Source organism: Argiope bruennichi, chromosome 6 (assembly GCF_947563725.1).
Source record: "Argiope bruennichi chromosome 6, qqArgBrue1.1, whole genome shotgun sequence".
Lineage (NCBI taxonomy): Eukaryota > Metazoa > Arthropoda > Arachnida > Araneae > Araneidae > Argiope > Argiope bruennichi.
Window position 1 is genome coordinate 63,622,812 of NC_079156.1, and position 72,089 is coordinate 63,694,900.

Below are 72,089 nucleotides of genomic sequence, written 5' to 3' on the forward strand. Positions count from 1 at the left end.
ACATGAAACTTACGAAAAAAAACAACCATTTTTTAAATTATAGAATAAATTTCAAATTTTTTGTAAAAAGAAAAATGCCCCACAAAGATGATGAGCGAAACACTTCACACTAAAAAATATAAATACATTAGAATAAAACTCTTAAGCGGATGGAAAATGTATCTCGTTGTCGAAAACCGCAAGGCAATTCAAGGTAGAGCGTCGACAGTTTTATTACTTCAGAGTGCGGGGGGTAACTGCCCCTCAGCTAGGACGAGTCCATGTCTTTCAGAGACAAGCTGCGAAAGTCTGGATGTTAAAGGGAGTGCCACTTGAAAAGTGCTTGGATGTTAAAGAGTTAATATATGGAAAGTATAGTAATCGTCAAAAAATTCAATCTCGAGATTTTGGCGGATTTCCACGTTTTAGACCTCTTCGGGTTCAAAAAACACAGTTTGAATGTCAATGTGTCTCCTACAAAGATAACTCCAAAAGGCTTTAAGCAGGACGGGTGAAATTTGATATACAGGGTTAAAACCACATTTGTAGATTTGGAGAACGGATTTGGATCAAAATCTATTCAGAGGAAATCTGTCCGGCAGTTCGGATATAAGTTTACATGATAACTACAAAATGAAGAGAGCCTATACAGATTAAATTCAACTTCTTTGTTGTAGACGCCAAACAAATTTTGAGCGAAATCGGTTGACCGTCTGTCGGTCTGTACTTTCAGAAACATGCAAATGTGATAATTCAAAAATGTGAAGATTTAAATATATCCATTTTGTTGCATGATTTTGCGACTTTAAGCATTATTTTATGTCAAATTTTTGTTCCATTCGATTGGGAAGAACATGCCTGAAGACGAAATTCAATTTTAGGATACTTTTGACCGTATGCTAGAGATCAATTGCCAAAAAACTCGCCAAAGATGACAAGACAGATGTAGTAAAAATGCTAAATTCATGGCAAAGGTTATTATTTCGGGGATTGTGGGACTTGCGCTTAATCGCATAGGCACTCACTCATTAAATAGTGTTATTATAGGTATACTGGGACTTAATTACCTTTGGCAGGAAAAGTTGGTAAATGCGACTGAGCGCGTCTGATACACAATCATATTTCGTAACTATTATATGCTAATACCATGCAAGGCGTTCCATCAATGTGCTAATGCCATCAAGGATACATACGTATTTCTAATACTAGAGGTATACGAGAAAGTGCTTTACTTTTGGCCCATACTTTTTTGGTTCAGTTTCAGATGCCTTCCTTATAAAGTCTTTGGAGAGTCACTGGAAACATGTTTTAACAAGGGAGGTTCAGTTACATCCTTTTCAAGCCATGTGATCATGTCGATTTAATCCTTTACATCGAAGTTTATCTTTGGAACATTAAACTTTCTGTCTCTATCTTTACTTTCTGGTCTTGCTTGTAAAACACGTTCGTAAATCAAGTTCTCTTTGAATTTGATTGGACAAAAGGATATTTGACAAAAGGATATTTTCTGAAGCAGCAAAGTGCCCATTTCTTTGAATAATCTTGTCTATAACGCTCTTGAGATCGTCAGAGAGATAAGCATGAATTTGAGATAAGGTTAAAAGATGTTTGAAACTGTAAGTATATGAAGGTTTTAATATTAAACCACACAGGCACCTGGTAATTTTTATCTTTTCTTGTGTATTTGATGGATCTGGTTGGTTTGTCTTTTTTGTAAAGAATGAACACTGTTCTTCAGCGTTGCCATTGCCGCCTGTAATAGTTTCTGATATACACGTATTTTTTGTCCTTTCTTGATTAAACTTAATTATTCGCTGTAGTTCTTTACTTTTTCTTGCTTCTTTCTTCCTCAAAGCGCTTGTGCTAGCAGAAACATTACCTATAAACATTTTCCATTTAGAGTATTGATCGTTTAGATACTTTTGTTCCATAAATGTCGTCCCCACCCCTTTCTTTTATATATGTTAGCAATATCAAATAAACGTTTAGCTTTTTCTCTAAATTTTGTGAGGTTGGAATCAAACTTATCTGAACATTTTCTGCTTTTAGTCTTTAATAAATTCCTGTATTTGTCATGATAAGCTTTTATCATTTGTGAAATTCTTTTGCTAAAAGCAACGGGAATAGAAGTTCTTGACAATATTTGTTCTATGCTGGGAACTAAAGTATCACTTATCTCACTTACAGAAGGATCCTTCTCTGAAGTAATTTTGAGGTTACGTCTAATATGACTTCACCTTCAAATAAATCACTAAATTTCCCAAAAAATATAACGCTTCGACATTTGTATTGTATTCACTAATTTAGACTGAGCCATTTTTACTCACAGCAAAGCACACAAACTAATAAATCAGTTACACAATAGACGAAGCGAAGATGCAAACTCAACTGAATTCGGCAAAGCTACTGATTTGAAACCAGGACACAGACAAATCTCCGCTTTACCTTAATAACAACTGTTTCGGCGACGACTCATTACCATACCAGTGCAATAGTAAAATTGTTTTTATGTTTCTATTCATAAGACAACGCCTATTTAAAGCTTTTTATTTCATAATAGAGGCACGCAAAAAATCCTTAAGAAGTTGCAAAAAGTGTGTTTTTATGAAATTTTAACGTTCTTGCGGCACCTCAAGACCTACTCCAATATTTTTCATATTTATAATTTATTTTATCTACACCAAAAGGCAACTTTTCCGTAGTATTACAAATTAAAAATCAAAAATTGTTTTTTTTTGTTACACCCTACTGTGCATAGCTTGTCGTTAAAAATACTAATTCACAAACACACACAAAAATATTTTAGAGCAATTTTTATTTACCGTAATGGGCCTAAACATTAAATTCTGATGAATAAATGGAAGATTTCTGTTCTTAGCTCAGATATCGTCCTCGTCATCTGACCGCGCTTCAAAATTACGAGGTCCGTCCCAGTGTTGCTTTAAAATGGGACGTTAATATAACTAAACTAAATCTCCACTTTGTTATTATCGTATTTATAAATTCGTTCAAAAATGCTATAACAGCTAAGTGAGCATAATGAAACAAAGAATCTAATCAATTATATTTGAAAAATAGTTTATAGTATCATATTTTCTAATTCATAGAATCTGTATTTTTAACAAATATATTTATCTGGAAATTAGGCTAGTAACATTTTTTTAAAGGACTAATTTGCAAGCCCTTCCACTCAATGGCCCCAGGCAGCTACCTAATGAAAATCCGCCAATGGAAGGAGAAAACAAAACATAAAAGCATCAACATTTGTTTTAAAGCCAAGTATGAAGGGAAGAAAAAAATGCCACGCCCTGGGTGCCATATATACTTGCAAAATTGTAAATATCGTCTAAGGATGGGGGGGGGGGAGAATAAGCCCACTTATTATTGCAACACCACTAGCGTCTATTAATTGCTTGAATGTTAAAAATCCGAATATATTTTTGACGTTTTTAAATCTGTACAGATAATTAAATTTACAGATTCTATTTGTATATAAAAGTTTTTTTATATTTCAAAATTGACATTTTTCGCTGAAACAATTATTCATAATAAAATATAATTTCATTTTTCTTCTATCTTTAATATTTACTCTAATGACTCGATATTAGGACTTCCTATCTAATTAGTTGACCCCTTCTTTGCTTTTAATTACAGAAGAGTGGGTCATCTAATTAGATGTTCAGTACAATTAGAAAGTAAATGTGACCCTGGGTAGTGAATGCACAGGCCGTTAAGTATGAATTAACTCAGTTGGCAATCATGCAAAGGATGCCAGCTTTGAGTTACCATGTAGAAACTTTACTTCAATATCAGAAAGAAAAAAAACAACCAATTTAAGTAATGCAAAGAAGCAATCCATTAGAAACATTGATAAGAAAAAGGAGGGGGGGGGGCTTTTTAATTGTTATGGACAATACTTCTCTGGGCATGCATTTCATTTATTAATGTAAAATACTGAGACTTGTTTTTTAGTTTTCATACAAATGCAGAAATTTAAATTCTGACAATATAGCATATTTGTGTGGCAACAATGACTTCAAATATTTCCTTTAGGAGCAGTGCTAGAATAATTTTCAATTAAAAAGTATTTTCTAAAAAGTTAAAAATAAAAGACTTCATATTTTCTAACATTTTCCAAGGATGTGAATATTTTGAAAATGAGTAAATAAAAGTATTCTGACCATATCATATTAAAACAGAAAAATTAAAGCAATTCATATAATTTTATAGACACATTTTGTTTTAGTTTAGTTTAATATTAACGTCCCATTTTAAAGCAATACTGGGGCTATTTTGAGAACGGACCTCGTAATTGTGAACCACGGTCAGATGACGAGGACGACACAGTTGGCAACCTTCCACACCACACCAGCGGGAGGACATTTGACCTCAATGGATTTAGCATGCACCAAACCCGCTCACATGATAAAATTGGGTCTGGAACCCGAAACCTTCCGGTTTCGAAGCCGAGACCTTATCACCAGGCTACCGCGGCCCTAATAAAAATACATTTCATCTTCTTCATTAGAACTTTCATGTTCTTTCACTTTGCACTATGAATCATAAGAAGAAAAAAAAGAGTTACAAATTCTTTCAACATGTTTTATTTAAAATACAAATTACATTGTTCAATTTGAGAAAATACTTGCATATTTTAAAATGTCCTAACATAAATTATTACAAAACTAATTTATCTTCACGAGAAATATGCTTCTCGAACAAAGATTTAATGTGAATCTTATAAAAATTATTTAAAATAAACATGAATATTTAGACAAAACATAAAAATACATAAAGACATAAAGTAACTAAAAGAAAATTCATTCTCCAACAAAGGAAGGGGGAAAAAAATCACAAACATAATACACACAGAAGAATTTTAACTAACTTTATTTTCCAAGTACACTGAGAAATTTTGATCACATTTAGTTTTAAACAAATTTCATTGTAACAGTTGAAAGCTATAGTTTGCAAAGGGGGAAACTTCATATGAAATATATAGAAAAATTACTCTTAAATAAAAGTAAAAATATATATCAAGAGTATATAATTTGAATAATATTTGTATTTCATAGGTATAGGCATCTCTAATAGCAATTTAAGCATAAAGATTTATTTTTTATAAACTTATTTTCAAAGATTGAGAAACAAAAGCAAAAAGTGAACATTACAGGAGATTTTTTACAATTTACAGTCTCACTTTTTTAATGCTAAACTGCCACAGAAGCATCAGCAGTGCATTAGTATATATGCATGAATTAATTCTACACATAAAAAACATACAATCACATTTTTTTTCTGTACATTATTTTACACTAAGTCAACATACAATTCACACACAAAAGCCTACATTTTAACAAATATTTCATTTAATGTAAATTATTGTTATAAACTATATATATATATATATATATGTCTGAAGCCAAATTAATTGAAACCAAAAACAATCTTTTTACTATAAAGTTGCAACCAAAGAATCTAAACAATTCAATACATTAAAAAAAAAAAAAAATTAACATCTATGGACTCATTTGCTGCAATATGATTTGAAATGAATTTTGCTCTATGAAACAATACTCAAATTTTTAACTATGAAAAAAGTTTATAATTGTTGATTAAAAATAAGGAATGTCAACTTAATGTAGGGCACATTTTTTTTACATTATCTGCCAAAAAATATTGAACTCATCTAATGGGCGCAAAACCAAATGCCTAAAAAGAATTATGTTTTTCATACTTAAAAGTATGATATCTTTTGAAGCTTTTATTTTAATAAAATTAAGTTATTAGTTAAATTTATCTGAAGGATTATATTCAATTCTTTTTTTTTTTATAATGAAGGGAAAAACGCATTTATAAATTGAATAAAATATGAATAAAAATATTTCTAAAAATATCTTCAAAAATTAATTTTTTGTTTGTTTTATACATAGAGAAATTCATATTTAATGAATAGCAACATATAATAAAAAAATAAGAGTTGTATACAAAATACATTAATACCATAGTATAAAAACTCTCTTTAATTTCTTGCAACAATTTAAGACAACTAAAATTTGAAACTTATTTCTATGCTACTAAAATGCCTGTTATTTTAAAAACAAATTAATAAGAAAACAAATACTCTTTCGCCTAGTTAATCTTTATACTGGAAAATGCAATAAGAAATAATGATCATTTTTTTACAATAACACATTATTCAAAGTATCAACAGCTATAGAGGTTTCATAATTCTGAAAACAGATGTTTAAACTGAATTAGTTGTCCAAATTTCATTCATATAACTGTATACAAATATACCATAACATATGTTCTAACAAAACATATCTAATTAAATCACAATATTTTCATGTTAAATGTCAAAACTATAATAAACTGGATAAAGCTAAAGAAGACTAGAACTTGAATTAGATAAAATGATAAACAAAGTTAAAACATCCTTGTTAAGAAATGAAAATTATCACAGTCAATTAAAAAAGGCATGACATTTTTTACTTTAAAAAATGTAATATTGTAAAAGTACACAGATAATCAATTTTTGATATTCTCAATTAAGTTTTTAACAAAATAAACTTAGAAGGGAATATATATTTCACTAACAAAGCTATACATAAAAATCAGTACATAGTCCACTTAATTTGTTTAAAGATTGAATTACAAGGTAATAAGATTGCCAAAGATTTTGATCAATTTATTTGAGGTCTTTATAGAGCTGCACTTTGATTGAACTATAAATGTTATTTTAAAACGTTATAAGTAATTTCTCCTTTTTTGAATTGCATTTTAAATAAGCACAATTACAATTATATAGTTAACTCATCATACTCATGGGCTATTGAAATAATCAATGATTAAATAACTGAACTTTGGTTTTGACATTTCCACTAGTCCCTAGATGCACAAACATATTAATACAAGAAAAGGTTCATATCACAAGTAAATCTTTATCTGACATAGTACTTAGAGAATGGGAGACAAAACATAGAATAGCCCTTTTTTTTTATAAATATGATTTTTGTATGGTTATTATTATTTTTTTAGTGTAAGAAGCCTGTATAAAGTCTTGGATAATAGTCATTGATTTTAATATTAATAAACATTTTCATAAAGACATGCGATATTAAAATAACTGCAATATTTTGGATATAAAATATATGCAAAACAAAATTTTAAAATCAAAATTTAAGGAAATATGACTAATTTAAAGAATTATGTTTCTCCAACAAATGAGATATATGACATCAAATTTATGATCTATATCAAACTTGAGATTTTGTTTTTTTTATAAAGGGATTTATGAATTTTAATAAATTATACTTACTGTATTAAATTTTTCATAAAAAAACTGTTACCTACTAATGAAAACAATAATGCACAACACTAATGATACAGTATGCATGAATCAGTACATCAAGTAGTCCAAAATTATTACATCACGATAAAACAAGTGCCCTACATAGGATTTACAACAAATGGTTACATATTTCATTATATTTTAAAATGTTTAATGAAATTCAAATTTCTCACAGAAATAAAGGTAACTTGCATCATTTTACACTGGTCCTTGAATGCTACTAGTCTTCATCGTAAAATAACATATAGACTTAAAGAACAACAAGACGAAACATACAAAACCTCCTGTAACAAAAATGAAAAGTGTTATTGGTAATCATGTATAATAGAAGAATATTCAATCACATAAATGAAGCAATGCTTTTGCAAAGATCTCAGTATTGCAGAGAATATTATCTAAGACAGCCAGAAAATAAGCTCCAGTGGCCAATTAAAAGATAAAATGTAATAAAACAAAATTTACTTCTTAGCTTACTGAGGTACATATTTTAGAATACATTTTAACATTATTTCATTAGTTTTAAAGAAGAATGAAGCAATATATTATGTATTCTATTATTAAAAAACAATGCTACTTTTCATGATAACCACAAAGTAACAACTTGTTTCATGGAATTTTCATAACCAAAAAGGTATGAAAAAGAGTCAGAACAAGGTTTAAACTGTGTAAGCCAAAGTTAAATGGGTTGCTGTATTGATGTTCCAAAGTGGATTTAGCGAATATCAGAAGGTAAAAATATATTTGATAATCAAACAAAATAAAATGCCAATATGAATGAAAATTATACATCTTTTTTTAAAAATACTTTAAATTGTATAATACATAAACTTTATTTTTAGTTAAAATAAGAATATCAGTTGCATAAAACAATTTTAAAAAATGTCAAAAACTAAGTTGATGTATAAGTTAGTAATAAATTATACAAAATTTATTTACACATAGCAAACAGTCATTCAAATAATTTAAAGTATCAAAAATAATTTAATTTAATATTAATCAAGTAAACAAAGCAATGCCGGCGAACTGGCCTAGGGGTAGTGTGTCTTTCCAGTGATCTGGACGTCCAGAGTTCGAACATGGTTGTTCTCTACCCTGTGTTCTATCTGTGTGAATGAAAGTCCCCCCCCCCCGCGCCGTAAAAAGCGATTATGTAAGCAAATGTGTGTGTCATTTTCATATGAGCTAGAAGTCAAGCTTCTGCCCTCAGGTGTTCAGGGGTATTGGCCCTCAGAAGCTACTGCACACTCGGCTTAAATCGTTGATAGACCGTCAGTGGGCTTGTAAAGTGCCATAAGTAACAACAACAAAAGCATTTGAAGAATCATTTTTCAACATAAAAGTAGTTTTTAATTACTAAAAATAACTAATTGCCATGAAATTTTCCTTAATAGCTAGTTATTTTCCTTCTGATTCATAAAATTTGAAAAAAATTCATTCAGTAGTTTGGGTTTTTATAGTCTATAAACTATTTATGGATTTTTATTTATGAAAAAGATTTACAACTAAGTAAGAATATTTAATGCATGCTAAAAAAAAGTAAAAAATATACCAATAGAATTTCTTCTTATATTTCATAAAAGCTATTTAACCCTTTAGGGACAAGCATTGGTAAACAGTTGCCCAAGCATTCTTTCCATTGCTGATGTTCGTCCCCAAAAGGTTAATGCTTCTCTTTTTACATGGTGTTCCAATTAGGGTTTGACAGTTTTTCAAATTAAGAAAACCGGTTTTCCGGAATGCTTGGATATTCCTCTTTAAAAAAAAAAATTATTGGTTGGGACCGATTTATCTATCAGCTGAAGGCTTAGGGCGACGAAATGTCAATTTATTAACAAGTGAAAGTATATTTGAATTTCTGTTAAATAAATTATAAAATTTAAACACTGAAATAAGTGTGAAATTATTATGCTTAAGAAGAACGAATTCAAGAAAGAAGACAGGTAGAATTAGCAACTCGTTTGATGTGTTTGGAATATCCACAAAACATTTCTAGCTCAGTAAAGAAGTCTGGTGTTCTTTCTTTAGCTTCAAAAACCAAAATTAAGTTATCTGGAGAGATATTGTATAGAATATTTTCAAATTCTTATGTGGAAAACGATTCTGATAAAGAGTAAATCTAAGAAACTATTCATCAGAGTAATGCTTTTTTAAAAGAAGCCATAGAAAAATCAAGGCATAACTTTCTTGAAGACCCTGAAAAAAACTTACAAATCCAAAGACACTGAAAGTTGTATTTTTATCATTTGAGGTAATGAATAAAAGAATTAAAAAAAAATTAGATTTGTTATTTGATGCCATGAAAACTATAAAATGAAGTTTAGTAGTAGTAAGTAAGCATTTTCTATTTCAGGCAATATTATGTCCAAAATAAGAACAAGACTAAGCCAGTGGATATTTTATGTCTTTTAAAATCCTATTATCTTACGAGAAATTAAAATTAGTGAAAATATAAATATTATTTGAAATTTTTGTTTGAGTTTTCGTTATTTTGTGTAATATGTATATGTAATTCTTAAAATTTTTTTTTTACATTTTAACTTTGACATTGATTACGTTTTTTTTTTGTTATTTTATATAAAATAAATATATTTTTCCTTATTCTATTTTTTTTTTTTTTTTGACAAAAATTCGAAAACTTGCTTAAACCGGTTTATTAGAAATATTGAATTCAAAAACCGGTTTTTCAAAAAGTCGGTTTTTGTATAAACCCTAGTTCCAATACACTTGTCTATACTTTTAAATTTTATCTCACTGTTAACGAATTTTATATTATATATATATATATATATATATATATTATTCATGATACAATCACCAGTATCTGAAGATAACAAGAAAATATTTAATGAATGTTAAAGAAACAGAATATTAAATAGCTAACATAACATTCAAATGATTTATAAACGTTTGAATAGGAAAATAAAAAACAGTAGCAAATGCAGTCTTATACATTTTTAGTACTTCTTATACGTGGAAAAGTTGCATACCAGCAAAGAATGGACAATTTATAGATTTTCCTCTTGCAAGTGGTTTTGATAAAATAATAATAAAGAAAGAAAACTAGAAAAAAAAGGAGGAAATTTAGCTATAATATATTTAACAGGACACTGATAAATGTTAACTTACCTATATATATACAGTATATACCTCCATGATTAGCAGCATAAGAATATGTTCCCACCTGCATTACAGATATAAAATGTAAATTAAAAAGTAACAAAAAACACACAAAATAAAAATTTCCAGGAATAAAATATCAAACTGCAAAATAACAACCTAAATTCCCTTTGAAATTGCAAAATTTAAAAATCTAATTTTTCAAAATAATAATTATCATAAAATTATCTTATTTTTCTGATTTACAAATATTTTTCTTCACGGAAAAAAATAATTTTTATTAGTTTTGTCACAGTTGAAAATGTAAAAGAAATGCAAAACAATAATTTTTTTAAAAAAAACATGTCGAATCAGAAATGGAACGGGGACATAAAACCCAAAGGTTACTTAATTCAGCATATTAAAATTTATAACACAAGATAATTCTTTTTCTAATGCAAAAAAGCATAATTTGAAAAGCATTTTTTTTTTATAACAAAGAAAAACAAATCATTTAAAAATATGATTCCTTTGCTTTCCTCAAATACTAAACGTTACATTCCACTTCTGTTCAATTGATGTTTCAAAAAGAATTGGTATAATAAACTTATTGATTTTCCTAATAAAAAATATGCAATTGGCACCACTAGTTAATTAGAAATATCAATAAAATGTATTAAATATTCTATTCCTACTTAGCAAATTAGAATTCAACAGTAAATCAATAAAGGCGAAAAATAAACATACAGAACAGATTTCATTTCAAAATTCTGACATGCACAGAATTAACAATTGGTTATATTATAGAATTTTGAAAGATTAAAAATTAAAAACTAAGGCATTTAAAATTAAAAACTAAGGCGTTTTAATAGTTAAAAATAGATTACATTATCAAATAATGGATAAAAAAATTCCACAAAATTATTTTGCTGGAGCTTTGCTGTTTAATTTAGTGTATAAACATTCCATTAAATATTTTCAGAAGTTGCCAAGTAGAATTTTGTTACTTATGCAAAACTCAATAGGAAACAAAATACACTGAATAATATTTTGTATAATATTATAAATAAAATATAATATGTTATACTTACAGTAACACCTATACCTATAATCAACATCACAAAAGCAGCAATCATGTACATGGTACCTCGACTAACAGAAAACCTTCGCCCAACAGAAGATCTGCAAGAAAATATTCTCATATACATCTAACATGATTAGTAAAGATATAATACTTGAATAAAATGTTTGAATCATTATTTGAAACAGTGTAAAATTTTAAAAAAGGGTTGTATGCTTCAGAGATTACTAACTCACACTAAAAACAAAGTCTGTGGTACTTACACTTTACGGCAATGAGGACAGCGAGCTAAAGCATTGGTCAGAGTGTTAAACTAAAATAAAACATAAAATGCCACATTATAAAGATTTTTAGAGGAGAAAGTAAAATACAAATAAAAGGATATATAAAAATATTTTAAATATGCTCCTTGTTTGGGGGAATTTTAATTTTTGGAATAATAATTTATTAAATATCTATAGAATATATAAATAACACTATATGATTACTCACTCATATAAATATACTGATAGTTAGAATATGTCTTGGAACTGTTTCAAAAATTGAAAGTCAAATACAAGAATACTGATATTAATATCGAGAGAAGCAAAGTAAAACCACAAAATGAGTTAAATTGGACACAAGATTAACACAGAATCAGATGCACAAAAACAACACTTTCATGTTGATTATAAATTATGCAGAATCATATTTCCAAAGCCAATTTAAAACAGTAAATAGCAAAAATACAATATCAAGCTTTCAAAAAAGCACAGTTCTTTATATGATAAAGAATTTTGCTTCATAAAAATTATTCTTGAGGACCGAAATTATAAGAAAGAAAACATTAATTATTATTTCTAGAACAAAAACATATAAAAAAACAACAGAAAATGTTTATTTTAAAACTAACTTTAAAATAAGCATTGAAAAGAATGATTCACCATTAAAATTATTATCACTATAGTTCAGACTTCTTATGTTCAGTACTGAATTCTGAACTTCTCTCTCAAACTTCCCTATTTGTACAGTAAGAACTAGATTAAGATTTACTTAACATTTCATGTTCACTTTACTTTACTCATAATATATGTATGTTAAAAAGCTATTCCCATAAGAATTTTTATTTTATTTCATTATTAATTATATTACTTTTTTCAAAGAACAATACTAAATGGAGCAATAAACATTAAAACAAAATTCAGAGAAAACTGGGAAAATTTTATTTATAATAAAAACTGGATTATTGATCCACTAAGCAAACCAATTTTTTAAAAACTTTTTCTTGACAATTCATAATTTTTGAAACTTATCTGATTAGTTAACAGTTTGATTGTCAATGATGTCAAACTGATGAGAGAATATTTCACTGATGCAGAACATTATAAATTACTAAAAAAAAAAAAAAAAAATGTTTTGGAATTTTTTTTTTAGCAAGTTCCAACATTTCTTAGCCTCAAACGTATTATTTAGATAACAAAAAATTTATGGCATGCAAATTTTCTCTTCCACTCATTAAAAACTCATATACTATAAAAATAAAAGAAAATCTTAAGCAAAATACTATTAATGTAAAAAGAGAAAAAATTTTGTTTACTTTATTCAACTGAGATGAGTCAAATTTAATGAACAATTTTAAGAACACAATTATTAATAGAATGTTAAGAAGTGTTTTTTCTTTTTTTCACCATGTCCTATTTTTATTTTATGATTCACCATTATAAATATCCGTGAATATTGAAACCAATTTTTCTAAAGTATCATATCAGAAGATGTCATAAGTAAGGAATTAAAAATTAAACTTAAGATGCAAAAATATTAATATACAGTAATGCCATCAATAACATACAAATGTATATTTCAAAAACCCAGCACACCAGAAAGTGGCTGAAAAACTTATAAAATCCCATTGCTACAAACAAGACAAGAGTCAAGTGAAATAAAACTGCTTAAAAGTGGAAATTATCAAAGAAAACTTACCAGAAAAACACTTTGACAATATGCACAAGAAACTTGGCACATCCCAGGTAAACTTGAAGGATAAGTAGTTTGTACAGGTGTAAGATTTATGATTCTTTTGCTAGTAGATAAAGAGGAAAAAAATTTTCTCACCAACATTTAAAAAATATACATATAAACATATAACATTAAAAAGTAATGCAATTTTAAATAGTACACATTACAAAATCATACTTTAATCTTTTAACAAACTTGTTAACTTATATTTACAACTCTCATACTTTTAAGCTAATATGTCACTGATTTATTTAAAATTTTTTATATTAATGACTCTACGAGAATTGGTGCAAATCTACCCATCAATATTTGAATACAATATTATTTAAGCAGATGTTTGGTGAATATAAATAGCATAATAAATGAATATAATAAAACCATTCCATATCTACATATCTTATAATTCGAAGAATTTATATTTTTTCATAAATTTATTTATTCAATAACTATACTAATATACTTTTAATCAACCTGCCTGAGGCCTCAATTTTACCCAGAAGCGATAGGAAGCTGTCTAAGTTTTCGAGCTGAAAATCCACCACTAATTAAAAAAAAAATCAAAAGAAAATGCATAGTTTGGTGAAATTTTATAGTATAAATGATTGATAAATATAACTGATTAATAGTATAATCATAAAAAATATAGTATAAATTATTCAACTAACTATATACATTACATATAATTAAAACTAAAGATATTTTTTTTAAAAGCCTAAAATGATCCAAAATAGAGCAATTATCTAGTAAAGGTACTTATTTGCTTGACAAATCTATAAGTATTACTATTCTTAAAGTTTTAGTATACTCTATGTAATAAACATGAGGAAAATAATATGCATATGAGAGCAATGATGTGAAAAATGAAACTCATTTTACATTCTTAAAAAATTTCCATGGCAATAAAACGATACAAATTTTATTTCATTCCTCTTCCCCACCCCTTTTCTTGTTAGAATCATTTGGATCCTGTTTTATATCTGAATAAATGGTTAATAGATTTATAAAATTAAATCTAAAATTGGATTATGGATTGTTAGGATTAGACTTAAAACAGACAATAGCTAATAAAAAAATATTTTAATAATGTATTAAGTAAACTCTAATTTGCTGAAAAGTCAGTAGATATGAAATTCTTTATATTATAAATATTATATGTCACAAGTATAGAAAAAAAAAAGTAATTGCAGAAACTATTGCAACAAAACAATGGAAAAATCTTACTATACAAAAAATGCTAATGCACAGTGTACAGAAATCAGTCAAATGTGAACAAATTATTATAAGAACATTTCAGGCAGTTTCAATGAACGTTTTTATCACTGCACTTAATTCACTGCTTTGCTACTTAATGAAGCTGCAAAATATTTAGAAATGCTTTAGATACATCTCATTAAATATCTATTCATTTAAAGGAAAAAAGTTATGAAAAAAAAAAAAAGACATCATACAAGATTTGATCGAGTGTAGAAATAGGCTTAACCATTTGCCAGATGGGCAATGGCTATGACACATCTATGGAAATTGATGATCATCTGTACTAAAACTATTATTTCACAAAAATGACTTTTATATTATTTTAAAATTCAACAAATTAATTTTTTAAAATTTAACAAATTAACTTTTACTAATTTTTTTTACATATAATTTGTAATAATTCTTAATGTTAAGATGAAATTCAAACATTAACACATTCATGCATGTGCTTTTGCCAATATTAAAATGAAGATTAAAAAAAGAAAATGCTTATCTTATAGCATATATACATTTAGATAAGCATGAATTATAATTAGTTTTAATTTATTCAATGAAATTTATGTTTTTTAGGTATCAAATAACAATGTGAATATGTGTATGTGTTACAGTAATATTTAATAACCTAAAAAGTCAATATGTGTTAACAAGCTCATATTTAAAATATAACAATTTCAAATTGCTCACATTTAGATAGATTAGTGTTATATCTGAATGCAAATAATTATTTAAATATAATCTGATTCATAGTTTTTTACAAATCGCATGCGTAAAAGAAGGATATTTCTTAGTACTGGGATGAAAGGGGTCACAAGAAAGTTGATTAAAAGATGTTTTTAATAATAAATAAATTTTTTAAATAAAAATACCAAATAATTTTTTTAAGTACATGAATTTCTATGAATTATAAAATATTAGAATAATATTACCACTCTGACAAGCGTAATTGGTTAGATTCCTATTTGTTTCATTTCATTCACTTAGTTAATTATAGAATTCTTAACACACTATGTTCCGGTTAAAAATATAGTGGATGCAAGCCAGATATACAGTAGTTACGAGTCATAAAAAACAAAAATATGAGCATTTTCCCAAAGTTCCTAAATAATAATAAAAAAATTTAAAATAAATAATTAGCAAGATGCTAAGTCAAAAATGTTATGCTAAATTGATTAATCTGTACAAATTAAGACCACAAAATGCCCAAGTCCATCACATATGTTAATTTGCTGAAAAGCCATAATTGATAATACTGTGGAAAATTTCACAAAAGAATATATTCCTATCTCTGGTTAGTCAAAAATAATACAGTTAATTAAATAAAATACTGTGTGAAAATTTAATATAGTACAAGAATTTTATCAATTACTATTCTAGGAACTTCTACCTACAGTATAAAAATAAAACTGAAAAAAAAAAAAATCGAAACTATTTATTCCTTATAATTTTCTTTGAAAAACAACTTTAAAAAAATCATTTATATTTCACTAATTTAAAACTAAATTATATTAACAAAACAATATTTTTTATAGGAATAGGATTTGGGACAGAGCCTTATATCGGCCTTCACATGCAATAGGAAAAGCTCTAACCCCGTATAAATCAAATGTTTTTCTAACATCAGACATTAAAAAAATGACAACTTTTGTTAAATTTGCAACATCATCAATATATGCATATCTTAGTTATATTAAATGCATGCAAATACACATTTAAGGAACTAATAGGAATTAGGGAAAATTAGGAACTAATAGAAATTAAACAGATAGAAAAAAAAAAATAACTTAGCTAGAAGGTGCATAATTCATAATATGAATATATGAATCATTAAAGACGCTAAACAAATTCCATTTTGAGAGGAACAGCAAAATAAATGAGTGTATTTTTGTAAGAACATATTATTTTCTATATTTAATATTAAAATAAAATCTGCAGGTTTAATTTATTTTAGTTTCATACAGTTCAGCATTTGACTACGTATAAAAACAGAATTTCACTAGAACAATATAAAGAGGCACATATTAAGAAATCTGATGAAAAAATGAAGTAACAACATACCAGTTGTTTCTAGGACAAGCAATTCTTTGAGAACTAGCTTTACATATCAAGAGGCAATTACATGGGCACCTGACATATTTTTTCCCAGGTGGAGCACTTTTTATTGGCTAATAAGTAAAACATTATAAAATCAAAATCAAAAATTCAATAAATATAATTAGAAAATTGCAACAATAAAAATAAAACCAAGATCTAAAAAATATTTTAAATTACAATTACCACTACTTTTTCCAATGAGATATAATTCCCAAAAGAATTTTAAAAAATAGAAGCAAAAAAAAAAAAAAAAAAAGCTTTTATTTTCTATGCATAGGAATAAAAAACAATTTTCTTTATCATTATATAAATACAAATGCATTATTCATAAGTATAAATTATAAAGAACCAATGTTTTAAAATATAATTTACAAATATGCATATTGCTTAGGCAATTAAAAAACTACACATTGATTTTTTTAATAATAGCAGACATGAGAAACTTTAAAACAATTCAATTAATCAACTGTATGAAATTTAATTTTGTTCTAATCCCTAGAGTTTTACTAAACAAAAGAAAAAAAAGTAATATAAAGTAAAGTAATCTTATATCCACAATTTTTTCTTACCAAACAAAAATATTTAGTATAATGCTTATTTGTCATAGCAGATTTTGTATATCCTATAAAAGTCAAAACCCAATTCCTTGTCTTCCCCCACATAGAAATGGCATTTCTAGTATCCTAATTCTTAGAAGCATACAATATGAAATACTTGTTCTATCATAATTTAAAAATATTTCATTTATAATTATTAAATGCAATTCCCAATTTTTTTCAATCATTTTTGTCAACCGATTTTTAAAACAAAATTTCCATTTCTTTATTTCTAATTTTCTCTAAGATAATTAAAGGAAAGTTCCTAAAATGAAATTAAATAATGGATGGATCAAAGATTCAAACTGTAAATTTGATACACAAGCTTTTGATTTTTAAAATGCAGAATTTAAATAAATGATCCAACAGCTTTCTCTAATTAACATTCTAGTTCTGATGCAAATCTTTAACAGCTCTATTTTATTCAAAATCACTTTCTTTTCTTTGAAACCTTAGAATCAAAGAAAAATATCAGAAATAGTGGCCCAAAGAGAATTCTCAATATATACTTAGGTAACTTTTACATAAAATTGTTTAGCACCATTTTAAAACTTTGTGGAATTAAAACAAACACAAACATCTACAATTATCAATACACAGAGGACAAAATCTGCATTTCTTTTAAGTGCAACATATGCTCATAATACTGTAATAAAGACTAGATGATATGTTAGGTGAAAGTAAGTGATATGTGATATATGATGATCAGATAAAAATATTTTCACGTCTTTTATTAATAAAAAATTTTTAATAATCACAATAATTTCACTAAAATTTTCCTTTTAGTTGTGAACAAAATGTAATCGAAATCTATTGGGTAATTTAGATTTCTCTTAAGCAAAAATTATTTCACTTTCGTTTTTCAGTGTAAACAAGTATACTAAAAATTTTATTAGATTTAATGTAAGCAATTCAATAAAAAAATTAGATAAATTGCAAAATAACTAAAAGGAATAACTTACAGTTGCTTCATTGCAGCTACTACATTTGACAACATGTTGGTCCCTCCTTCCAGTAATATCAATCATGAAGCCACATACTTTACATGTTATCATAGGCACACCATGAGGGGAAGGATTATAAGGAGGTGGCAATTCATCAGGCCCTATTGGAGGAACTGTCACATAGGTTGCTTGTCGATCTGCTTCTGGAGCTGAAATATGAATTAAATTATAGGTCATATAAATTTTCATGTCACATAATGGAAGGATTAAATAAAAATGTAATTGTATATAATATACAATTCAGAAAAATTTTGATAATGTAAAGTGCAGTTAATATAATCTAAATAAAAGATGCTTACTGGGCATCTAACATTAACCACTCATGATGAATTTCACACTGTGTTTAATGTCCTAATGTTTAAATAATCAATCAATGATATGGTCATAATACTGTCAGGAAAAATGTTTTGAAATATTCAAAGACACAAAGGCATATAAGAAATAAAAATTACTTTTGTTTTTCATACCGATTTCCCCAAAATAGCATACAATTAACAAGAAAATTAAGGAAAATCAACAAAAGTAGTCTCTTACAATACCTAATAAAGATGTTGCCTCTCTTTTCCCTCTTAAAACAACTTCTGCACACGAGTGTTTAATAATCTGTAATATAATGAAGAATGTAGACTTGCATTTTGGACAACTTATTTCTTAACTCATTTTAATCTGCACTTTTAGTAAAATGACGACATATTAAATTTCATTCATACAAGTGTTTGCATATTTCTTTTTACATGCATGTGAATGTGCAGTGCAGACTGAGAGATGATCAACTTGTTGACAAATTTGATTTAAAATTTTAATAATTTTACACCCCAGATGTTTAAAAGACATACTAAAGAGATTCAAAGTAATACTTTAAATACACTGAGATTTACCCATTCAACTCTTTATATTTTGTAGATATTTTGTTCAAAATTTAATAGAAATTTGGCATATGGATCACACATTGAATTTCATCTATCTAGTTTAAAGCATGTGTCGATTATCATGTTTACAATTGGACAAACAGAATAACAGGCATTAATTCCAAAAACATATTTTTTGGACTCAGGAAGATTTAAAACATGCTGATGATTAGAATAAATTCTTTGCATAATTAGGTTGCAAGAAATTAACAATACTTTATTTCAATTTATAGATTAAAAAAATTTCAAAAGAACTATTGAAAAAAGTTAGTCAAGTTGAATGATTGACAAAAAAATATAGAGAAAAACAAATAATAATGAATTTCGTGAAACTGATGAAGAAACTTGAAATTAAAAATAATAATCCAAAGAGAAGAAAATGAAGAAATGAAAGAATATCAGAAGAAAGGTGGGTGGAAATGCTTCAGAATTTAAGATATTTTAAGTTGTAGCTGTGGTTAGGCATTTCGTGTCATCTCTAGAAAACTAATTACGAGAAACGCATACTAAAGTTCTTCCGTATATTATTTCAGAATCTAAAACTTTCCATCTGAAGGCTTTCTTTTTTTTTTAATTTAAATTTGTATTACATAATGAATAATTAACTCCTTGTAATATAAAAGCTCCTAAAAATCAATTGAATTTTTAGAAAATTATTTACTATGACAAATGTCAGATCAATTTAAGATTTAATAAGTTATTAAGGTCAGTCACAAAAATAATTTTAATATGGAAAGTACTGAGTTACTACCATATTTTGAATTTACATTGAATTAAAGTTTCTGATTTTTAAATAAAAAAATATTCTTAAAAAAAAACCCAGGATTTAAACTAAATTTGTTTTTGTTTGTTTTTTTGCAAAAAGAATTGTCCTGAAAGATTATATCTGCAAAACTAATTAAATAAAAATTAAGAAATTCATTGATATTTTTTAAATGATGCACAAAAATGTTAAGATATATAATTTTTTAGGTTATATCTTATATAAAAAGAAAAAAAAATGCAAAATTTATAAAATTTAACAGATTTACAGCTGTTGCATTTAATATGAAATAGCATGAAAACAAGTACATTTATATAATTTCATTTCAATAAATATGATCTTTAATACTTCAATTAAATTTTATTTATATGAAAAACTTTTTAGAATTCCCTTTCTGAATTTAAATAAAGTTTCTAATTGATAATAGTAAGATGATACAATTTAAGTACAGTGCCTTCCACACTATCTGTACATGGAACATTAATGACATACACTGCCTAATAGAAGCCTGATAAAGGAAAGGTCTATAGGGAGGTGGTAACTCATCAGGTCCTATTGGAGGAGCTGTTGGGTACACAGATTGATGGCGAAGTGCTTGGGCTAAAAATATACATTTTATTAAAATAACTGCAAAAAAAAATCCAAAGATGTTTAAAAAATATTAAAACAAATAAGTTATAGGAAACAAGAGCAAAACTGAAAATTGATTGCCAAAAGAAAGAAAAGGTTAAATACCCCAAAAATTATTACTGCAAGTCTAATTTAAAAATGCAAAATGTCACTAAAATTAAGCTAATATTTTTCAAATGCATTAATAGCATCAAAAATGTTTGAAAAATGGTAAAAGAGAGAGAGATAGAGAGGGGAAAAAAAAAAAAGAATGAAACAGCTACAGAAATGCTGAAGAAAGTCATAACTTGAATGTAAGAAGAAAACCACCTATATTATATATATATATATATATATATTTATATTAAAATAAATTTTCAGCTCAACACATAGGAAATATATTGAATGAATGTTGGTTTTTTCAATACACAGACTATTTTTCAAAAGCAGAAGTAGATGTATTTTGAGCTAATCTTTGTATCTAATCAAAGCCAGATCAGAAACCTCAAACACTATCACGGTGATATAGAAAATAAACAAAATAGGCATTTATGAATGGAAAAAAAAATTCAAACAGCACAAGAAAAAGGAGGTGGTGGAGAAAACAGAAGAACAGTTTTACACATCAAACACCATGGATTTTAAATTTGATCCATGATTATTCAATGCACCCACAATACTTTTATTATAATTATAAAGATTTTTAGACGCTTAAATATTTTGTTTGTATGCCCCCATTTCCAGTACTTTCTGAATTTTCACATTAGAATTATTTGAAAGGTAAATCATCAAATATTTTGTTAGCATTTTGTCCATGTTTCCCCCTGAAATTAGTTTATTATGCTACCACAAAATGAAACTCCAATATTTTAATCAGTTGATGATAAATGTCATCTCATTGATCAGAATTTTCTTTCTTTTTTTCCCCCTGATTTGTTTAATGTAAGTGGACTATTTGCTTAACTTCCCCCCAGGCAGAACATGCATGAAAGACATGATACGGAGATAACATATAAAGAGTTCATTTCTTTGCACAAATTATGCAATGGAATACCAATGGTTATGTCAGCAGTCATAACTATGAAACAGTTCTAGATAAGATATTTATTCTTTATTAACATCTCAAGAAACTTAAGTAAAAATGCAAACAAGTTTAAAATTTCATATAAATTAATTAGTAAAAGGTATAACATTGAATTCAAATAATTTGAATTCTTCACACTTTCACTATAAAGTTAATTTTCCTTTATAATACTTGGCTAAGATCAAAATGTCAGCTTTCAGTAATAAGATATTTTTAATGCTGTTTCATAGAAACTACTCTCAATATTTAAATTTCACATTTATAGCCATTCAAGTCAAAAATATTTTCCCAAGCTAAACTGTAGTAAGCAGCAGATACTAGTTTTTTTGAATTTTAGTAGTTGAAAAAAAATATTAATACAAAAATTCCTTTCACTAATTTAAAAATTAGTAAAGTAGGTTATAAAATATTTCAATCTAATTACATTGTGCACAACTATAACTTTAGTTCTATTTTTATAATCTTTTGTAAAATATAATTGACCTTAACAGCAGGTCTTAAGGATTTAAAGTTTGATGTAATTTTTTTTTTTAAGAAAGAAAAGGACAAAGTAAAAATAACAGACATATAAAGGTTAAATTATTTATTTTTTTAAATGAATAGATCAATTTTTCCAAATAGATCAATAATTAAACAATAGCTATGCAATTGCAAAACAATTTGTAAAACTGAAATAATTCTCTATTTTCAAAATGTAAGTAAAAAGCCTTATTGATACATTAATCAGAATAAATTATCTGCATTTTCAATACTTCCTTTTTAATACTTCAGTCACTATATAATAACACTAATATTGTAAGTTAAAATTACATTAACACTTTTTAGTCTCACTCCACAAGAATCAAGTGTGATCAGTTGTGTATAAAAAAAATCAAATGCCTGTGTGTTTATTTGAATCTTATATTGCATCCTTGAAGAATTAACAGTACCATGCCCCCCTGAAAAGAGGAGAAACGGGATGAAAAAGATGTTTCGTTTTTCTCCTACAGGCTCCCAATATATCAAATAAAAACTATATTTACACCCATCTTAAAGTTTTTTTTTTTTTTTTTTTTTTTTAAGCCTTTAAGTGACATCAATTTCATTTTTGAATTACGTTTCCTCTAATTTATAATCAATTTTTCAATTTAAACTTAATTAGTAACAATTTCATTTTTTATCAGAATATTAATTCATACCATTACAAAATATTAATTCATGCTGTATAACACATTTATTATTTGTGCACTTTTGCCAATATTAAATTGCTTCCTTCAGACAATATAACTTTTATTTTTATTATGTCAAATAAAAGTTTAAACAAATTAATATATGAATGCAGTAATTCACCATTAAGCAAAGTCTTTTAAAACTGTTGCAATTTCTTTAAATGTTTTACTTAATTCTGTTTCATATTTTTGCATTTTAAAAATTTTAATGCTTTCACTTAACACATCTGTCAATGTTTACTGTTTTTAAGTCAAGCTCACTGAATAAGATTTTATTTTATTATTATGTAATTTTTAACACTGGCTTCAAAGTCATATTTTTAAAATTGTGTAAATGGACATTTCTTTTAAATTTACATTTTCTAATAACAGACATTCTAACTTCATAATATCTAGAATTCAGACAATTTTCCTCCCTATTAAGTATTACTGCCATCACATTAGGACTCAATGATACAGGTTTTGAATTATTGATTAAAAATTGCAGAAACTCTGTCAAACCTCAGACGAAAAAGAATGGATTTGAATGCTGACTAAGCTAAAGATATTGCAACAAATTAATAAACATAAGCAAAAAATATTTTCAAAACATGTATTTATTTACATGCACATTAGCATTCCAAAATGTGTTTATTGCATTTCAATCCGCATTATCTGAATTTCTAAGAACTGGAATTTTATTTCAAGAGTAGCAACTGATATTAAAAGATCAACATGTTTTTTTATAACATCTAGTATTAAATCAAAGAATCATTGAGAGGAGCTATCTTGTACTAAGAGCAAAGAGATATTAAATAGACTTCTCTTGATACTATTATTTTAATTAAATAAATTTTATTCCCGTCAAAAGGCCACTTCAATTCTAATGAAGCAGAAATTCCATCTTTCTCCCATGACTAGTCATATTCTAGAGGGGAAACTTTAAGTAATTTTTACATTTATGCAACAAAAGTGGGAACTAAAAATGTAGCTGATCTCAAATATCTGAAGTGGTAATTAAATAGGATTGAGGGTCTTAAAAGCATTTAAGAAATTGAATGTAAAAACTATAAGATTCCAAAGTACTAATGTTTCATTTTTTCTAGTACACAGAATAGATAAGTGCATGTAAAGCCATAAATTCTACAGAGTGAATTTTACAATTTCGAGTAAAGAGCACACATTTGTTAGCCATAATTCGTTCGATATTCTAGAATATATATATTCCATTTATTAGATTTTAATATTTAAATCTATTTTATTATCCTCAGCATTTAGGGAAATCAGTCTAGCAACCTTTACAAGTGGTTTTGTAAAAATAGACTGAGATATAAATTTATAAGTTCAGACATTTACAACAACAAGTAATTCTCTATTTTTAATAACAAGTAAGTTTAGTGACAAGTAATTCTCTATTTTTAGTTATTATACTAATTCACTGTTTATGTTCTCATTGTTTTTCATAAACTTCTACATATCCATATACAAAATGAATTAATCTTAAACTAAATCCAATAATTCTTATTCCTTAGTTTTCATAAATTAGTGTTTTTAATCTTTTCACAGAAAAAAAAACAATTCATCTCATTCTCCATTCAAAGCAATCAATTTCAGGATATTTCTGAAGACCATAAAGTGACCAAATGATTTTAACCTTGCTGTTCTGTTCAGGTCAATATGACCCAAAATAAAATTAATACCTTCGAAAAATATATAATACAGGGATATTTTCATGAAACTTCTTGACATCTTTGGTAAATAATATAAATATGTACTCCTAGAAGGATTTAGGTTTATTCTTATTTCAAAGGAATATTTTTTTAAATTTATACCTAATGTATCATTTGGGTTAATATGATCCAATGCAAAAAAAAAAAAAAAAAAAAAAAAACTATTTTTACTCATACATGTTCAGTTTTGCTTGGAATAATTCAAAAAAAAAAATTACAATAGTTTCTGTAATTTATTCGTTTTCGAAACCTGTTTTGTTAACATGTGTTCGGTCACATGACAAGAGAGCACATGCAAGATCCAAAAGTTGATACAATTGACAGGGGACCACTCTCTTTGCTCTTATTGCAATGTTTCATTTTTGTGCTGTATTTCACTTTCTGGTACACTGTAAAATAGTTGTGCCAATGAATGCGAGAAAAAAAAAAAAAAAAAATGGCGTCAAAAATTTGAATCGCACTGATATAGCTAAAATAACAGAAGCTTCTGACAGCGAAGAAGTATCGGAGTATGAAAATCATACAAGTGATGAAATTGAGAGTGAAAATTCTGACAACGATTTTGATACCATTATTCAACAAATGAACTATAAAGGGAGTATTCAGCCCAAGAATTGTGAAATAAAGAGGAAGTTGGATTCGCTGAGAAGAGGAAGTTCTTCTCAATCAATCGTTGCTAATATTATAAAAACTACTCCAGGAGTCACAAGATGTGCAAAGGCAAGGATATCAGACGTACAAAGTGCATTTGGGGTAGTATTCAATTCTACAATTAAAAACAAAATCATAAATATGACTAATATTGAAGGTGAAAGGGTTTATGGAAAAAAGTGGAAAAATATTGAAAGTAAAACTTTTCAAGCATATATTGGATTATTATTGTTAGCTGGTGTTTATAAATGATACGGAGAATCAACACAAAGCTTACAGGATAAAGAAACTGGCAGAAATATACTTCGTACTACAATGTGCCTCGAAACATTTTGCACCATATCGAAAGTCATTCGTTTTAATAATAAATCCACTCGTCAAGACAGAAGAAACTTGGATAAATTGGCTGCAGCGAGATATATATGGGAAAAGTGGATAGAAATTCTACCAAAATTATAGAATCCGAGTGAAAATATTACTGTAGATTAACAATTAGTAGGATTTCTTGGCTGATGTCCTTTCAAACAGTATAAGCCATCTAAATATGAGATCAAAATATGGACTTTATGTGATAGTAAAACTTAGTATGTACTGAAAACACAAATTTATACTGGAAAAGAATAAGGGTCAAAGTCAGAGGAAAATCAGGGAATGTGAGTAGTCGAGATCTTACTTATGAGTAATCACGGCACAATGTTACATGTAATAATTTTTTCACATCTTACAACTTAGGACAACTTCTAAAACCGAAAATGACTATGCTTGGCACTATTAGAAAAAATAAATCAGAACTTCCTGAACAAATGCTAAACAAAGAAGTTCACAGCTCCTTATTTTATTTTACAGAAGACACCATGACATAGAAGTTAGCAACAGACCTGACAAAAAAACCCCATTAATGATCTTAGATTATAATTTAACTAAAAGGGCTGTGGATACTCTGGATCAAGTTTTAAATACATAACTTGTAAAAGAAAAACAAATCACTGGCCCAAGATAGTATTCTATAACATGCTTGATATTTCTGGGTACAATGGATTTGTTTCATGGACACACACGCACACAGTGAATGGAATAAAAACAAATTGGCTAAATGAAGACTACTTTTGGAAGAACTGGAAAAATCGCTCATTTTTCCACACTTTGAAGCATGGACAGCAGGGTTAAATACATTCTAACACAAACTGGTATGGTTTCTTTTTTAGCAGTACCCTTCATGTAAAGAAGTGACTAATTATTATAACATCCTAATAAAACAATTTAAAAGATTGGACTTCACAATTTTATATTACATAAAAATAGAATAAGAAAAATCATACAACAGTTTTTACCGAAATGTTAATCACTTCCAACTTACTGACAGCATAGATCAAAAGGGAATGTTATTCTTACTGCTGGAAGTCTGGCAAGATTTATAGCAGCTCTTAAGTGATTACATATACATATCATTCTAAGAATTTCCACAATTCTGTCAAATTAAATCATAACCATCTCTTTTTTGAAAAGTACCTCTTCTCCTCATGTACCAAAATCTAGGTCTCATTGATTAAATGATCAGCAAATATTCTACACATGCTCAATCTTGGGAAGATTTACAAATGCAATAGACTGTTCTGCATCTTCTTAAAGCATTCTGGAAGTTTATTTTGTATCTAACAGCTGCCCTCCCCCATAAGCAAACCAAAAAAGCCCTAAAATCTTTCATCATTAAATCCTACCATGTCAGAGAGTCAAGAAGTTAATCTGCTAAAAAAAAAGTGAAATGCTAGGGATTGATTTTCTTTAAAGAATTAAACCAGTTTGGGAATTTCTTAGAATAATGCCATCAAAACAAAATATTTTAATCACTTTTAATATTAGTTGTAATTTATTCTGCTAATAACAAAATTAGTAATTATCCAACCATTTATCAATTATAAAGCAAATACTGATAATTACATTGCTTGAAAAATTCGATATATTAATATTCTATGCATAAATTTTAGAATTTGCCATGAAAAAGGTTTTTTTTCTTTTCTTCTTTTTCTTTCTTTTTTTTAAATTCAAAACTTACACTCTATTAAAAGTTATCACTACAATCATATATTTAATAAAAAAAATTTTTGTCAAATTGAAAAAAAAAATTTAAACTTTTTAAAATAAGTATGGATTTCTTTATAAATATAGATTTTTTATCATTTAAAAAAAAAAAAGAAAATTGAATAAAAAAGACTAGAAGCAATAGAAAGCATCAACAATTAACATTTCTTTTATTAAAAATTGATAATTTTATTGTTAATGCAGAAAATTTTGTATATCACAGATATAATTTTTTTGAACAGTTAATTCCCAAAATAAACTTTTCATTTCTGAAAACAAAACTTTCAAATTTTAGACTAATTCCAGAAAAGTTAAATATTTTTGCATTTCATTATTACTATTATTTTTGGTGAATATATGGTCACAGTGACAACTTTTTATATTCAATTTTGAATTTAAAAAAGTTTTTAGCCCAGTGAATGTATGATATGCATTAGGGATACAATATATATGCATGTGTGTGCCTGTATTCAACTGCAAGATCTGCAAAAAGTTATGCAAATTAAAACATGCTATTTTTTATTCATATTTATTTAAAACTATAAATACATTTTAAGAAATCTTTCAGTGATATTTGATTAAGTTAGATGAATTTAAGTGAAATGATATTACTGAAATTATTATGCTGTATTTTCTAATTGCAAGTAAAATTATTCTTAACTATTTGGTTTCTTAAAAATCATCCATTACCTTAACTAGAGTCTTAAAATATATATATAATTATCTCCTTATTTCAATCATAGAGATTATATCTGGGAAAAATTTAATATTGTAAAATACTCCAAATTTTAGTTTTATGAAAATATTTAATTCTTTCAGTATTTGACAAGAAACTTTTTTTTTTTTGTGAGTGTGTGTGATAATATTACATTACTTACAATTATTATGCTGTGTGTGTGATAATATTACTACTGAAAGAACTCTGAAATTCAATAGTAATTTTTTCTATTGAATTTCAATTCATTTTTTTTTTCAATATAAAAAAAAACAGCTGTTCCAGCAGAGACGTCAACACATATTTGTCCCATATAAGTCTATACTATCTACTATTACATAATTTTGATTTACTCTTATGTATTTTGCTGGTAAGTGTCATTTATCATATATTACTAAAAAAAGAACTTTCTTAGCCAAATTATTACATCTTGACAAGTGCATCACCAATATAATTTAAATAATGTTAACTTAATGTTAGCTTAACACACACACACACACAAAAAAAAAATTCTAACTGTGAAGAATAAAGTTTTTTATTTTTGTGACATAATAAGTCCAGTAATATGTACATCAACTAATTATATTTGTTATAGTTTTTATTTAAAAGATCAGTAAAACTGGCAGTATTATTTTTCCCATCTGGAAATTATTGACATAAATCGTCCTCTGCCTACATCTTTCCAAATATGGATAAAAACAAATTTTAATATTCTCTAAAATTTTCAAATAAAAATTTTGTAACACAAAAGGTATTCTTAATGGTACTCAAATTTATTTTTGTTCTCAATGTTTATCCAATAGCTTAATTTTCCAATAAACCCAAACTTCAAAAAATTATATTTTAATAATGGAAAGAACAATAAGTACATAAAATATAAAAATCACCAGCACATAAAATATAAACTGATAGAAATGAATTCAAAACTTAATTATTAAATTAAAATTTAAAGCTTATTATAAAAATTTATTGTCAGATATACCAGATATTAAACATTTTAAGAAGATGACTAAAAACTTGATTACTCCAATTAGAATAAGCAATGTTTATATTATATCACCCTACACAGAATATTTTTATAATAAAACAATAACATGTACTTAAAACTTGAAAAAAATATAGAAATCAGAAAGAAATATCAAAAATCAGATTAAGATATAAAAAAATTCCATTAATACTCAAAGCATGAACAAAATTTACTTACATTACAATATTTTTTTTTTTTACATACATTAGTAGACTTTTAATAAATAATCACACACTAAATCAATACAAATCCTTATTAGATATTTAAACTAAAGTCAAAAACTGCTTTGCTTTCTCTAAATACCAACATTTTTATAGAAAATATAATGTTAATAAGCAGTTTTTTGTTATAAAAGGACGCAGGAATGCCTTTCGTTCGGAAGCAAAGCATAATCGGTACAAAAAAGCGGTTTAACAATATTAATCCTTTAAAGCTTGAAATGAATATATATATATATATATATATATATATAATATAAATTACCCAATATATATATATACATAATATAAATTACCCAATATATATATATTTTCATTTCCATAATTTAAATTTTTGAAAAATTGTTGAGAATCCATTAATGTCGTACACGTGACAATAATAGTAAGATTTCCTCAATGTTCATTATTAGAGAACTAAAAACTAACAATTCTTGTCACGAAAAAGTTTACAAGACCCATATATTTTAACTAAATTTTAGATTAAATAAATACATTTTGCTTAAGCTAAAATACTATGCAGACTAAAATTAGACTTTTGACATAATGACAATCAGGAAAAGAAAACAAATGACGGAATATTTAACGAATTCTAAATGCAAATTAGAGATGAAAATTAATGATATTTCCCCATCAATTTTTAAAATAATCTGCCTCAGTAATGCAGTCCATTCTTTTCACTGTAATAGAAAATAAATGCATTATTTATATAAGCAGAAAAGGATGGTAATTGTTTACACTAAGAAATGAAGTTTTGAAACTCTAATAAAACAACGTTTTGGGAGAAAAAAAGGCATACCCTCTGACGATTGACCATAATGCAAATTATTATAATCATTTTCATTATTTAGCAGCGGAGACTTTTCAGTAGACATTTTGTTATAGAATCATTAAATTCAGACAAATTTCACAGAGACATCAGCTGACTAATGGAGGGATGACAGGAGATTGTTGCCATTTTCTGTACTTGCACATATACATTAGTCATATGTTCACTACCATATCATGCTAGAGCAACGAATGTTCCCAATATTATTTTTGAACGTTGAAGAGAAAACAAAGCAAAAATAATACTTAAATGAAATAGATAGTTTAAAAACAAAATCAGCATTCATTCAGTATGCGATTATTTGTTTACTAAATATATCAAATTATTTTAAATTTTGAGACTTTAAAGGGATTAGAAAAATTCAATAAACAATCAATAAAAACAATCAATAAAATAAATATACAGCCCCAAATTACATAATTTCTTTTAGTCAAATTATCTTTAGGAATGAATCCTGAAGCAGATAGCCATTTGATACGAATCAATAGTTTAGTTTAATTTTACTGCATATTCTATAACAATTTATGTCGAGGATTACTGAAATCGTCAGGAAAGCTTTGAAACTCATTTAGTATTATAAACATTTCAATAAAGTTATACAGGTATCAATCAAATTCATAACTTGATTCTGATTACAGATGGTTGTTTTAATTCAATGTTTAACTCGGTTTCAACCACTCATTTTCAATAATTTTGGAATAAAAACTTAACAATTTAATTAAAATAAAATATTAACGCTATTTTCATCTTTTGAATCATTTATAAAACATTAACAGATAATTTGTGAATCATTTTTTAGTATATTGCATAATTCAAGTGTGGTATTATTGAAATAAAATAAAAGATGAAACAAAAATTTTATTTGTTTGATGTTTTATTCATATTTTAGAAAAATTCTGATTTTGTAATAAGCAAACTGCAGTTATAATTTTTTTATACACTTTTTATATTTTTTCAAGTTATTGGCGAAAGTTGGAAGGGGGAGGGAGAGTATTAATGTTTCTGTTTACTTCCGAAAGGTTATGTCAGTGAAGTATACCGCATATGCTGCAGTCACGTGCGATAGCAGAAGCTATCTCATTGGTTGGATATAAAAAGGTCATATAGAAAACAAGTACCTGTACATTGAGTAGAACAGGAAAAGAGGGAGCAAAGAGGATGTGGTAGCGTCTTTGTTGTCCGTGATATGTTTATATTTCATGTAAATAATGTATAGTCATTTACAATAGATCATTTTTATGAACTGTTCGTCTGGATGTGAGATAGTGAAGGAGTTGGACTGTGTCTTCCATCGGAAAGGGTAATTTTGTTTTGAATTTGTTTCGTTAAGTTGCTTTTTTTAGTTTGATTTACGCTCTAAAGTGTAACGGTGACGTGGTACACCAATTGTCAATTAGAAGGCTATACAGATTTGCCCAGTTTTTTTTACTAGGTGCATCTGGAACAACCTGGCATTAGTTAAACGAAGTATTGGAAAGATTGAGCAGTAATTTGATTGACAGGCTTTCTATCGCTGATTTTAAATCTGCAGAAAGCCATTGCAACAGCTGACCTTATTAGTCTGAAGTAGAGCGTTCTTTGATCATACTTGATAAAAATGATGGAAACGATCGACGGAGGCTGTAACTATATGAGAATTGTTCAGCACGGCGTTCATCTTAATTTGAATTCTGCACTATGTAGTTTGGTGACACCGCCTCGTCGCACTGTAAAAACCAAGAAACGGATGTCGACGCCAGTTGATATTCCGCAGTTGAATTTCCAAAGCCCTCCGCCGTGCAAAGCACCTGAGAATCAAAGCAAATCGCTTCCAAGAGGTTCTGCGACCAGGTATAGTCCGTCCAGACTGTCACCCAGTCAGCTTGATGGTAAAGGATTCTACGCTGGTGCCAAGTTTGGGGAGAGGCCACCCCCTACAGAGTTGCCCAAACCTCCTAATCACTGGGTGAGTGATCGAGAGAACAAAAAGGGATCAGAAGAGCTGAGCTGCATCGAAATGACAAATACTTTGAAGGTTCTATTAAAAGTTCAATCATAAATGCGTGTGCCACTTCATCAAAGAACTCTTTTTACATTTGATGCTTAGGGTTGGTTTCATTAAATATTTAAAATGCATACATTTATGGGAAGAAAGAACTGAAGAGGAAGGAACTTGTTTTTATTTGTAAAAAGCAATCTTTGAAAAATAACGAGTTTGCTCTTGTAAAATTTAATTTCTAATAATAAATTTCTCTAAATTCTGTATTTTTTAAGTCATGCAACTAAGATTTTTTTTCCCGTTAAACCTCTAATTATTTAAAGTTAAATATATGTGTTTTTTTTTTTTCATTTTATCTTTTGCAAAGTAGTAATTATTATTTTTATTTGATGAATGTGATTCTTAATATATATATGTATTCTTCGATGTAAATTTATAAAAAAAACATTTAAAAAAAGAACCAAAAAAATTAGATATTAAAAAAAATATTGAACTGTTTATTCACCATTTTTAAGTTCCAACCCTGAGCATTTTACTTAATGGATTTAATATATTTGATTAGTGTATAAATATTGAATATTTTCATCAACAAGGCTCGGATATAATGTTCTGCCATGTTTTACAAGTCTCGTGTTTGTTAGTAAATGTTTTTGTGGTTGTCTTTTTTTCTTTTTCTTTTTTTTTCTTCCAAAGTTTTAAATATGTCATTCCTGATAATATTGGATCTCTAAATTTTTTAAAATGTTTCATTGTATTTTAATTTAAGGCTGTTCTTTTATTATAAATTGATTGTATAGTAATAAAAATAATACTTTGAACAGGTATGATTTTTTGTGATAGCATTAAAAAGCCTCTAACAGAATTAGTTGACGAAGTTCCTAAAGTATTAGAGTGGTAACTTTTTTTGTTATAGGCTTTTTATATTTAATACTCAAACTTGTTCAAGTATAATTTATTACTGTGAAAGAGGGAGCTTTCTTTTATTTCATCATCTTGCAGGTTGCTGTTAATTTCATTAGTTGCATTTAATTTTTTTCTCTTTACTATCTTATATATTTTTTTAAAAATTATTTCCTCATGCGAGAAATGTAATTGTCAAAATTAAAGCAAATGGTATACTTACTATTTAGAATATTACCTAGTCTTAGTTGCTTTGCTTAATTTATGTTTCAAAATTATATTATCATTATTATGAAGATTAAATTCATAATGTGGGAGACTTTATTAATAATGAAATTTGCTCTTACAGCTAAAATTGTATGATATATCATTAGCAACTGTAAATATTCATATGTGGTCATCGTTCATGAGCTGTATGATAAGACATGTTTTTATCTTTGGAAGAATTTTCTTTATAAGAAGAATTTTTGATTCTTATGAAGTTAAATTATCGAAAATGTCTTTTTATAAGAAAACTAAGAATCGTAACTTTTTATTTTTTGCTAAGAAGAAAAGTACAATTTTAAGTAAGATAAAAAAAAACTTTTTTTGTGTAAATGGTTTAAATAAAATTGTACTTTAAGGTAAAAACATTTTCTCTCCCCCCCCCCAAAGAAAAAAAGTATGTTTCCAGTATATTAATTTTTGCAGTTTTAACAAATTTATTAGATAAGAAATTGTTTAAAAAATTAGGATATTATTTAATATATTAATAGTTCAACTTAAGAATTAGTATATTCTCAAGATTTAAGGTAGCATTCCAAATGCATACTGCATTAAATTTCTAATTCTCAATGAAGACTGGTTTCAACAAGGCAGAATTTTTTCTAAAATGGATTTTTTGTTTCTAACTTTAAAAGATAATAGCATTTGAAAGCTAATAATTATGCTAATTAGAGGATCAATAGTCATGCTTTACTAATTGATCCTTTCCGAAGTAATTAGTACTGTTTTTACTTATAAATAAACTAAATTTTTAAAAGGAAACGAAGCTTTTTGTGCAGCTTTTATATACAATATATCCAAGCCTTGTTTGTATATGACATTTTTGAATTACTGTGTTCAAATTCTTTTACAAATGGTTGCAATAGTTGAGCACAGTTTAATTCAGAAGTAAGTCACTTTTTCTCTCTTTGTTATATTGTTTTTATGCATATTAAAGCTTCAGATTTGTCAAAAATATTGTTCTGTGTCTATGTAAATTATTTTAAGGGGAAAAGAGAAATTATTTTGTAAAGTTCTTAAAATTTTATATTTGATTTATGGGGGAAAAAAATCTGTCTTCAAATTGTTGTGTTAAAAGTACTTGTTATGAGTATTTGTTGATGTAACATATATATAGGACTTATAGAATCACTGTTCTTTAATTTCTGTCTTTTCCTTTTATATTTGTAAAAAGTAAATTTGTTATCAAATGAAGGAAAAAATGTGCTGATATTAAAAATAGAAATTTATTTTTTATTATAGTTTTTTCATCAAAATTATTTTAAAATATTATATATAGATTTTCTATACAAAGTTTACATTATTTACTAGACATTCCTTTTGAATTTTACTTGCTGAAATTGCTTCTTTTTTTTTTTTTTTTTTTTGTTTCCTCCGGTGATATAATTATAGTATAGTGGTCACTGGCTGACCAAATTAAAATTTAGCAAGGGTTAATTAAAAAATATTGGTTCCTGTTCTCGTGTATATATTTCTTTTTATTTTTTTTAAATTTTTGTTCTTTTTCGTTTTTATTCAAAAGTTTGTTTTTTAAATTTTTCTATTGACTTAATTAGGCAGATATTTTTTTTTCATTGCAGTTCTTTAAATATATGGAAATTATTCAAAAACTATTTTAAAAAATTCTGATATTGAAAAGATTTTGCTCTTTTCTCTTGTCTAATTATATTCATTTCTTAAAAATATATAAAAAAATGTACAAAAAAATTGGTTTGTTGACATTTCTGAAGCTTTAATGTAAATGGATGTTATAATATATGTGACTCTGTGTGTATAATGTGCAAAATGAATGTATTTTTAATCCCTGTGAAAAGTTTAAAGGCAATGTGTTGCAAATTGAGTTTTAGTTTTATTTCCTAAGAGTGGATCATCTTTTGAGAATAATTTTTTTCTTCTCAAAATGATATCTGCGTTCATATGCTCTTAAACTACAATTCATCTCTCCGACATTTGTTAGTGCCCCTTGTTGGCTTGCTTTTGTCTAGTCACGAAGACATTTTTCCTGTACCATTTAAATGTTGTGGAATATATTTTTTATCAGCTTTTGTAATTGGTGCCAGCATGAGAGGATTTAGCTGTGATATTCATCTTTTTCTCTCAATGGAACAAAGTCAAAATCCTAAACATCAGCTGCCAAAGAATGAATCTCCATGGCGACTCATCTTTAGCCATTCCAGTAAGGAGAAGGACTGAGCTTCTTGGACTGATTTCTAGAGTGTGTGATTGCAGCAGCCCCGTTTTCAAATATCTGCTTGCAACATTCCACAATTCATACACATTGTCACTTAACGCACATGTTGGAAATGTTTTTAAACATGTGGTCTGTTGTGATCTCAAGTTTAGCGGTGCTGATATCAAAATCAAAGTGCTTTGTGACCTGCCATGCAGAGAAAAGACTCTCATTATGTATGCCATCAAGAGACACTAACTTGTATCTTATGTTGAAGTGGTTAACAGTGTTTTTTGACTGCAAGCCATCAAATTCTTAAATTAGTGCTATAGATTCCTCGCCAAAGACTTTTAATCTTTTCCCACTCTACATTTGTTTTCTGTCCATTTTTTGAAATTTTTTTTTCTTTTTTGGTTTTTATTTAGGTCTGTACTTTTACAAGACCAAATCACTAATTGTATTATACCATATCATATAAATAGATTTCAGGAAAACTGCTTATCTGTTTAAAAAAAAAATTATTTTAATATTCCTTTTGTAAAAAGTGAAATAGTATTAAAAATAACTTAATTGTTTAATTATTGAAAAGAACAACTAACATTTAAAAAAAAAATTCTTTGCTTAGATTTTTTCTTTTTTCATGTATTGAAAGATGCAATAACATGCAAATTTTTTTAAATAAGGAAATAAGCCCTTTTTGGGTGGAAATTTGCAAATTTCATTCTTTTAGCATTAGATTTTTAAAGATGTTATTATCTGGTCATAACATCCATAATCCTTGCCAAAAACGGGCCACAATGAGCCTCTTGGTCGAGGTGATACCCCCATCACTGATGGATAATAAAGGGCAATTCATCAATGTAAAGTTTAAGATTTTAGACTTTTTCTAATATATTTTGTTAATGAATTGCCCTTGGGGACCCGTTAGCCATGGCATAGCAGAACTGAATTTGATTTTGCTGATGTTAAATATTTTCCTGAGTGTTGAAGAGGAATATGTTAGTTTTTGCTGGAGTTGCCATTATCTTCTTGCTTCTTCTGTACTTCTTGCATATCTTTTCAGTGTAAAGTTATCATATAAAGTTTATGTTAAAAAACTTAGAAAGAAAATTATTCCAAATTTGAAATATTTGCCTTATTTTGTATTGCTGGTAGATGATCCACTTCTTGTAGCCTTCTGTGTTAAATTGAGATGTCGCTAATCATGATATATATTTCACACTAGTGAATTTGAATAATGCTTTTCCATTATTACTTTAAAATTTTAGTAGAGAAGAAGTTCAAAGGCTTTTGATTTTAATATTGTTGATTTTTTTTTTTTTTTTTTTTTTTTAATTTTAGGATAAAAAAAAATACAAATTCAAAATGAATTGAATATATCTGCCCATGTGAGCATTGTATTTTTTAAAGAAATAATTAGCCTGATCACATGTAAAATGCGGCAATTTTTTTTTGTGTGTGCATTTTAATTGTAAAATTATAATATAAGATGTTGCTTTAGATAAAAACAATTATGCTATTTTAAATTTAAATGAATATCTGTGATATTTTTCAGAACATTTTAATGTTATTGAATTTTTTATTGTATTTTTCGAAATTTTATCAATTTCCTTTGAAATTGTAATCTAATACCCCTCTGTCATACTTATGATCTTGTTTATTTTTGAAATTGTGGATGTATTTAATCTATATTGTATTTTTAAGCATTTTGAAGAAATAATAAAGAGTTGACCTTTAAATGAGTTATTTTATTATTAAAGGAGATTTATATAGTTGTTTTCTCTTTTAAATTAATTATTAATTTCCATATACTACGTTGGAAGAACTTGTAAATGCATTCTAAAAAGGCAGAAGTGATATAGAACTAAGGTTTTTCTGGCTAATATGTCCAAGAAAAAAATGGTAGGATTGGTGTCCTAAAAATACTTGCATATTCTTAGATAAAAGTGTTATTTCTCCTGCCCAAATAAAAATTAGGTACTTGGTCTTTTAAAACTTTTAGAATTACTCAGTTCTTTTCGTTTCCAAGTCTTGCACATGAAGTATTCTGTTTTGTTTTGTAGTAGAGTAATGAAAACTGATTATGTATTTTGGAAGCCTTTTTTTTTTTTTTTTTACTTTCCAACTGATTTAAACCACAATTAATCTACAATTTTAATTACAAGATGGCATACCAAATTCCATGTATGTACTTTTAAATCCTTGCGATTTTGAATATATACTGATGATCTATCCCGTGGTGGATTTGATACAGGTTACTCTTTAGATGCTAGAATTAGGTAGCTAATATTATCTGTAGAGGACTTTCTTTATTATTATTAATTACTTGCTCTCGGATAGTCAGATATACAAACTTCCTCTGAATGAAATTCGTTCGTAATTTGATAGAATACAAATTTGGTGTAAAGGTCACATACCAAATTTTAACCGCATTACACGAGACATATTTGAGCTTTCGTGTTCACAGACAGAACGATAAATAATAACAATTCCCCAAATTATATATATGTAACGATATTTTAAACTCTTTAATTTAATCCAAATTAATTTACAAAACTTTATTTTAATTTATAGCCCATCGTAACTTCATTCCAAAATATTTTCTTATTTCTTGATCCAATTCCACTTTCGGTTTAATTAATCCCTTTGTAAAAATAATGCGCCATTAGTCAAATGAAAGTGATATTTCTGTACACTTCGAAAGGTGTCAAAGGTCACACGTGTATTGAATTGGCGCCTGGCCAAAAATCCTATGTTATATAAAACTAGTGATCATTTTTTTGTGGCGCGCTGCATCTTCTTGTTAATAATTATGCTTACTCGAAATGGATATTAAAACTACAACGTCTCTTCACTGCTTCGAACCTGCATTCTACGTAAACCAAAATATGTTGCATATTATTTAGCCGATAAGATTCGAAATCCATTACATATATATATATATATATTCTGATCCAGGGAGATCTGAAAAGTTAAATATCAAGGTCGAATTTTTGGCGATAATATTTTCCTTTTTGTATGGCTTCGTATACGAAAAAATAAGAAACGGAAGCTGACTCAACGATAAGCAGTTGCAACCAGAAGTATAAAATCAACTAATAAACTCGGACAAATAATTAAAAAAATTTCCATGCATGTTTTTTTTTTTTACACAGATATCCGAGGTAGCTACTCAATTACATTGTTACTAATATTTATCCTTGTAATTCGCTTTGCAAGATGAATGAATGCAAACTGGATTTGGGGGGAGGTCAACATGTTTGTCAGTCTTAGTGCTTTTCTAAACACGAATACTATGATTTTCAAACATATTATCGCTTTAGAAATATCCTACTGTTTTTTTATTGCAGTATATATATGTGTTTGGGATCAATCAAAGCTTGTCAGTTTGTTTAATAGTTTTCGCATTAAATATTGTGAATTGCATCTGAATTAACCATTCCCGTACATATTGTCAGGTGAATTTTAAATTTTCTTATTGGAACCATTTTATTTTCCACGCAAATGATTCTACAGACAGAGAACCTTCCGATTATGAAATTTTAAGTAATTCAAAAGAAAGCAACTAATATATATATATATATATTTATATACGAGGAAAAAGATATAAAACCTGTCTTGTTCGTATAAACAGTTACCTTTCTTTCTACATTACGTTTGTGAATACTTTTTATCGGTTCTTAAAATTGCGCATCAAATAATGTAAGCCAAAATCGAGTATTTTTATTTTCATGTTGTTGGGGAAAGAAACATTAAAAAAAATAATGCTTTGAGTTGGCTTGTGCTATTCAAAACTTAGTCAGATAATTTAATATTTCTTATTTCATATAGGATATATCATCTTGTTTTATGTATTGTGACTTTAATAATTTTATAAAATTAGATAGAAATGCATTGATGTATTCTAATCGAGCTCCATGCTGCAAAAATTAATATTCAGCTATTCTAAAAACAAACACATATAAGTTTGTAATGTACAAAACACGATCAAATAATGTAATATTCTCCATCTCGAATAGAATAGATACATCGTCACTGTAACTCTCGATAACCTGCTATCCATCGTTTCTTAAACACATTGGTCTATTCAAATCGAACTTCATCTGCTATGAAAGTAGATATCCAGATTGTTTATTAAACAGAAAAATGCTTAAAAATAAAGATTATCCATGTTGCTGAAATTTGCTGAAGCCTTATTATTAGATTTGTTTTATTCCTGAGATATTTAGATACCATAGCTCGACCGAATTTGCTTGCCAGTAAAAAAATAATTCATAGTAATCTCGGCTACAATATTATAAATACTGTATTGTATTAATAACACGCTGTCTCATAAAACGATACTTAAAGATTTTCGTCTACTGAAATATTGTTTTGTTTCTTATAAAAATTAATATTAAACACATTCCGAATATTATATACTAATACATCTTTAATACTATATAACAGAAGCTTTTTTTTTTTTTTCCATATACAGTGTCTCACAAAAGTGATGGACGCTTGTGTTTTACAAAAGGAAACTGTAATAAAATAAATAAATAAACATGTAAAAAATTTTTTTGGGTGTGTTTCATATTTAAAGTTAGTAACAATTATTACATAACATAAATTTTGTCAAAATATTAAAATATTAATTTAATAAAAATACAATTGTTTAAAACGGAGCAAAAAATGGCTCACATAAGTGATGGGACACTTACTTTTCCATCAAATATTTATCCAAAAATTTTACATTTTAAAAGGTTTTAATATTTTGTTGGATTTCCTTCTACTTTTAAAACATGATTTAATCTTCTTGGGATGGATTTGACAAATTTTTTTGTGATTTCTGGAGTGATTTTACCCCATTTTTCTTGAAGCACCGATTTTAATTGTTGTTTTGAAGAAATGGTGTGTTTGTGAATTCTTGATTCCAATTCTTGCCAAATATTCTTTATGAGATTTAAGTCTGGAGATTGTGGTGGTGTTTTTATTATTTCAGGACAGTTATACAGCAGCTAGAGTCTAACGTTGAAAGCAGTGTGCTTGGGGTCATTGTCCTGGTAGAATTTAAAATTGTTATGAAGGTTCAATTTTTGTGCTGAAGATTTCAAATTTTGCTTTAAAATGTCAATATACTTGTACTGATCCATTATACTGTCGACAAAAACAAGATTACCAACTCCAGCGGACGACATACACCCCCATACCATAACTCCTCCTTCACCATGTTTTACTGTTGGCACCAAGTTCTGTTTGCGAAATTCTTCTCTGGGTTTTCTCCACACCAAGATTCTACCGTCAGAACCAAATATAATAAATTTACTCTCATCAGCAAATATAACTTTATTCCAGTAATCAGAATTCTTATTTATGTTGGATTTTGCGAAAGCTAGTCTGAGTTTCCTATTCTTTTGACTTAAGAAGAAATTTTTCCTGGCTACTCTACCGTGATATCCAGCAGATCGAATTACCCTTCTAATAGTCTCAGGATTAACAATTATTCCATATAATGCTTGTAAATCAGCAGCAACTTTAGGAGCACTCTTTCTTGGATTTTTTTTTAATATTTCGAACGATAATTCGCTTTATTCCATTAGATAGCTTTGATGGTCGGCCAGGTCTTCTTTTATCCTGAATAATATAATTCTTTTTATATCGTTTAATGATATTGAAAACTGTTGAATGACTCAAGTTAACTGTTTCAGTAGTTTTTGTAATAGATTTTCCACGTTCAATATGCAAATTAATTACTAATTTTCGAATTTCAGGCGAAGTTTCTTTTCGTTTAGCATTCATGGCTGCACAGAGCTAAAAAACACAAAAATTCCAAAACAAACTGGAGAGAAATACTGCAGACGATTTTATAAATTATTGCCAATTGCTTTTGAGTAAAAATAAAACCACCAAAAATATTTTTATTGCTTATTTCAGACGATTTTTGTTGCATTTCTAATGGTGTCCCATCACTTATGTGAGCTATTTTTTGCTCCCTTCTAAACAATTGTATTTTTATTAAATTAATATTTTGACAAAATGTATGTTATGTAATAATTGTTACTAAATTTAAGTATGAAATACACTCACAAAAAATTTGTACAGGTTTTTTAAATTTATTTTATTACAGTTTCCTTTTGTAAAGCACAAGTGTCCCATTATTTTTGTGAGACACTGTATAAGTTTCTTTAAAAATAAACTTTGATTATACTAATTCGTTATATAATCCCTGATATATAAATTTCTTTAAAAATAAACTTTGAATATACTAATTCGTTATATAATCCTAGATTTATAAAGACCAATCATTTTAGTTTCCATTATGCCGTTAAAAAACCCCCTGAAAAAATCAGTTAATATTACAATTTAACATCAGCATTAATTTTTTTTTCTTTTTCGGTCAGCTGAAAAATGATAAATGGATTGTTTGGTGAATTGCTTTATCAATAAAAATTATTTTTCATTATAAAATATTCGCCAAACGAATTTTAAAAATCTGTTGCAAAAATTGTTGATACGGCATTTACAATTTCTTTTTTATTTATTTATCGCAAATAAAAAAAATATTAGTCTATCTTTAAATTTTTACTTATTTAGTTCTTTGTAGTTTCTTAATTTGTGCTAATACGTGTATCTCAATTCTGTAAATTCATTTCGGGTTAAGATATTCATTAGGTTCTGTTTTTTACATTATTTTCTTTTGTTGTTGTTGCCACAATCATATGAATATTTAAATGTATTCTGAAATGATTTAAATAAATTTTTTACTTGTATTTTTTTCCGAATAATTTTATTATAATTTGAATCCACCGTAATTAAAACTAGCTCGTGCAAAGTAAAATTGCATGTACATGATACTAGAATTCAAAATGGTTATGAAATTTTGTGAATGAAAATTATGATTTTTTTTTTCTTTGCTGATCTGAAAAGAAACATCAAATCTTGATTATTTTAATATATTCTGAAATTAGTTTTCTATTTCTAAACTGTATCTAAAATTATTGATGAATAAAAATACTTTCCAAAGTTTTTGTTCCTCCAAAAAGGGGGAAAAAAGCATTTTCTACTGGAGCAAAATCATCAGACGATATATTAATGCTATTTTACTTGCAACAAATATTGTCTACTCGATACCTTTTATTATGAATGCGAGAAGAGCGAAAAAAGACAGGTCTATAAATAATTGACTTTTAAAGTATAATTCCAGCTTTTTGTATTAGTTGAAAATCTTTTTAATTTATCTTTGGGATGATTTACTAAATGCTGGATATTCACAAAAAGGAATGAAATTATTTTCTCAGCTGTCAAAATTAAGGCAAAATCTAAAATGGTATCAATAAAGCAAACGATCATAGAAACGAACATTATTGTCAATAAGTGGTGAAAGGCGTATGGGAAATTACACTAAATTGGCCAGATATTCACATTTTTTTTTTTTTTTTTTGCTAAATATATTGAATATAATAAAAAAATGTTTAAAAAACTCTGCAGGGCTAATCATTGGGCATGTAGTTACTTCTGGAGTAATAAGTGAATATTAAGAAAGAGGCTTTAAAAATTTAAAAAGATTTTAATTAAAAATTGATTAAATCTTTCTCAATAACTTCGAAGAATATTACTGTACGAAAACCATTTTTTAATGGGAGTGAAATTTTAAACAAAAAGCTTTTCACTTACATAAATTTATTTTGGAGTAATTTTTTTTCCTAATTTTAATAAATTTTTAAAATATAAAAATATTTTTATTGTATTTTACTCCATCTATGCACACGCATATTACAACGATATTAAATACATATTTCCTGTACACTTTATCGCTGTTACAGAATTAAGAATAAATTTTAAAAATACAATAAAGATAGATGAATCAGGTCTAAAACAATAAAAAGCCGCGATATGTCAGAGTAAAAGTTCCAAAATACTTGTTTTTTTAATTCACGTTTCATTGTTATTATTTGAGTACAGAAAATTTCATCGTTTTTCTATACTTGTTTGAATGGTTAAATGTGATAGTTTTACTAAATATATATGGTAATTTTACTAAGATGGAAATTTGTTCTTTAAGTGTGTGATGAATGCAAAATTTGTCAAACAAGAGGCTGTTTGAAAATATTTATTTGGTCCTGAAATCGTACACATATAATTTTCAGCAACATTAATTCGTTGTATAAACTTTATACTAAAAAGTGCAGGGAAAGAAAAAAAATAGAGTGCGTCATAAGAGAATGTGTGCTATAAATTTAGACACATGGGAATATCGGTGGGAGTTTCTTTCAAATTCATTTATTCTATGAAATGTGTGATTATTTACTTTAATAACAAATAAAGTTGGACATGAGAAATAGCGTGATAAATAAACTTAGTTGCATTAATTTTTTAAATGGAAAGAAGGAATGTGATTATGGTTAGAACTTGATAAAAAAATTAATTGATATAGAAGTAAATATTGAACTTCATTTTGTCAAATATTATATAAAAGGTTCATGAATTAAAAAAAAAAATATGAAAATGAATGACTGCTTTGGTCATGATTACAGTCACAGTTATCTTTTAAAAATAATTTTAATTAATTAATACAAAAATTATAAAAGAAATTAATTTTTTTTACTTAATGATTAATAAATATATCAAATTTTCATAGTAATCTTGTAAGAATCGCTGGGAAAGCGAAAATAAATAAAATGATGAAATAAATAAATGAAACTTTAATGTTTTGCAAAAAGCATGAGATCCGAGCTGAGAAGTGATATTTAAGGTTCAGAAACATAATTGGCTTCTTGGAGTAATTCGAATAGACTCAATTTATGCAGATTTTCATTGTTGTAGAACTCCAGGTTGTTTTTCAAGCAGTTAGTCAGCATGGCATCGCACATGCAAATGGTGGTTTTGCATGTGTCTTGGTCGTTATCTGTAAGGATAATATGTATTTGAAACGTAAGATATCATAAAATAATTTTTATTACTACAAAATAGTCATACAATTATTTTATTCCTTAGATAAGGCGCAAATTCTTGAATATTTTACAGTGATATAAGATTATTCTAACCATTGCCTTCAGTTAACATTAAACACACCAACACTTACTACATACCCATTTCTCCCATAGACGGTCAAATGACCGAACTTTATGCTTCCTGATTGAATGTATGAAATATGAATGTTAGAAAGGAAATAAACAAATTAGCTTCATTATATTTAAACAAAACTGTATATTGTCAATTTCTATGTGTTATAAATACAAAGAATAAGAATTTTTAATTCATTGCTTATCGCATTTTTTACTTATACAGGGTGTTTCCATTGTACATTTTCCGCAACCATATTTTTCACATTTAGAACAAATTTTAATTGTTTTATTTTCGTTACAATATCCTATTTGACATTTCTTTTGATAAGAATCTGTAATGGATGTAGGCATCGATCGTTTTGTGTTTGTTCTTTCTTTTGGTTGTTCACGGACTTCTCGCAAATCGGCGGCAAGTTCTATTGCTAACTGGGGTAAAAAAATCTTGTCACCAGATATTTCTTCTGTCGTTTGCTTGTACAAAATCCAAGTATTTATGCAATCTAAATCAAGAATGTGCAGTTAACTGAATACAATGCTTTGAATACGCATTGCATCATAATTTCTGATCCGATAACCTTATAAAGCAATAAATTGTTCTCCAAGTCAAATGATCGTTTGTGGTAGATAACGGTATACCACAAATATTACTCCAAATAAACAAAATACAAATAAAAAAGTAACAGAATATTAACTGTATATAATTCTTAGAAAAAGTCATGAAGTCAAATGTGCAAAAGCGATAAGATGATATGCGCATTTTCGATGTAAAAGTTCATAATCCGTCATTTGACCGGTGGTGATGGTATGCTTAGTAGTAAAATGTGGACTACCTGTTTTTTTTTTTTTTTTTTTTTTTTTTTTTTTTTTTTACGTATTGTACAAATAAGAGTCTATAAAAATTTAACAAGAAAAGAACTTAGAAATAGGAAAATATAGGCATAGAAAAAGGAACATTCTTTGTTGATTAGATTAGAGGATAGATCAAGGGCAGGTGAAAGATAACTAGCTCTTATTGTCACGTTTTCAATCATGTGCACATGCTGCAATAAGCAATAATAAAAATCAATTGTGGCAATCATTTGGAATAACAAGTTTTTATTTCAGAATACTTTCACTTTGAGACTTTGATTTTTCATTTCTCTTTCTAATATCGGATTTCTAACGAGGCAGTTGCCTCAGTAGTGCTAGGCTGAGAGGATATATACACACTAGGGCTGGGCAATGATGGAACTTCCTCATCGCGATATATCGTCCAATACATTTCGATATATCATGATATCATCATTTATTTATAGCTATACTAAGTTATAAATAGCACACGGCTCCACATAAAAGGAAGTTTTAATTTATAAAATAATTATTTTTTTTCTTTTGACTAAAAATAGTTAGAAAATAATTTTGTTAAAACCCCTTTAATAAAATGTGTCAATGCCAAAGCGATATCTGCATGTTACAATTTGTAACATTGCGTTTAAAACAAATATTTTATGCATTAGAGTATGACAGTATTTATAGAAATATTAACAAAAATTCTGTCTGAAGGTCAATAAGAATGAAGGGCAACAAAAATAAATACTAACCGGTAACCAAAATGAAATCGAAAACTTAAATTAATTGTGAATATCGATTTATTGCATCGCGATTTATCGTGAACATAAGCATGATTTCCACAGATCGATTTTTTTTTCGATAAATCGAAAACCGGCACAGCCTAATAGTTCGCACCGCAATAGTTCGACCAAAACATGTTATTTCCCTATAATCCAAATAAATAAATGTTTAAAATATACCATACCAACAAAAAAATACAAAAATACAATTCTGTGAATCATAGAATATTCGGGGAATATTAATACTTTATTGAGTGCCATTCCACTTTGGAGATCACTCCAGACGGCTAAAAATAAAAATCATGTAATTAATTCGAAAATCTTAAAAGTGTGTGAAAATGAATTGCAGCGGCATAATTTTCTGGAAATGTTATTCTCGTGAGTAGGCTGACAGGACATATACACACCGCAAGCAGGTCGACCAAAACATTTTATTTCCCTAGAATCCAAATAAATAAATTTGTAAAAAATACAATTTTGTGAATCATGGAATATTCGAGGAATATTAATACTTTATTGAGTGCCACTCCACTTTGGAGATCACACTAGAAGGTTAAAAATAAAAATCATATAATTAATTCGAAAATCTTAAAAGTGTTTGAAAATGAATTGCAGCGGCATAGTTTTCTGGAAATACTGTTCTCGTGAGTAAAGGGTAATTACTCAAACACAAACGAGCAATTTAATTAAGGCCAGTTCTAATGCGATAAGCGTTCTAGAAATTTCGATTCATTGCGAATAGCAAAACATTAGCAATGGTTTCGAAAGCACTTATTAAATAAACCCAAGGACAGGTAAACCTAAAGCAATAGTTGAATAAACTCTGACTAAGCATCTTATCTCAAAACAATAGTTTCGAAAAAAAAAAAGGTTTTTCATTGTTTAAACTAATAAAGGTTTCACTAATAAAGGTTGTTCATTTTATTAGCTTCAATGAAAATTCTGTTTTTACTTTCTCGTATACGTAGTATAAAGTATAGTAATCGTTAAAAAATCCAAACTCGAGATTTTGGCTAATCTCCACGTTTCAGATCTCTCTGAGTTCGAAAAATACATTTTTAGAAAATGTCCGTCTGTGATAAAGATCATTCAAAAACGCTTTGAGCTAGATGAATGGATTCATCTAGCTGGACAGTCTTTACACCGAATTTCCAGATTTCTATCAAATTTTGAGAAAAATCTGTTCAAAGGAAGTCCGTTTGTTCGAATATAAGTTAATACGATCATTACAAAACAAACAAAGCTAGATATATAAAATTTGGTTCACAGATTTTACATCTATAATGTAGACACCTGTCAAATTTTGAGACAAATTAAAAAAAAGAATCGACTGTCTGTCAATCTGTACTTTCATAAGAATGTAAACGCGATCATTCAAAAACGCAGTGTCTTAAGTATATCAAATTTGGTATGGGACTCTGTATCTATAAGTGAAGTTTTGTATCACATGAAATTTCAGAAAACGTGTCTAAAACAAAAATTCGATTTTCGGATACTATTAACGCGTGCCAAATATTAATCACCGAAAAAACTCGCAACTTTAGCGTTCATAGCCGAGTGACAAAGCCACTAGACAAAAGTGTACACTCCTTTCCGGAGGTTCTTATCTGGCTTATGAAGTTACCATCACAATACTCCCGCCATAACGCTTGGCGCGATAACAACGTTCGTCGCTCGCCATAACGCTTGGCGTGATAATCACGTTAGTTGCTCGCCATAATTGGCACGATAAACTCCACCGACTCACTGGTGGGGGAGTATTGTGGTGGTAACTTCATAAGCCAGATAACAACTTCCGGTCACGAGTGTACACTTCTGTCTAGTAGCTTTGTTACTCGACTATGAACCCTAACGTTGCGAGTTCGAACCTCAAACTCGCACGAGTCCTAAATTCAATACAGAAGTGAACATTTTGCAACTATTGTACGCCAATGCCATGTAAGACGTTCTTTGGCTTGGAAAGTTTATTAGAAAGCATGCGAGAAACTTTTGGGGAGACCCTCCCCACTGGATTTAAAATTAGTATATGTATAACTTCACTATTAACTTTAGCTCATTGCTAACTCGAAACCACTGTGTTTACACTTAAAAGAAGCATAAATTATGAAAAAATTTTATTACACACTACATTTTGAAATTATATAAATAAGAAAAATATCCTTGTAATTTTTAAAAAATATCCTTTATTAAGTATGTTTCATTTATTACTCAAACCAGGGCGAGAGGTCTCCCAGAAGTTTTCTCGCATACTATGTAATAAACATGTTATCTCTCTTTTACCGCATAAAATTGTGGACTAAAGGTAAAGTACATGAGCGCCACAATGAATCAAATTTTTAATTTCAGAGTATAATAATTGAAATTTTTTGTTTTCTTATACAGTATAGAAAACTAATTATCATTATGAATATACTTTTTTTCCTCCACTCAATAGGACCAAAATCTGTCTCAGAACTACGATTTGAGAAACGACACATCAGATTTCACTTGCCTGAGTCGTTTCGTTTTTGAATTGTCGCATTACATGCATGCAAAAGTAAATCGAGAGCCTGTCAAGCCTTTGACAGATTTGGTTCAACTGTGCAATTAAATGCTAAACACATTTCATTGATCTGCATCATTGAGTTTATATACATTCGAAATGTAGAGATCGACGGACGGTGAGTCAATCCTCTTAATGAATTTAACTAAAAAGTGATCGAATACTTTAGATGCTTAAACCGTATACGAAATTTTATTCATCCAGTTCTTCACAATTTATAGTTATCGTGTTCGCCTGTACTTGTACAGCCAAATTTTCTACGAATAAATTTCTCCCAGAATTTAATAGAAATCTATAAATTTGATGTCAAAATCACATGTCAAATTTCATTCATCTAATTTAAAATGTTTTTCAGTTATCATATTTACAAATTGGCAGACATACAGTGGCTCAAAAAATTGAGGGAACACCTCACTTTTACTTGATAAATCCGACTTCCAATATAAATAACACATTAACGTAAAGTGTAAACATGTTTTTATTTTTTCCCATAACAAATGGTTTAATTTAGAGTAACAATAAAGAAAAATCAATGAAAAACTTCTAAATTGAAAAGTTTCAGAAGCATTTTAAATAAATATACGCAGAATTTTGCCTCAAAAAATGGAGAACACACCAATGAAATGTTTGCCATATCACGCATAGAAACAAATTTACACTATTAAATTGCATTTCTTTTAGCTCTTATAATGGCCTCTAAACGTCATGGTACCAAATCGACCAATTTTTTGTGGTATCTGAAGATATGTTACCCCATTCTTCTTGCACCACTTATTTTAAATGGCTTTTGTTTTTAATTTTGTGTTTTTGAACCACTTTTTCGAGTATGGCCCACGAATATTCAATGGCATTGATGTCGGGGAACTGTGGTGGTGTGTGTGTGTGTAACTGTTGGTCGCAATGAAAAAGACACCATATTTTGACATTGCGTGCATTCTGTTTGGGGTCGTTGTCCTGCTGGAAAATGGAATTTCCATCTAAATACGAATACACTTTCCTTTAGATTGCTGCTACCATATAGTTCATCCAACTTGTTGCAGAAACTTTTCAAATCATAGGCAGAAGTGTAAGTGCTGAAACTGTGCTAAATGCCATTAGACAAGCTGGATATAAAAGTCGCATTGTTAGAGAGAAACCGTTCATCAGCTTGTAAATTCAGAAAAGGCATTTGAAGTTTGCAAGAACTCATCAACTGAAGACCAGTAACCTTTGGAAGAAAGCTATATTTAGTAATGAAAGAAAACTCAACATTTTTGGCAGTGACAGCCATCTTACTTTATGGAGAAAGCCTAATACTGCTTTGGATCCAAAAAATTTACGTCCTACAGTTAAACATGATGGTGACTCCGTCATGATTTGAGGTTAAATGGCTTCATCCGGGGTAGTAAATTTAATTTTTATAGATGGAATTATAAATGATATGGTTTACTTGTATATACTTCGCAGCAATCTAAAGGAAAATGTTAAAAATTTGGGTTTCGATGGAAATTTCATTTTTTAGTAGGACAACGACCCCAAACAGAATACACGTAACTTCAAAATATGGTGTCTTTTTCATTGTAAATAGCAGTTATACACTCCACAACAGTACACCGACATCAATGCCATTGAATATTCGTGAGCCACACTCGAAAAAGTGGTTCGAAAACACAAAATTAAAAACAAAACCAATTTAAAACAAGTGTTTCAAGAAGAATGGGATAAAATATCTTCAGATTCCGCCAAAAATGGGTCGAATCGGTACCATGACGTTTAGAGGCCATTATAGGAGCCAAAAGACATGCAACTTATCAGTGACATTTTGTTTCTATCCGAGATATTGCAAAAATTTCATTGGTGTATTTTCCCTTTTTTGAGGCAAAATTCTGCGTATGTTTATTTAAAATGCTTCTGAAACTTTTCAATTTAGAAGTTTTTCATTGATTTTTCTTTATTTTTACTCTAAATTAAACCATTTGTTATGGGAAAAAATAAAAACATATTTACACTTTCCGGTAATGTGTTATTTATATTGGAAGTCGGATTTATCAAGTAAAAATGAGGTGTTCCCTCAATTTTTTGAGCCACTGTAATTTCAAAAATATGTTTTTCAATCTCAGGGAGGTCTGAAAAGTGGAGATTCATCAAAATTTCGAAATCGTTTTCTTTACTTCGAATACAAGAAAATAAAAATAAAAGTACCAGATAAAAAACTTTTTTTAGAAAATTAAACTCTTAATATTTAAAATGCGATAGTTATTTCTTTTCATCACGTGAATCCAGTAAGAATGAGAATAGCAGTCTGAAAAGAATAAATAACAAAAATATTAAGAAAAGAAAATCTGAAAAACGCCCATCAACGCAAATATCAACAATCCCATTTCTTTTTTTCTTTTCTTGTCTAGTGTCAGGAAGCATAAAATATTACTGATTGATTGAAATAATTCTTTTTATGTTATCTTAAGCAATAAAGCCTGTCATTCCGTGATTCTAAAAATTAATTCATAATAGACACCGAAAAACTTAGTCCTGGAAGATTTTAAAAAAAATCATTTATAAGAATCTGTTCGATATAATCATCATCTTTATTGGAGGTGATGTTTGGTTTATTAATCTTCAGATTTTTTTTTCCACTTATGTTCGATCTGTGGGGAGTATTCATTTAAAAAAAAAGAAAAATCTTTTAATCGCTGAACGAGTAAATAATGAAACCAAAACATAATGATAAAGAATGCTTATAAACGTAAAATTGTGTGCATTTTATAAATTTTTTGATGAATTTCATTTAAAGAGATAAAAAAATATTTCGGAAATCATTTAAAGTTTTAATAAATTATCTTTATAGTGTTTCAAACATACTCTACGCTGCATTTTAAAGTGTTCAGAAAATTATTGGAAAGTTTCAAAAAAAGAAAAGAAAAAAAAAAAAAAAAAAAAAGATGAACATAAATCGGAAATGTTAAAATTTTTATGAAAACAGTTTTTGTTAATAAATGTTAACAGCAGATTTTAGTGTAATGAATAAAACCTGTTGCTAAGAGCTTTAAACATTAAAAATAACAGAATCAAAATAATCGTCTGCAAGCGAAATCTTAGTTTTTCCACTCAGTTTTGCAACAATGAACAATTTCCTTCTTCAAAAACAAACCTCTCGAAAGGTTATGATTGAGTGTTCGGGAAGAGTGTTTTCTTTATCATATGACCCGCACAGACGGCTGTTGCAATAATTTGGCCTCATGATCAAGAGTTATTATTTTTTATAATGGAGTTCTAATTTTTTTTTTTTTTTTTTTTTTTTTTTTTCCTTTAAAAAGTGACCTGCAGTGACGAGGAAAAGAGGGTGAGCCAAGGTAGGAGGGGAGAAGAAGAAAAAGAGAAAGAAAAGAAAAACCACTGATTGCGAAACATGACTTGCTCTGAGCGTAAATGGATACCTTGTTTTCAACACTTTTATTTTTATTTTCCAGCTACTCCTTTTTCTTCTTTTTCTTATTTTACTTCAGATTTATCCGCAGTGGCTAGTTATAACATTTGCCACCAGGGATGAATTTGTAATGTTATCCTTTCTTTACAAACTGCACGACACACATAAATTTCAAAATAAAAATTACAGATTAAATAAAAACAGTCAGTTCAATTATTATGCGAAATTAAAAAAAAGTCATAATGCAATTTTTATTGCTTTTTTGTAAGCAAAATAGATGATATTTCTAAAATTCATTTCAAAGGAAAATTTAGGTTCAGTAAATAATATTATAAAATTACTTAATTCGTACTACTTTTTTATAATTTTACCTTTCAGTTATCTTACAATTTCCTTCTTGAATAAAAACGTTTCTAAGAACATCTTTCTTCTCGGGAAAAAAAAAAAAACTACGAGGAGTCACTGTTGTTTTATACCTTTGCATATTTAAAATTTCGTGGCATAATTTTAACACTATAATTTTTTTAAAGAGTTACGATGGGAATTATTTTGAACAGAACCAGCCTCGGATAATCAGATAATGAATTGGAAAGAAAGCTTATTTTTTGAAATGGAAATAAAAATAATAATATTAATAAAATACAAGTAATATATATAAAAGGATTTAAGTCAATTCCTACTTATTTTCTTATATTATTTATATATATCTTATATTATTTATGATCGGGTGTCGCATCAGTAATCTCAGACCATGGCGACTGATTTGACGACATTGGCGACCAAATAGAAATTACCGGACAAATTTAATTAATTAATTAATATTTGATAAAAACTGTATTAAGATCAAGTGTCATCCACTACAAGATTAAATATATGTACTTGAACTTGAGTAGATGAATAAAAAGTATTTTATTAACGATTGAAAATTTGAACAAGATATATAAATATATGTAACATTATTTTGGTTGAAGCAGAATGCAGGTTCGAAGCAGTGAAGAGACTTTGTATTTTTAAATTCGCTTTATTCTCTCTCTACCACCATCCAGGAAACCATAATTATTTACAAGAAGGCGCAGCGCGGCACAAAAGCAGAAGTAAAGAAGGCAAAAGGGGAAGGGGCGAAACAAATGATCACTAGTCTTATATAACATCGGATTTCCGGCCACGAAGCAATTCAAAATATGTATTAACCTTGAGAAGGGCAACGGAAATGTCACTTTCACTCGCTACGTAGTACTGATGGTGCATTATTTTTACAAAGGAATTAATTAAACCGAAAGTGGAATTAGATCAGGAAATAAGAGAATATTTTAATTTGGGCTAAATTAAGATAAAGCTTTGGAAATTAATTTGGTTTAAATGAAGAGTTTAAAATATCATTACATATATATAAAGGGAGAGTGTGAACTAATAGTAGGAACTGAAAAATAAACGAATTTAACTCATTTGAATGGGTCTGACTTAAGAATGGCATCTGGTTGCCAAAGTGTAAGATTTTCTGCCAAATACGATAATTTTGACAACATCAAAATTGGCGAACTTTTGGCGAGTGTTTGAATGGTTGGCATGATTTTAGCCTGCTTGGCAATAAATTGACCCTTTTCTAACCATTTAATGACCATAAAAACAATATTGTTAGCATTTTCCATACTTACATATGGTATTAAAGAAATATTGTTGTTTGAATATATCAGCCAAAGTGAATTGCTTCATTATCTTTATTTCGTTTCACTGTAAAAAATTTTGTTTACAAAATTCCTTTTTTTTTTTTTTTTTTTTTTACAAATGTGCACTTTAGGCGCTAAATCTGTCTAGCTCTTAATGTCTTATAGTTATCGTATTCGTCTGTACTAGGACAGATAGACTTATTGTGTATGGATTTCATTCATAATTTGATAGAAGTCTTCAAATTGCAAAAACTACAATCGAATTTCATCTATCTCAAAATGTTTTTGAGTTGTCTTGTTCACAAAGTGATAACCGTAGTTCCTTAAATCTGTTTTTTCGTTCTCCGGAAGGTTTAAAACGTAAAGATCCGTCAAAATTTTACTTTCGATTTTTTTTTTTTTTTTTTAACGATTACAATACTTTCTGTTTGTATGCTTCAAATACGAAAAAGTAACAAAAAAAAAATGAGTATGCGTCATGCACTTCAAGCGTGAGTAATAACTCAACTTGCGTCACGTTAAGACACCACAAAAAATGATCGGGCGAACACTTTGCTGTGATTTCCACATCGGTTGTTCCCTGGTTTGCCAACAACAATCGGTGCAGCCATGCGAGAGAACCGATGCAGAGTGAGGTTTATTGTCTGCCCACTGGCCTTTTACGGTCGTAATTATGTCCCTTTTAGCGGACCAGTACTTTATGTATTGTTGTGAATAAACACTTAATCAAAAAAAAAAAAAAAAGAGTGGACACATAAAAGAGAAAATTCCATAAACAATGGCGGCGAATAAATACAGAAATAAAAGTGTGAATTGTTAGAGCGAAGGAAACCTTTAACTTGTAAATCAGTTTTTTTTATGCGCGGCGGGAGATGAGTTTTTGTCATCTTCTAAAAAGAAATAATTCCTCTTTAAAGGCTGGATTTAATAATGCACTATTAGAATTTTGGAATGAATTTAGAATTTAAAATTAATTTTAATTTATTCGATAGTTTAGATCGTTATATTTCAGGAGAATGAAACGAAAAATTAGAAGAAACAATTATGTCTTTTTTCCAACCTTTAGACTCATTTGAAGAAAGAAATTTGGTTCCTTTTGGCGGTACTTTGAGATTATCCCGTCGACCGTTTTCGCCAAACACGATATTATCGGCAAAAGGTAGCTTTGAGCCAATAAAAGCAAAATTGCTTTTCATTATGATGGCGCATTTTGCGAGGATTGGTGCATTTTCGCCAGCGTTGACAGATCGATAGGATAACCTTAAAGTACCCTTTTGGCAGTCTTGGCTTCTTTTCACTACAGAATACCCCCGAATTTAGACCCTCTAGGATCCCCTATCTGTTTAATGGGTATATGTGGAAGGATTTATTAAGAGAAAAAAGTGTTCGAGTTTACATACAGTCGACAAAATAATAACAGAACAACTATGCACAATACACTAATGAAATGATTGTATTGCGCGTAGTCTCTCCAAAACTTTCTCGCATATTTTCTAATAAAAATATTATCTCAGTGAATACCTTGTATGGCACTGGTTTACAATAGTTGCGAAATATTAACCTTTGACATGGATTTGGAATTTTTACTGAATCCATCGTATGATCCTTGGCGATTGTTTTAACGATTAATCTCTAGCATGCAGTTAATAGTATCGGAAATCAAATTTTGTTTTAGATGCGTTTTTTCCAACCGATTGAAAACAAAAATTTGTTATCGAACTACATTTGTAATCACAAAATCATATATCAAATTTGATCATTATCAAATTTGTGTTTTGAGTTATCGCGTTTACATGTTTCTGAAAGTACAGACGGACAGAGGGTCAACCGTTTGTTGGATGTCTCTCAAAATTTGGTGCTAAAGATGTTAAATCTGTGTACCAAATTTTATCTATCCAGCCAGCTCTTTTCGTGTTGAAGTTACAGTGCTAACTTATATTCGGATAATTGGAACAGACAGACTTCCTCTGCTCGTTTTAATAGTATGGCCATAAGTTTCAATTGCTTTTTTCTAATGATTTCTGAAGTTATAAACAGGTAGCAATTAAGACTAGATTTTAAAAAGCAGCGCTTCATGGGTAGTTAAAATATTGAAAAAAAAAAACACGTTTTTTCTTTTCTCTTCAAAAACAAGAGTTTTGGAATGAAATTTTAGAATGTGTTCCCGATATTTGCACTTTAGCCAACATCTCAAATAGCACGAAGATATAGTGCTATATTTTCTTCGATATTATTTAATATCGTAGCATTTCTCACATTTTTTTTCTAAATAAATAGATAACGATTAATCTTGATCACTATCCTTAGAAATGACATGTGAGCTATGAGAATATTTCAAAAAGTATTCAATGAAAATCATTTCTTTACGAATGATGCAATTCATTATCACAGTAATATTCATCGATACCCTTTTAAAACCGAGAGACTTTTCAATTTGAGAAAATGAATGTCAATTTACTTGTGGAAAAAAAGCAGTACTTCGTAATATATATTGATAGTTTCATCCCGAGTATTTATCTTTCAAAGACATTGTAAGATTTGAGATAATGTCACCAAGTCATATAATGTCGTTTCAACCTCAACATAATGTACAGAAACAAAGTGAAATCCCACATAATTGTATTGGCAGTAGCGATTTGTCGTTCATTATGGAGCAAGTGTCAGATCAAAATTTAGAATACGGTACACTTACTTCTCTAAAACATGCCAAGTCTTCTTATTAGCAGCACAAAGTCATACAGCAAAATGCTTTTTAAAGTAATATTAGTAATAAGTCAACATATCAGCAATCAATTGTACCGAATTCTAGATTTTAACCCATTTTTATATTTCAATCTCATTGATGAAAAGTAGGCTCAATTTACTATGCTGACATCATGTATTAAGCAATGTCGTTATTTTAAAAGAGTAAGAGTCAAAAGCATTACGAAAGGTTTCTGAAATGCGAAATCTCTTTAATTTATTAAAGGCTTTCAAAGATATCTTCTTTGATTGGAATGCACTCAACCGAAGCATTTTTAAAGTCGTTTCTATAGAAGCCATTTCATCTTTTCCTGGAAGTTACTTTGTCAAAATACAGGTGATTTTACATACTTCGAATGCAATTACTCAAAATATTATTCTTATTCTAATGTTTTTCCAGTTAATTACAATTCATGATTTACCCAACAATCTCAGGAACGACATTCATAGCATTTTTTGATTTCTCGAACATGTCTAAAAACTTTTTGCTTTTGACGAAATGGCATCTTTTACAACTGCTGCATCATTAGAAGCGTTTTTAGTAGATATTTCAATGCATCATTAGAAGCGTTTTTAGTAGATATTTCAATTTTGTAATATGCTGATTAATTTTACTCCTCGAAGAAATTATTTAATTTAATTTCTAGAATAAAATAGAACTTAATTCTATTAATTGTTTGCACAACTTACAGAACTTGAGAAACTTACTTGTACAACTTACAGAACTTGAGAAATTGGTAACATTAATTAAAATTCATTTCTTTGCAAACATTTTAAAAAGCAAATGTTATAAATAAATTCATTTATTTGAAACATTTGCTTTTTATTTCCCCCTGAAATTCACATCTTTTATGTAATTGCATTTGTTGTATATTTTCTTCCAACATTGTTAGATCTGGAGGTTAAGAACTTCGAATTCAAGTACTCCTCGATCAATCTCTCAAATCGGCAAACGACATTTAGGAAATAAAATACTGATTATTGCAAGGTATCGATGAAGATTATAAATATTTCGTAAAAGTAAAGGAATCTGCAAATGTTACTTTTGAATGGAGAATTTCAAATGAATTATTTTTTATACCTTTGATTGCTGTAATATTTTGAAGAATATCTATACAACTATACTGAAAAATGAACCCAAAATTTATTTTTATTTTAAATTTTCTTTGAAAAAATTGCCTTGTGCAATTATGCATACCTACCATCAATTTAAAAACGGATTTTAAGTTTTCAGTTTACCATATCTTTTACTGCTTTCATTGTTGCATTTTTTTACAATTGAAATATCGTTGCTTTTTAAGGTGGGTCACTTGGCCACTTATAAGACGGCCAGTAGGCAACGCATGCGTAGAAAGGCTGAAAAAGGCTATTCGGTCCATGGCAAGTACTTGTCCCGATGGGACAACATGCCGCTGTATTGTAATTTTTCTTACTGAGCAAAAATTTGTAGAATTTGGCGGGGTTTTTTTGGCATTAAAAAATTGATCACTTATTATAGATTAATTCCGACATTTTTTGTTCTTTGTTCTTTCTGATACGAGGTTGTTGTTGTTTTCATTTTATTTATTTGCCATTTTTTTTCTAAAGTTTTTCAAATTTAGGTATGTTGACCATTATTTTTATTTTATCGAGTTTCTTTGAGTAAATATCCATCATTTTAATACGATACGCAGTAAAAAAGAAAAATTCAGGGACGCCAAAACGGCAATTTATAGCCAAGCATGGAATACCTGAATCTGTCTTATGAAATTGTGGTAAACATAAATCAGTCCCCTTCTGAGCATGCGTTACCTTACTGACCGTCTTGTAACTGGCCGAGTGTAAACCCACCTTTAAGCAAAATACCCATCCTAAATTTTGAATGTCTGTGACAGTAAACTATCAGCATGCACTGTATATATTTGAACTGAATGAAAATTTGTTCTGACTAGTTTATTTCATGACACTTTTAGCTTTCTCTGACGTATTCATTCATATTCAGAAAATATTTGGAAGATTCCAAGGTTTTTTGAGTTTAATATTATCTCTATTTATTTGTATCCCGATGGCAACAAATGAATAAAATTTTCATACCACAAACAGCCAAGCCATCTTTCGCTTTACTCCACTGGTAATTTACTTGATATACGCCCTTTTCTCCTAAGCTGCGACAAGCGCCTTTGGAAGAAAGATTGTAGCACAAATCGTGGATTTGGCAGCATCTATAAATGAGTAGTAGAAAAAAAAAATCAAATGTCACTGAGAATTTGTTTCCATTACTATCAGTTGCCTAAAGAATAGACTTAAACAATCTACTACTATCTGCTATAATAAGAACATATATAGATATAAAATGTGATTTGGAACATTTTTCAGAGGAATAAACATTATACCATTTCAAATAAGAAGGAAATAATAGGTTAAATTTATCACTTAAGTACCTATATTAAACGAACTTGTTATGAGTTTTTATTGCAAAAATGGACCATAAGCTCTAGCAAATACATATTGCAGTTTTGAGCCTATGCATTTACAGATAAATATAATAACATAATCAAAATATTAGTAAGTAACAGTATGTAATTAGTAGTAATAGTATGTAACAAACATTAGATTAAATTTCGGACTGAAATCATTTAAAGTAAAAAATATTTTAATAATTTGCAAATTCATGTCAGAAGTAAAAAGTAGGATTTTTTATTAGGATATTTCATTAAAATTCAACATTGTATAGTAGATAAAATTTTAAACCATAAGGTATTTCTTTGCTAATGTATTTAGTATCGTTCTTTGCTAATATATTTAGTCGATCAAAAATCTGAAAGACAATTTCGAGCAATAAATAACCTCTAATTTGCTTCTAACAGAAATACAGAGCACTGTAAATTATTTATAACGTATTTTAAAATGATAATATTCATAGGATGTCATAAGATTTGTGAATTGCTACATGTGTAATGCAAAAGTCGTTCAGAACATGTTGGTCCTATAGCTACTACATTTGGAATGTAATCACTTATTTGGTAGCAGATGTTCTTTAACAATCTTTTTGATAACTTTTATTAGGTTTTTGACTAAAAACTAATCAAAATTTTAACTTCTGCTCTCAATAAATTGCACAAACATTATTTTTATGCTACTATAAAATTTAAAAGAAAAAAGCTTTTAGGTAATAATGATTTCATTTCTACACTTTTTTTTCTAATTTTAATAAATTAAAAATTGTTTTGAAGTATATTTACAACAGTTTTTATTGCTTTAGTTACTAATTTTATATTCATGTGCGTTGTGACGATATTAAAAATTTTTTTGTATGAACGTTATCAATGATACATAATTAATAACAAATCTTATAGATAATAATAGAAAAACTAATCAAGTGTGAAATATTATTAAGCTATGATGTTTCAGTTTAGAAATACGAATCCCCTCTAATATTTTTCTTTCTTTTATTTTCTTTAAATTGAAAGTACCAATGTCAATAAGTCATTTGTGTAAATTACAAAAGTGGCATTCATGATTAAAAAAATATGATTTAAATGAGAACCACGAAACAGCTTTAGCAGAAGCAACATGGAAACCGCCCCATTAAAATATCTGCAAAATTTAATATACATCCGATAAATACAGAAATCTGCAAGGGGAAAAAGTTCTGAACGAAATTTGCTTTGAAAGCATCTTAAAAATCAAATTAATGAATAATTTTGATTCTCATTAATTTGCCATTGACTAATTATTATTTTACAAACTGACTTTCTAAAACGATTTTGCGAAAGCAAATCAGTTATCAAATGTTTTCATGTTCTTTCAAAAACAGTCAATTTAAATGGTGTCAAAGACCACAATAAATATCACTGCTCATGATATGCTACACTATAATGTCACACAGCCTTTCTTCACATAAGATGTGCAACAGTTTCCAATATTATCTGCTCAACATGTGGCATGTAAATAAAATTCACTGCATTGGAATTGGTCAATATAAGATATTAAAACAGTGATTTACTCGTCTATTGGATCAACTGGCTGACCGGAACCACCAAGACCACAGTAGTTTCCATAAGAAACGAAGTCTGTGCTTTGTCGTCCTGTTACATCTGATACCATTGAACTAAGGTTCATGAGGCTACGGCGTTGTCTGATGGACGAACCTAGAAAGATTTTTAAAAAATCAAATCATTAAAATAGATGCAGAGAGTTTGCCTTATGCATTACATTTTTTCATTCCACTAATTTCGATTCCAAAATTTAGTTTTGTTTGCAAACAAATAATTCGAATATTTGTTCGTTATTTAACAACTGAGCATCCAAATATTTATGAGTTTATCAGTATACTATGAGTTCATCCAAATTTTTATGAGTTTATCAGTATACTATGAGTTCATCCAAATTTTTATGAGTTTATGAGTATACTATAGGTTCATCCAAATATTTAGGAAATTATATATCAATATCTATTTTATGAAAAATGGAGAATATTCTTTATTAGTATGCATGGAAACTGTTGTTGAACACTGTAACCTGACCCTTTTATGGATAAAGCCGGTTCTGATTATTATTCTGATTCAAAACTTACATATTTTTTTATGTTTTTGTTCAATTATTTTTTTTTCAATCTTATGGTTTTACAAGTAAATTACAATAATTTATAATTAAGGGCAATAATCTCTGAATTATATATTTATATTTTACAAAGCGTTTTGGAATCAAATAAATTTGAAATCTAAAACCTGAAGAAAGGAAAGCTTTAAATTTTAAGAACAACTGAAAAAAAAAATTCTTCCAATAATTTGTTTGATAAATAAAGTTGAAATGCATAATAAAAAGAAATTTAATTAAGTTTCACATAAAATTAAGGTAAATTTTAAAAAATGAGTCCAATTTTGAAAATATGCCTTAAGATATTTTTTTTTATTATTTTAAATTATACTTTCGTCTAATTTATTATTTCAAGTAAAGCGATTATTAAAGTGCGAAGAATATTTCTTAAAGTTTAATAAAGTTTTAATGAATTCATTAAAAATGAAATGTTATCAATATTTGTGTGTATTTAAAAATATAAGAACTGGAAAAGAAAAAGAAATCAGAAATAAAACGAATAATTTTCACATTACAAGATAACATGTGGTATTAAAAAAATCAGAACATTGTAAATAGGCTATTGTTTGTCGAATAGAAAGAATTAAAGGATTCATTTAAAATTATAAAACGGATATAAATATTAATGCTTAAGTTTGCTTTTTAAGATTTTCAATGAAAATAATTGATTAATTATCAAGAATTTTATTTCCTCTGTTGTAGAACTTTAAAAAAAATTATTTATTTTAAATTTGTCATGAAATTTATAGTTATCTATAAAACATATTTTATTTTAGTAGGAAAGTTAACACATTTTCTCATTCAGAAAAAAATAAATATTCCATTCCTTTTCTCATCTTTAAATGTCATCGATTGTAACATGAAAGCTTTACTGTTTGAAAACGACGCCATTTTGGAACAATTTTTTTCTCCTTTATGGTTAACCTTTCTTGGCAAGCGGCCAGATATTTTCTAGGATTTCAGTTTACCGCCCACGTGTTTCATCGATCAGTGGGGTTTCGTGTGTGGCGTATTTGGTTTGAATTGGGAATTCATAATGAAAAATGGATCCTACGTTATAGTGTTTCATTATAAAGCATTCTTTTCCAATAAAAATTCTATTAAAATCTTTTCTGATTTACCTGGCCTTTTTAAATATTATTTTTTGTGAGAATAATTGCAATATTATAACGCACCTAATAACCAATTAATTTTTTGGAGGAACAAGAAACTTCTATTCGTCTAAAGTATTCGAATTACAGAAAGATTTTTTTTGCAAATACAGGATAGAAGAAGAAAAAGTCAAAAGATTTTAAGTTTATTCATTTATTTATTTTTAATACGAATTCTTCTAGAGTTAAAATTTTAAGAATAAAATGCTAAGAGAATACAAAGAATTTTGAGACATTCAAACAAGAATGAAATGAAAAATTTGGGAACATAATAACATTTTAATTTTTTATGTAGCAAAATAAAAGGAAACAAGGAATATTCAATAATCTAAGACTATTTTTAAAAAGTACTTCCTGTAACTGCCTTTACTATATGCACAAATTGATTGATACATAAAATTTACCCATAAAAATTAAAAAGTGCAAAGCAAGATTTTTCCATCTTTTGCAAAATGTTTGCTCTTTTTGGTATTTAATTAATATGACTGATATGACTGAAAAATTCACAGAATTCTGATAAAATACCTAATTTTCTCAGCTTCTATTCCGTTATTTCTTTTAATATATTTATTTTTAATTTAAATTTATTAACACATGTGAGAGATTCAATTACATGAAGGCACGTCTCATTAAAACTGAACATGTTAAATATCTCGTCATGTAAATGTAGAAAAAAAAAGTGTCGTGTGAGGGAAACGGAAATCTCATCATTTGGAATCTATTTCCTGCATTGAGCTTTTTTATTATTGGTGTTAAATTCTTGGAGTAAATTTCTGGCAGATTAATTCTATTTTCGCTTTTACAATCATTTTTATTTTTATCAATTTTATCTTAAAGTAAATATAAGGTACAAAGGGAAAAGTCACTTTTATTTTTCAAAATAAAGCACTTGTAATGACAGTGAAGAAAGAAACATCGAATCGGAATTGAGCAATGTTTATAAAATTGGAGAAGATGATTAGTGACATTAGAATAATAATTAATATATGAAGTTACTATTAGTACTTGGCCAATTGAAAACTATCTATCTTATCAGAAATGTTAACAGAAATGCATGGAAGTTTTAATTCAAATCCAATTTTAGCAGTTCTGAGAAAATGAAGGAATGTTTTGTAAAATATTTGACTAATATCCCGAAATAAGACGTTTTGCCATAATAGCAGAAAGAACATTGTAAAGTGCATTCCATTATCAGAGAAATAGAACTACAGAGAGATGGATAAATACCAAATGACTTTCATCGCTTTGCTCATAGTGTAAATTGTATTTTTTCAACTAATGTTAATTATAAAAAAATGTTTAATGTGTCTATTTCTGCTCTAATCTCGCAATTTTATACAAGAATCTTTCAACTGCTCAGTTTATAAATAAGCAATTACCATTTTCCTAAAAATGTTATGAAGTTTTAGTATCAAGAAAAACGAACCTCCAATAATTTTATAAATTTAAATTTATTTTGTAGGATTTTTTCTAAGGAATTGAAACCAAGTGATAACATTATCTTTATAATTTTAATGTTTTTTAAAAATCTAATTTACTTCACATTCTGTTAAAAAAGAATTATCTTTCTGTTTTACCATGATACATTATTAATAAATGTCTCTAAATAGATTTTGAGACTTTATTTATTCTAATGTTATGTAGAGAGATATATTTTTATAAAAGAGAATTGAAAATACATTTTACTTTAAAAATAATAAATTCTGAGTTTAAAGAATGTGTACTCGGTATTCGTTTCGCTTACATTATTCCTCAACTTATTTCAAAGATTTCCAGTATATATATTTTTTAAATGTCATCAGTAACTTTTAGAAAGTTAATTTTATCTACTCAACAAGTCACTTTTAAAATACAATTTTTTTTCCAAAATCAGATCATAAATATTTGAGAATAACAGAGGATAGAAATTCAAACTGAAAAATCTATAATAAATGGTAAAAAAAGTAAAAGGTATTTAAATTTTGAATTAAAAAATGCATTCATTTCCACTTTTAGATCAAACTTATATACCGAAGATTTGCTATTTTTCTTTTTTAGATAAATATATGCATGGATCATATACAAATATTCATTTAAAGACAACTATTTTTGTTAGCTTTCATTTGCTGTTTCTTGTAAAGGAAATTCTTTTTAATTTTATTCAGCACACATTGTTCTAATCCACATGAAAACAAATGGGGTTAAGCATAATTTTTGATAAAAAGATGTTTGAGAACATAAAACCACTAAATGAGAGGGAATACCTTTTTGTAAGGCAGCGTCCCCAACTGTCAAAAACAGCCCTAAACAGAGCACAACAATCATGCTGGCGCTAGACGACATCCCTCCTCTTCCTTTGCAGGTAAATAAATACTGCGCTTGCGTTGAGTTCTTCTTTGCGTCATCAATATTGATTCTTGGAATGCCTCTTGACAATGAGAGTGCGCATTCCAACATGGCAGCGAACAGTTCCAATTAAGATATCAAGGACAGGAACCTGAAGATTACAGACCACATTAGTTCCAGATTCATGAAGAATAGTTAACCCTAATTGCAAAATGAAAGTTTTTCGTCTACATCAAGTTATAATAAGAGATTTTATATGAAAGATTAATCTAGTTAATATTTTAAATTTCCTAACAGTAAGGAATATTTTCGTCGTCGTCATACAGAAACTACATACAATTTAATATACAGTGCGATATTAAATAACAAATGAATTCTCTTTTCAGTGCCATTTTCAACCGAGAAATATTGTGAATAAATTAGAAAAATCAAAAAGACATGTTAAAAATTTTGTGATAAAAAATTCTAAGAAAATTGCATTAAGCATATCTCTATTTTTTCATAATTTGTACATTTGCTTTTAAAACTTTTTTAATTATGAGTAAAGTTAATTTGTTAAATTTAAAAATAATAACCCAGAACAGATTATATCAGAGTCACATAATTGTGAAGGCCCTGAATATATATATTTATATTACGTTTGCCCCTGAATATTTATATAGCCTTTTTCTTAAAAACACAGTTAAATCCACGAATTAAACTTTTCAGCAGATGTAGTTTCCTCTCAAAGTCAAATCAGAAATTCTTTTTTTAGAAATAGATCAATGCACACAAATTTGTTTTCACGGACTTACGTAAATGAATATGGCAATGTCAACAGAATCAAAGTGAAACTACGGTCTATACCTGTTGCAAATGAATTATGCCAGTTAAAAGCATCAGCTGAGTTTGTTCACGATATCGAAGGTATTAAGATATATGCTTGCCAATGGATGATCTATTTTAAAAGGTGGAAAAATTTGGAAATTTTTTTAAAAAGGAATTCCTATTAAAATGTCTTAGATTATGCCAACCTGATTGGCGAACTTTTTACCTTAACGAAGGTTGCCAAGCAACATTTAAGAACAGTTCACAAATTATTAATTATGATTTTAATTTACACTGTAACTGATTTTTAATTTTTAATGATTTAATTCTTGTTCTTTTGTATTTTATTAAAACGTAGGTGTTATATGCACACACAATTTCCTTAGTTGCTGTATAATTTCAAAGCTTTCGGAAAATAATGCTCAGTTTCTAGCCAAGCAATTAAAGTTGTACCAAAAATTTGCCAAAAATTACCGTCTTTGATAACCACGAGAAGCAAATACCTTTTAGGATTTGTTACTAAAAGAAGTCTGAATTCTGCCATTTGACAAAGATAAAAGAAAATCTTCATTGATATGTTTTAAAGGAAAATATGACATTGAAATTGATGTGATAAAATATATAGCAAATCAATAAAAACTGACAGTTATCAAGTGAATAAAACCTATTAAACCGAGTAAAAAAAAAAGTGACAAGAAACAAAACAAACAAAAAAAACCACGATTTATTAAAAAGATTTATGATATGCCAACGGAGACACTAAAAATATGAAATTGCTAAACTCTAGCATAAAATTAAGCCAAACGGTAAATGAAATAATACAACCATCAACCGAACTTCATTTTCCCAGCTTTCTCCGTATTTGAATTATTATATTCACGGGTAGTCATAATTTCCCAGATGATTTTTTTCTAATGTAAAGATTTATAAGAATTTCAAACCTGCAATTTATGGTGTTAGAATGCTTTCTCTTTATATTTCATATATAAATGAGTAAAAATCATTGGATATAAAATCTCAAAATGTGAATATGCCAAAATAAAAGTTTTTTTTTTTCATTAAAGGTGACTCAACATTTATTCTTAACATCGCAGATTATTGTTTTAACCTTATTTCATTCATCTTTATCAATTTTGTAAAAGTTACTTTTAATCATACAGCAGCGATAGCATACACACACAAATATTTTTATTTAATATCTTCGAATAAATAAAGTAATTCAATAAATAAAGTAATTAAAAACTATGGGAAATATAATTAAAATACTTTGAATAATTAATTACAATTTGTGAAAAACTGTGTGGAAATAAAATTTGCATGACTGAAAAAAAAATATTTTTTGAATTTTTAAATGGTGTGGTTGATAAATATGGCGCCAGAAATTTCATAAAATAAATCTAAATGTAATCGCGCCATTCTAATTCTATTATGTGGTTTTAATTATTTAGGATCTACATCTAAAATCTATTTCTAACTTTCAATGAATCGAAGATATCATAAAACACAGAATAACATTTATTGACGAACAAGAACACAAAGATACATCGTTCTACGTTACATCTCTAATTCGACATTACAAATTCTGAATCACTAATATATAAAAAAGAAACGTATCAAAGTTCAACAGAAACTGCGCGTGCGCCGGTTTCCTGATGACTACAGCTGGAATAGGAGAAAGGCGGAATATGGTGTAAAAATACTTTTATACAATACTATACTCTAAAGATATTGAGGAAAAATGCAAAAATTTTCATTATTTTTTATTTAAAAATTTAAAGGAAATTTTGAAAAATTCTTTATTAATATACTTTCATTTCCCAAGAAGTAACCACTTGCCAAATTTTGATAATTCTAGGTTCAGAGTCTTCCATGTAGAGCCTTTTGAAAAATTTTTACTACATGCATACCGCAGTTAATGTGCAGTATGCTTAGGAGCAGTAGTAATACAAGAAAGAGAACGATAATAGCATGAACATAGGATTTTTTTAGTTGAAAGATTTCTCAATCTTTTGTTGAAAAGTCATTATTTGTTTACATCTTATAAATTGTAGAAGAAAATATTTTTTTCAAGCAAATTTTTAAAATATTTACCTCACTGCATGAGTGTTGACTGCATTCACAACTATCAAAAATATCCCTTTCATCAGACTGTCATTTTCTTATATGAGATTTTGCTTTGACAGCTGGTCTGCCAAAATGTAATCGTTATGTAAAATTCATAGTTATTTTAGTGATGCTAGTATTTGCATTGTCTTTGCACCTGGCGAAAGACAGTAATTCCACCTACGTATATGTAGTTTAATTGTTGCAATAAACACAAAGTACAGTTATACACTGTCCCTCATTCTTTTCACTCTATTTTACTAGTTTAATATGAATAAATTAAATTCATAAGTAATTAAATAAGTACGAAATCTCCAAAAGTTTCAATTGTAACAATAGAATAAAATCAGAACCGAAAAAAAGTTTTGGTTTATTTTTTTAAAGAAAAAAAAGAGGACATTGTTGAATTGAGTGACAAAAATTTGAATTTTTAGATAGGCTTACTAGATATTAAATTGTCAAATCTACTATATATAAAATAGAAAGGACATTAATAAAGGAATTTTTATCTAGGTTGTAAATTGTAGTGACTCACGAAAGATATTTGGATATTTTAAAACTATTCCATATTGATTGATTGATGAACTGATGATTCCATTCGAAACATATATTTCAAAGGAATTGTTGGACATCATTCTGTTAATTTATCCTTTGGATCAGTTTTAAACCGAATTCTGTTAAGTTTAATTAATAAGACTTCATTGTTGTGGGATAATAAATCAGTTTTATACAGTTTTTTATTTTTTTCAAAAGCTTTGCACCAATTACATCAGTTATAATTTTTTTGCCAACAAAATTTCAGCAAAATACATAAGAATGCTTAGAATTTAATTTGTGTACGTTATAATTGTTGGATGTAACTTCTCCTAGTTTCACAAGCAATAGCCATGGGGGTCAGTCCATTTCAGGTCAGAAATTATTAATTGTTGCCACTGATGTGCGTTAAATAACTAACTGCATGCATGTTTTGCTTATGGCTATCTATAATAATTTTTGGATGTTCATTTTATTAAGATAGTGAAGGACTTGTTGGTATACATACAGAATGCTTCATATGTAAGTGAACCATAAACGGAGCTATCCCCGCCTTGCAAAAGCATCCGGTGAAACCTGAATTATCAGGCTACCAGGGCAATAAGCCAGGCATTAAGTTAAATACAAAATGGCTCCCATTGAAGTCCAACCCATACTTCCAATACACATGAAGGGATGCAATCCGATATTGGTATAAAAGCAACTCAACCCCACTCTATTATAATACAGAGCTGGGAAGTAAGAACCTGCTTACCTATACATCATCTTATCCAAATATCTTAAGTGCCTCCCCCGTGGGGATACATCAGTCATATGGTAGTGGGAAAAACTATCGCATGCATGTCCTCCCTGTGACAAATAAATAAATAATTTTTTTTTGTATTGAGCACAAATTCCCCCCCCCCCCTATCATTTGCTGTCAAACAAGTTGTCACCATTTATATTCTATGCAATTGTTTTGAATAAACCGGTTTAAAACAATATTTGAACACTGAAAAAAATTATAACAATTTCTAACGATCACCTTGGCGACCAATTGATTCATCTTGAATATTGCTTGCATTTCATTTCAATTAAACATATTATACATAACTAGACGTTCACGATGCTCTGAATAAGGCATAAAGCACCACTTGCTAAGTAATCTCAGTATAATAATACCAATAACACTTGTTCAATCCGGAGGTTAAGAGCCTCGAATTCAAATACTCCGTGACACATCCTTCAAATCGGCCAAAACTAAGTCATTTTTTGCTTTCTCTGATAAAACTCTGGTCGATGAAATTCTAATAGTCTTACATCTATCCTGTTTATTGTGTGCATAAACTTCCGTAATGGAGTCGAATCCCATCACACACAAGATAAATATTTAATGTCTCCCGCAACGTTCGTGATTATAAACTTATTTACAAAAATAATGATAACTATTGTTGCAAAATATTCTTAAAATATTTTTATTTATTAAATAAGGGGAAAAAAATGTACAGAAATAAACTGGCATCACTGATTTTTTTTTTTTTTTTTTACTGAATTGTAAAGTGTTGTAAAGATGTTTTAATAATATATTCCAAACTGATTTATTTTAATTACCATTTAAAATTTTTATAAAAATCTTGGAAAAACATTTAATAGTAAGCATCCACGACGCAAGAAGTAATTGATGCTAAATTAAATATATTTATATTCAACGGCCTTTCTTGTACAGCACTTTGAACAATTCTTCCATCATACATGTTCCACTGCGCAATTTACAAATAGTAATTATAAATATAAACATTATTTATAGATAATGATTATAAAACAAACTATAGAAATTACAATGTTTAGAAAATATGGCTGTGGTCTGCCGTAAAATGTCAAAATTATTTGATACAAACAAAATTATCGCCCAATTTGAGAAAAAAAAAATAAACAGTAAGGCTGGATTGCTTCTGGATGCAGTTGTAAAAATAAAGGCTGTAACAAAAGACATATTATGTTTAAAGGATGTTTGGAGTTTTTTTTAGCACGCAGATCCGCGTCTGAACATTGGTATAATGACTGATAATTGTCTTGTTAGTAGATCCACGATAATGACTCTCAAAGCATATAATTTGCTTAGCTTGGTCTTCTTGCCTAATGACTAAGAATACAATCGAAATAAATCATCATTTTGAAAGTGTAAGTTCATAAAAGTGTCAGAAAAGCAATTGTAAGCCCTAATTTCAAATTTCCTTTGTTTATCTATAATGATTATTTTATTTTATTTGAGTCCGAAACATTTATGTTCATTTTTATATGTAACTAAACGCCTTTGACGACCAGCCGTTACGGCAGTATTAATGCTCGCTAAAATTCTCAGTTAAATATTTTTTGTAACTTGATCTCTTAATAGTTTATTTTTTGCAAAAATATTTTTAAGCTTCAGATTTTGATAGTTATATAATTCACTCATACTATTATGTTGGTTTAAACAGTTCTGTTCATTGTATTACTTATATCTCTCTCTAATGTTCTGTCAGCGCCTATAAAATTTCTATTTTGAATTAAAGTGGAAATGTTAAACCACAATTAATATAAAAACAATTTTTTTTAAACTAAAACCAGCCATGTTTTTCTTTTTTTTTTTTTAATACAAGAATTGAAAGCATTGTCGTTTGGCATTGACGTTTTATGTGGACAGCAGAATAATTTTCGTTATTTATATAATATCTCAAAGAATTAATTATTCAACAAAAATTTCTCTGATTCATCGAAAAATTCCTTTCTTAGTTTTATTTTCGAAATATTTAAATGATGTAAATAAAAATATTTTATTTTATTTCAGTCAATAAATGTATTTACGAAAAAATTATGAAATTTAAATTTTACACAGTCATTTGGTCCTAAGGAATCATATTCTGCGAAATACTCTTGACACTTCCACTTCATAATAAATAAATAAACGTTTCTATCTTTTACGACCAAATCTGACCTATTTATGAAGTTTTTATATAACAATTTTAGAACAATCAACAAGTTCATAATCATAGACCAGTTACTGTCGAGAAATCCTTGGAGAATCTTCTTTGAGACGGTCGATGAAGTGGTCTAAAATCGCCAATTTTTATGGAAGAGTGATATTCAAATTTTATAAATTAGTCAGTTTTAGTGAATGATTTAGTTTATTGGAGTTCAATATTTATTAATTTAAAATATCGGTGTCTCAAGAATATTTTATTCAGTATGAATCAAAGGGTTCAGGACCTATCTAAAAATTTAAAATTCGTAATTCATCGGAGCATTTATTGACTTTACATAAATTATAATTATTTCGTTCATTTAGACCATTTTGTTAGCAGATGTATGCCCCAAATTAGCTGATGGGAGCTGATTAAAGTAATTATCTATATATATTAAACCATGTTTGCCTTAAATTAAACTGTTTTATTAAATTAATAATATAGATATTGCAAAAGATTACTTTCCCTCCATTTACTTTTTAGAAACTATTAGATTCAAATTTTTTTCACTTCATACAGACACGTGCTGAAAATTACTCTTTTATATATTTAATCTGCAATGATAGTTGAATTATTTTTTTTAATTTAAACTTCTATTAATATGATGGCAACACGTTGATAAAAGCTTATTTTTTCCCACTAACGTGCTCGGGCAGATTAAATTTCTTTTTTATTTTGAGCGAAATATATTGTTGAAAAGTATGGTTAAAATATTTCTTTAAAAGTTCGTTAAAAATCGAAACTTAATTTATAGGTTAAAGTGTTGGTATCATTAAAAAGATAATTTTTTGAGCTTTAAAATGATGCAAAAATCATTTTGTGCTGTGATATTTTCAGAAGTTATAGCTTTAGTATAAGTATATAGATAGATATAGATAACAAACTCATATTCTTTGGATTAGAGTTTATTTTTCGTAGCAAGTAAAACGATAAGTTTTTTGTAGCAAGCAAAAAGCGACGTACACGTTTAAAAAAATACTTTGGGAACTTGTTTTTTACGGCCCCGCGATATATTACCGAAAAATGCAAACCGTCGCCAACTT

General features: G+C 27.9%; 3 protein-coding genes across 4 annotated transcripts; 1 reads left to right on the plus strand and 2 right to left on the minus strand.

Moving 5' to 3' along the window:
* Positions 1-4,605: 4,605 nt before the first annotated feature.
* Positions 4,606-30,368, minus strand: LOC129971650 (type 1 phosphatidylinositol 4,5-bisphosphate 4-phosphatase-like). Of its 2 annotated transcripts, XM_056085605.1 has the most exons (9): positions 30,218-30,368; positions 20,614-20,721; positions 18,409-18,599; positions 16,815-16,921; positions 13,470-13,569; positions 11,774-11,823; positions 11,521-11,611; positions 10,460-10,514; positions 4,606-7,617 (listed from the first exon to the last, which is right to left on the minus strand). In XM_056085605.1, exons 1-9 carry the CDS (start codon positions 30,291-30,293, stop codon positions 7,532-7,534), a joined length of 864 nt encoding a protein of 287 aa, XP_055941580.1. In that variant the 5' UTR covers positions 30,294-30,368; the 3' UTR covers positions 4,606-7,531. The 2 variants fall into 2 exon arrangements, with proteins under 2 accessions (XP_055941580.1, XP_055941581.1); XM_056085606.1 differs by lacking the exon at positions 20,614-20,721 and having other exon boundaries at positions 4,610-7,617.
* Positions 30,369-31,844: 1,476 nt separating this feature from the next.
* LOC129971762 (proline-rich nuclear receptor coactivator 1-like) lies at positions 31,845-32,285 on the plus strand. Its single transcript, XM_056085738.1, has one exon. It carries the CDS (start codon positions 31,845-31,847, stop codon positions 32,283-32,285), a length of 441 nt encoding a protein of 146 aa, XP_055941713.1.
* Positions 32,286-44,220: 11,935 nt separating this feature from the next.
* Positions 44,221-64,799, minus strand: LOC129971126 (phospholipase A2 Scol/Pla-like). Its single transcript, XM_056084620.1, has 4 exons — positions 64,540-64,799; positions 60,553-60,697; positions 58,641-58,768; positions 44,221-44,443 (listed from the first exon to the last, which is right to left on the minus strand). Exons 1-4 carry the CDS (start codon positions 64,730-64,732, stop codon positions 44,286-44,288), a joined length of 624 nt encoding a protein of 207 aa, XP_055940595.1. The 5' UTR covers positions 64,733-64,799; the 3' UTR covers positions 44,221-44,285.
* Between the last annotated feature and the right edge of the window lie 7,290 nt (positions 64,800-72,089).

Bases quoted from the DNA above. Each gene is read 5' to 3' on its own strand.
- LOC129971126 (XM_056084620.1), bottom strand. From the start codon at position 64,732: ATGTTGGAATGCGCACTCTCATTGTCAAGAGGCATTCCAAGAATCAAT. The intron at 60,698-64,539 runs GTATTCCCTCTC...AAATCTTTCTAG, and splicing joins GGACGCTGCCTTACAAAAAG to GTTCGTCCATCAGACAACGC. The intron at 44,444-58,640 runs GTATGAAAATTT...TTATCCTTACAG, and splicing joins AGATGGCTTGGCTGTTTGTG to ATAACGACCAAGACACATGC.
- LOC129971650 (XM_056085605.1), bottom strand. From the start codon at position 30,293: ATGTCTACTGAAAAGTCTCCGCTGCTAAATAATGAAAATGATTATAAT. The intron at 18,600-20,613 runs GTATGTCATTAA...TTCATATTTCAG, and splicing joins TCAGGCTTCTATTAGGCAGT to CTCCAGAAGCAGATCGACAA. The intron at 11,824-13,469 runs GTAAGTTTTCTT...GTTTTATTTTAG, and splicing joins ATTGTCAAAGTGTTTTTCTG to TTTAACACTCTGACCAATGC.
- LOC129971762 (XM_056085738.1), top strand. From the start codon at position 31,845: ATGATGGAAACGATCGACGGAGGCTGTAACTATATGAGAATTGTTCAG.